The sequence below is a fragment of the Coptis chinensis genome, chromosome 2, assembly GCF_015680905.1.
Source record: "Coptis chinensis isolate HL-2020 chromosome 2, ASM1568090v1, whole genome shotgun sequence".
Lineage (NCBI taxonomy): Eukaryota > Viridiplantae > Streptophyta > Magnoliopsida > Ranunculales > Ranunculaceae > Coptis > Coptis chinensis.
Window position 1 is genome coordinate 84052665 of NC_141457.1, and position 72089 is coordinate 84124753.

General features: G+C 36.2%; 8 protein-coding genes and 1 long non-coding RNA gene across 9 annotated transcripts in view; 2 read left to right on the forward strand and 7 right to left on the reverse strand.

Annotated features, from left to right (window-relative positions):
- Window positions 1-6357: 6357 nt before the first annotated feature.
- On the reverse strand, window positions 6358-10145 carry LOC147518398 (calcium-transporting ATPase 12, plasma membrane-type-like). The gene has a single exon (XM_086590254.1). The coding sequence runs from the start codon at window positions 9628-9630 to the stop codon at window positions 6487-6489; it is 3144 nt and encodes a 1047-aa protein (XP_086446380.1). The 5' UTR covers window positions 9631-10145; the 3' UTR covers window positions 6358-6486.
- A 4078-nt stretch (window positions 10146-14223) lies between these two features.
- Window positions 14224-16134, forward strand: LOC147518399 (uncharacterized). Its single transcript, XM_086593908.1, has 3 exons — window positions 14224-14233; window positions 14770-14959; window positions 15414-16134. The coding sequence occupies exons 1-3, from the start codon at window positions 14224-14226 to the stop codon at window positions 16132-16134; spliced, it is 921 nt and encodes a 306-aa protein (XP_086450034.1).
- Window positions 16135-21001: 4867 nt separating this feature from the next.
- On the reverse strand, window positions 21002-24559 carry LOC147518400 (uncharacterized). The gene is made up of 4 exons (XM_086590255.1): window positions 24348-24559; window positions 23951-24120; window positions 22794-22951; window positions 21002-21552 (listed from the first exon to the last, which is right to left on the reverse strand). Exons 2-4 carry the CDS (start codon window positions 24114-24116, stop codon window positions 21445-21447), a joined length of 432 nt encoding a protein of 143 aa, XP_086446381.1. The 5' UTR covers window positions 24117-24120; window positions 24348-24559; the 3' UTR covers window positions 21002-21444.
- A 3092-nt stretch (window positions 24560-27651) lies between these two features.
- On the reverse strand, window positions 27652-30227 carry LOC147518401 (calmodulin-1-like). The gene is made up of 4 exons (XM_086590256.1): window positions 29803-30227; window positions 29293-29450; window positions 28602-28682; window positions 27652-27987 (listed from the first exon to the last, which is right to left on the reverse strand). Exons 1-4 carry the CDS (start codon window positions 29876-29878, stop codon window positions 27853-27855), a joined length of 450 nt encoding a protein of 149 aa, XP_086446382.1. The 5' UTR covers window positions 29879-30227; the 3' UTR covers window positions 27652-27852.
- Window positions 30228-36778: 6551 nt separating this feature from the next.
- Window positions 36779-39529, reverse strand: APG1 (S-adenosyl-L-methionine-dependent methyltransferases superfamily protein). The gene is made up of 3 exons (XM_086590257.1): window positions 38704-39529; window positions 38245-38551; window positions 36779-37046 (listed from the first exon to the last, which is right to left on the reverse strand). The coding sequence occupies exons 1-3, from the start codon at window positions 39264-39266 to the stop codon at window positions 36891-36893; spliced, it is 1026 nt and encodes a 341-aa protein (XP_086446383.1). The 5' UTR covers window positions 39267-39529; the 3' UTR covers window positions 36779-36890.
- A 6254-nt stretch (window positions 39530-45783) lies between these two features.
- LOC147518403 (uncharacterized) lies at window positions 45784-49428 on the reverse strand. Its single transcript, XR_015211783.1, has 2 exons — window positions 48982-49428; window positions 45784-47176 (listed from the first exon to the last, which is right to left on the reverse strand). It is a non-coding gene; the product is annotated as an uncharacterized LOC147518403 (long non-coding RNA).
- Window positions 49429-49498: 70 nt separating this feature from the next.
- On the reverse strand, window positions 49499-54898 carry LOC147518404 (uncharacterized). The gene is made up of 2 exons (XM_086590260.1): window positions 51938-54898; window positions 49499-51736 (listed from the first exon to the last, which is right to left on the reverse strand). The coding sequence occupies exon 2, from the start codon at window positions 51319-51321 to the stop codon at window positions 50455-50457; it is 867 nt and encodes a 288-aa protein (XP_086446386.1). The 5' UTR covers window positions 51322-51736; window positions 51938-54898; the 3' UTR covers window positions 49499-50454.
- A 138-nt stretch (window positions 54899-55036) lies between these two features.
- LOC147518405 (protein LIKE EARLY STARVATION, chloroplastic-like) lies at window positions 55037-58029 on the reverse strand. Its single transcript, XM_086590258.1, has 4 exons — window positions 57428-58029; window positions 56702-57336; window positions 56034-56230; window positions 55037-55799 (listed from the first exon to the last, which is right to left on the reverse strand). Exons 1-4 carry the CDS (start codon window positions 57894-57896, stop codon window positions 55397-55399), a joined length of 1704 nt encoding a protein of 567 aa, XP_086446384.1. The 5' UTR covers window positions 57897-58029; the 3' UTR covers window positions 55037-55396.
- Window positions 58030-71595: 13566 nt separating this feature from the next.
- LOC147518406 (ammonium transporter 2 member 5-like) overlaps window positions 71596-72089 on the forward strand; it is a 2780-nt gene continuing 2286 nt past the window's right edge. Inside the window, exon 1 of the mRNA XM_086590261.1 lies at window positions 71596-72089. This exon is cut by the window's right edge and continues 657 nt beyond it. The gene's annotated coding sequence lies outside the window, so the exon portion shown is untranslated.

Below are 72089 nucleotides of genomic sequence, written 5' to 3' on the forward strand. Positions count from 1 at the left end.
TATTGATCTCGTTTAAAACAGGTTTGACAGCCGGAAAAAATAAATAAAAAAGAGAGAGAGAAAGAGGTGAATGCACGGACGTCAACCGTGTCCATTCAATTGAATGTTCCCAAGCTTGTCTCATACGTTTTTATCTTGAAAATGCCTCCTACACTTGCTAAAGTACTAACTACTAACAACCATTTAGTATTGATATGTGAATACATGACGATAGTGCTACTTGTCTAACTATGAGGAGTGCAGGCCTTGAGAATCAACAGAGACTTAAAAATGTGTTAATTCCTGATTGGTTGAGTCGATATCAAATATGATTTATAAATTTTTGATTTCGGACAGTTAAAGTCCCCTCAGATCAATCAATTTATCGGCCTAGGAAGTTTGAGCCTAACTGTTTCATATGTTGAAGACATGAAAATTTACTTGGATTGTTAGCTAGTATCAGTTACCATACCCAGGCAGCACTGAAAATGTTTTGCCCCGGAGAGGCACCTCTTAATATTGTACGAATATGGGCCTTATTTATACCTTAAAAACAAAATTTGTCAACCTTTATGCTTTGGATGTGTTTTGTTCACATTCAGTGGAAAAGTCATTCTTTCTACGGGGAGACTCCAGATCGGGGAAAAACTAAATCTCGGAACCATTTTTTTTTAATCACTCACAAAGACCGGATAAATGAAAGATCAAGTATACTCTTAATGCGAAATTAAAAACGGTTCGGGTAGATGAAAAATCAAGTATACCCCTAACACGAAATAATAAATGGCTCGGCCTAACCGAAACGAGCCAGTGTATATAGTATGAACAATGATTGTTCATACCTATTTGGGTATGAACAACCACTTTTCATACCTCAACATAAGTTATGAACAATCAATCACTGTTCATATGAACATTCATTGTTCTTCATACCTATTTGTGGTATGAACAATCATTATTCATACATATTTCAGGTATGAACAATCACTGTTCATACCTCAACATAATGTATGATCAGTAAGAACATCTATTGAAGTATGAACACTCATTGTTCATATCTATTTCACTGTTCATACCTCAATATAATATATGATCAGTAAGAACATCTATTGGAGTATGAACATATAACACTCCTATTTTTATTCTTTTTTTTTTTATTAAATATATATATATATATATATATAATTAAATAATAATAATAAAAAGAAAGGATAAAGATGAAGATAAAGATAAAAAGATAAAAACGTGGGAAGTGGATGAGTAGTTGCTAGAAATAAGAGATGGTGGTTTCGGGTGTTTTTGTTTTTGCCGAACCCTATTATTTCTTTTGATAAATAAATAAATATATATATATATATATATATATATATATATATATATATATATATATATATATATAAAATAAAAAAAAAAAAAAAGACGTAAAAAGTGAAAAGAGAGAGAGATAGAGTGCTACTGCCTAGAGAGTGGTAAAGAGAAGATTTTGAAGGAGGAAGACTATCTTAACGCCGATTTCCGAGTTCGCCGGATTTCGAGTTTGTTACGTAAACAAACGTTTTCGATTTTTAATTAATATCGGTGAGTAGTCTAAATCTTTTTATTTTAAAAATTTGTTTGATTGATTTATATATATTTTAGTTAGTAATTTGATTATTTGGTTGATTGGAATCGTTGATATATAAAGAAATGATTTAGTTTGATTAAAGCCATAATGAGTTAGTGATGACCAAAAATCCTTTTGCTATATATATAATTCTTCGTGAGTATTGTCTACCGAACTATGTACACGTCTATTTTTTTTTGTTGTTTTCAAGTACCTCTAAATAAAATAGAATGTACTACTAGAACAACTTATTTGAATTGAATTTGAATTATAAAACATAAGTGGTAATGATTGATTGTCATACATGCTATAGAAACAACTTTTTAGAATACTATTTCAATTAATGATATATGTGATCAATAACCGGAAGTGTTTGACTGTTAAGCATGGATATATACATTCATCTGTTCCATGAATGGTTAAATACAAAGTTGTCTTACTTGACATGACACACAAGATGATATCTAGCATCTAGAAAGCGATGATTATGTGTACTTGAAATATATTGTCGACTATTTGTTCATCTTGCTTGTGCACTGGAATGTTTATAAGAAATAAACCATGACAGGGGATGCCAACATATTAGTATTTTAGATGAGTTTTGATTACTCAGATGGATGGTACAAGGCTAAGTCGTCACACTTTAGTAATGCATTAGCTTAACCTTATTTTAGTTTTGAACTTATCTATTACCTTTGCTTTTGTATATAGACCCTAGATGAGCATAAACATTCCTATTAAATCATATAAGGTCTCAAATCGTATATATCTAATACTAATAACGGATGTATAAGTACTGACATGGGTGTATATGTTGTTGCAAAATTGGTGTTATTTGGTCTTGTTCAAGTTATGAATTTTGTCTGATTTGGAGATGAATTTCAGTGTGTTTAGAGATTGATATTGGTTTTCATTAAAGTACGTTAAGTAAGTGTTATTAGCCATCTTTCAAACTCAAAAAGCCCCATAGCATTTCGGTTTATGTAGAAGGAATTATACCCTTCGAAAGTTGGCACGTCAAAATTTTCTAACTGCAGAAATCCGGTTTGTGCCTGGTTTGGAATCGAGTTTTCACATAGTTAGGGTCATATTCAAACTCTCGCCAAAACATAAAAATATGAGTTTTCTGAGCCTTCTTTCCAACCCAATTGGACTCAACGCATTCTGAGGTCTGTGGAGATAGATATAAGGTCTGGAAGTTTGGTTGACAGGTGTCAGAAATCAGTTTCTGCGCACTGTGTTCAAGTCCAGTTTTAAAATAGTTAGGGTGAGAGTTAGATTTTTTATAAAACATAAAAGAGTAAGATCTGGAAGTCTGCTTTCTATTCCAATTGGCCTCATCGCATTCGAAGGCCCGTGGAATTAATTATGGCATCTGGAAGTTTGACTGGCAGAAAATAGTGCGTCAGAAATCAGTTTCTGCGCACTATGTTTGAGCCTAGTTTTGGCACATTTAGAATGAGATTGAGTATTTTTGTAAAACACAAGAAAGTGAGTTCTGTGTGTTAGTTTTTCAACGCAAAAAGCCTCAATGCATTTGGAACCTGTGGAAAGAGTTGTGCTATTCGGAAGATAGTCCATCAGAAATCTAGTTTGCTGAAAATTAGAATTTTTACCATTTTCGACCTAAGTTTTATTCTAGATGGGCTGAGATTGAGACTTCTAGTTCTACATAGAAATTTAAGTGTACATATCCTAGTTGTCAAATAATAAAATGGTGTATCATTTGGATGAATGTAGGAAAAACTATAGGATTGACAAGTTGGCTAGAAAACCTACCGTGTTATCCTTTATGTGCATGAACCTATTTTGGGAAATATGTCTAGTAATTAACTAAGAGTCTCTTAAACTCTTATTGGGTGTTTTATATAGTGTTTGTAGCCTACTTTTATTGTAGTTTTATTTAGAATCGACATGGTTCATAAGATCGTTTTTTTTAGAATCAAAAGTAGAGAAATATTCATTTGTGAGTTTTTGGATTTAAAAGTTCATAATGTATCTCTGAATATGAAACTTTATGTATACGATTGTGGGAGTATTTGAAACTTATTGTATGTGATTCTATAAATTGTTGTTTTTCTTAAAGGTATATACAAAGGATGTTGATATTTATTGGTTTAGAGCTACGTAAGGCTTGATACTAATCTTGAAAGATTGGATACATAGGGAGCCTTATGTACAGATGCAACCACTTTATTATATATTATATATTAGTTTTTGTGATAACTATATGTATAATGTTAGTATTTAATTGTGTACGTGATTGTGGCTGTTTGAATTGTATTTGATTGATAATCATTCGTGTTGCGTTCAATGATATTTAAATGCGTGATTGATTTGCATTGATGCGTGAAAATAACTTTCTGCACGTGTGATCAATTCTTGTGCATGATTAATGATAGTACAATGATAAGCGAGTTGAGAATAATATTGTCAACAAGTCGACCACACTTTTAGAACTCTCCACACCTTAGAATTTGGTAATGATATATTATGACTTGAGATGTCATGTGATAGGAAGGTATTCATTGAATGTGCCGTGAATGACCTGTTAGTATATGATGGGTATTCCTGGAATGTAGCGGAAATGACCCAAGGTATTCATTGAATGTGCCATGAATGACATGTTAGTGTATGATATGTATTCTTTAAATGTAGCGGGAATGACCCAAGATATTCATTGAATGTGTCATGAATGGCCTGAGATATTGAATGCCCATAAGAGGCTGTGATTATACGCATGAAAAGCCCAGAGATGGCTGTGACTCACAAGTTACGAGTTTGCAAAATATAAATATGTTCCTGAAAGCGATATCCCAGCTTGGGACATATGTCTTGTAATGGTACTCAATGTGAGAGAGGCACACGGGCATGTGTGATTTGGCAAATGTGAGAAGTGCAAATTGTGGAATAGGAACTGAAGGTGAGGTCAGTAAATAAGTGACTAATAAACAAGATACATTGTAGAATTGAATGAACTAAAAGTATGTGAATTTATGTGATATTATGGATGCGAAGTGTGACTGTGAATAATATTAGTGAATGCTTGTGATCTTTTATGTGATTGCGAAATGACTATAACTTGATATATTATTACGAAAATATTAATGACTTGTGATAATTTGAGATCTATGGTTATGCATGCAGAAACTTTGTAACGTAATGATATCATGTGAATGACTACCCTTGATATAGGTATTATGATAAGTGATATTCCCCGAATATGCGAGTCGAACCAGGTTATACCAATTAGACTTAAATATCTTAAATGAGGTTTGATTATGAATAAAAATTTGATTGGCTGAGATAAATCATTTTATTGTAATGTCTAACTCTGTTTTGCAGGAGCGTAAGATCTATTAATCTTTTATGCAGGGACATAAATATTCTACCCTAAGACGACGTGTTGGCTTAAAGGTAAAGTGTATCAAACTCATATTTAATTAGGTTATCATATGTGCATTTAATAAGTAGAATGTAAATGATATTTATGTTGTGAGTTATTTTGGAAAGTGGGAAGGATGAGTACTAGTTGTTATATGAGATTCTTATAATTGTATATTGGGGGTGAAATCTTACTTGGGAAGAAACTACATGTCGTTATGAAAAAACGGAACTAACTTGTCTTCCAAGTTGAACTGATTGTAATAGTATATTCTTTTATTTGAAATATTGAACATATTGTTTTTATATTTTTAGTCTTACTCATACCAGCAAATTCAATTTGCTGACCCATGTTTGCTTTCTTTTGTAACGTGAGTGTGTTCTTGGAAACATAGATGGTAGAATGAAGTAGATGACGACGTTTGATTTGGATTTGCTCTTAGAGTCTTTCTAGTTTAAGTTTTATGGAGTGGACAGTTTTGTTTTGAGACAGATGTAATAGAATTGGTTAGTAATTCTTGAATTCGTGATTGAAGAGTTGTTATTTCGGATTTAATTTGATTTATTTTTCTATATCGCGTTTGGTAATGGGTTATTAGGGTTTTGTTTCGTCCTGGGTTTTCAGAAGATGGAATAGGGTGACGAACTGACGATTGAGATAATTATATCTTGAATAATTCCCTATTTTAATATTCTGAAAATTTGGAGTGTGACAGAACAATCACTGTTCATACCTCAACATGAGTTATGAACAATCATTGTTTATATCTATTTGGAGTATGAACAATTAATGTTCATACCTCAACATAATGTATAATTAGTAAGAACACATATTAAAGTATAGACAATCATTATTCATACCTCAACATAATGTATGATAGTAAGAACACCTATTGGAGTATAAACAATCATTGTTTATACCTCAACATGAGCTATGAACAATCATTGTTTATACCTCAACATGAGCTATGAACAATCATTGTTCATACATTAATATATTGTATGAAGTACATTCACCTATTTGGGTATGAACAATCATTGTTCACCTATCAACATAAAGTATGAACACTCATTGTTTATAGTAAAATGACAGAAAGAGTAAAATCGAAAAATATTTATTTCAAATCCGAGCTATTTGTCCTTACGGATTATTTTTACTCGAAAATTGGTTTTTAAAATTATTTTCCCCCAAAAATTATCGTTGAGTTGAGAGTGATTAAAAAAATACGCTAGCTGTGAAAGTTATTTTCACTCGAAAATGGGCCTTGGGACCAATTTCTTGTTATTTCTACCATTTGTCAGGTGCTAATTCTGCTGTTGTGGATAAACTTTAGTCTCTATATTCTATACACCACCTAAAAACTCTTCATGATAATGGTCGTCAAATCACATTGACAAAGAAATCTTCATTGAATATATACCGAAATTGCTATAATAATAGTATAAAAGAATCTATGAGTTCATACTGGGAGGTGTAATAGAAGATTATGTCGTCCAATCTACTATCTACAAACCACGATCTAAGTCTGAACATGTTTTTGTTGTCTCTTGAGACGTTGTCTTAGAATATCAAAAATCGGTGTTTTAGGAACTGGAATGCACTTGACAACCCAACCAATAGGCCAAGATACTGATGCGATTCCGATACATGTACCCCATTGAGCCCAGTTCAACCTCTCTGTATTTGCAAACTTCTTGAGAAATTCCACCATGATGACCTGAAGAATGAGTGTGATCGCTATAATTCCAAGAAAGAGCTTGTTTTTATGTATTCCCTTGAACACATTCTTCTTCTCAAGACTCCTTGCATTAAATTCATTAAACACTTGGCACAGAACAAAAGTATTGAAGATCAAAGTGTCCTTAACCTTGCTGTTCACACTGAAGATAGACTCACCTTTAAATTGTAGGATCAAGAGTACTGCTATTTGATAGAGAGACTGAGATAAGAGGTTCCTCCACATCACATTGGTTATAAGCGGCGCTGTCCGACCAACTGGTGGCTTCTCCATGAGTTCCTGGGTTGGCCTCTCAGTGGCTAAAGCTAGAGCTCCCAATGTGTCCATGATCAGGTTCACCCACAATAACTGCACAGCTGTTAGTGGAACATCACCAGCAGAAACTGCAGCAATGAAGTTAATTACAAGCGCTGCAACATTCACGGTGAGCTGAAACTGGATGAATTTCTGAATGTTGTTATAAACACACCTCCCCCATTGTAAGACCGTGGCCACAGAAGCAAAGTTATCGTCCATGATAATGATATCTGAACTCTCTTTTGCCACTTCAGTGCCTTGTATTCCCATAGAAAGACCAATATCGGCCTCTTTAAGTGCAGGTGCATCATTTGTACCGTCTCCTGTGACAGCAACAACATGGCCTTTCTGTTTCAGACATTGCACCATCAAAAGTTTGTCAAAAGGAGAGGACCTTGCCATGACACATATACTATCCACTCTCTCCATCCTCTCCTCTTGTGTGTAATTTCTGAATTCAACTCCTTCCACTACTCCACTGTTTGATTCCTCATCAGACTCAAGTATCCCGCACTCGATGGCTATAGCTCTTGCAGTGAAAACATTATCTCCAGTTATCATTTTGATTGTCACTCCAGCATCTTTGCAAGCTTGCACGGCTTTTTTAACCCCTGGTCGACATGGGTCTTTAATGCCAACTAATCCTAAGAAGGTGAGTCCATCATCATTTAGTGGTTGGCGTACCTTACCCTCTTCATCATATTCTAACACGTCCTTGGCTATATTTTTATGGGCGAAACCAATGCAGCGGAGGCTATTGGCTGCCATACCTTGAATTATTTTTTGGAATGCTATTCTTTCACCTTCATCCATAACCTTCACTCTTCCACTGCTTTCATAGTAATTTGAACACATGGCTAATATCATCTCAGCAGCTCCCTTCCAGTGCACATGGATGGTTTTGTCGTCATTGTTTCTCGACAAGACGCCACTCCTTTTCTTCTCTGAGTTGAAGGCTTCGACTCGCAGAATTGAGCAATTGCGCTTCAACTCTTCAGTGTTCATTCCCAATTCGAGCACAGCCCAAGAGAGAATAGCTTTCTCAGTGGGGCTACCAGAGAATTCAGGTACTGCCCCTGCATTTGGTCTGTAAACACCACCTGTTGTATTAAGACCAACTCCTTGATGAAGCAATCCAAGAATTGTTGTAGCGATTGTGGACGCAACACTATCTTTAATTGCTTCTTGGCCAAGCCAGAATTTTGTCACTTTCATTTGGTTGAGTGTGAGAGTACCAGTTTTGTCAGTACAGATAGTAGTGGCAGAACCCATTGTTTCACAGGCAGAGAGTTTTCTAACCATAGCCTGATCAGCCATCATTCTCTTCATGGAGTAAGCAAGAGTAAGTGTGACAGCCAATGGTAGACCTTCTGGAATTGCGACAACAACAATGGTAACAGCAGCAGAAACAATTCGGATGACTGCATTCATCACATCATCAAATTTAGTCTTGCTACCGTTATATTCCCTGTTTCCATTTTCATCTTCAGTATTGCCTGTGAAGTAGCGCACAAGCAATACTATGAGAACAAGAATTGCCACTGACAAACCAATCTTTCCTATAGATGAGGTCAGTTTGTCAAGTCGGGCTTGTAATGGAGTACGCTCGTTGTTGTCACGACTAATCGTACTCATCATCTCACCCCATGCTGTATTCCTCCCAACAGATGATACAAGCATGTGAGCATAGCCATCCACTACCTTGGCACCAGAAAACAGGAAAGGATTCTTGGTGCCATCAACTTCAACATGCTCGCTCTCTCCTGTCATGCTTGACTCGTCCACTTGTAGTGATTGTCCATCTGAAAACAGACCGTCTGCAGGAATCTGATTGCCAATGTTAAGATACACAATATCTCCCACAACAATGTCAAAGATGGAAATCTTTTGTCGTCGTCCATCTCTCACAACATCGACCTGGATGTTATTGCTTACGCTCGATAACTTCTCGAATTGTCTAGATTGCCTGAAGTTACTGACTGCAGAAACAACAATGACTAAAAATACAGCGACGAAAATACTCCCACCGTCATACCATCCATTAGCCCCATTCTCCTTAATGCCAAATCCAAGAGATAGTGTGGCACAAACCAAAAGAATGACAATAGTCATATCCTGAAATGCTTCCCACACAAAATAAAAGAATCCTTTTGCAGGAGGCTTTTCATATGTATTAGAACCAAAAACAGTTTGCCGGCGACTAATTTCTTCAGCTTCGCCATGAATTCCATTCTCTGAATCTGTTTTAAGTGTCTTAACAACAGCTTTAACACCTCCCAACTGATTCAAACGTCCCAAATCTTTCTCCTTGACAATTTCAGTTAAACTTCTAAACTCATCATCCGACAAGCTTAATCTATCCTCACTACGATCTTTGCTATTATTATCATCATCAAGATGAATGTTAAGCGCAGTGTAAGATGGAGTACGTAAGATTGTGGTTAAGAACGGGTTTTTCCTCCTAGCAACAATTTCTTTGGCTAAGGAAAGAAAAACTCTGGAAGAATATATGGCAGCCAAAGCGATACGCCATTTCTTAGTAGACTTACTAAGGGTACTGGTAACATCAAGAAAATATGAATCACCAAGGTAATAGTTTTGTGCATGGTGATTGGGTTTGGTTGTCATTGCTGTTTAAAAGAAAACTCTTAAAGAAGAAGACAATGTAACAGTAAACTTACTTGTGACTTGTGGTTTTATGAAGAAGAACAATTGAATACGTATATATGAGATACCCCAGATGAAGATGCTATATACACTAATACACGCACCTTATTAGGAACGATTGATCACTTAAGAGAAGGAACAATAATTGTGGTTATAGATGCTATAGATGAGTTAAGAGAAGGAAATAGTTTTATGAATACTTGTTTATGTATTGGAGAACTTGTACATCATATATATATAGCATATAGGATAGGGAAAGCGGTTATATTCCATGTATTGGATGTGAACTGTGCTCTAAAGGCGGCAAAACATATGCTGTTTGATCTGACTACCATTTTTAATGTTCTGATGCTTCTTGGTAGTGGCTCAGCTCTTTCGTGGAAGGAGGGGGAGGTTGCTTAGTTGTGTGGGAGTCATCGTGTCATCGACATGAAAGAACTCAATGTTTATTACCATAAATAAATACCCAGAAAAACTTACCTCGGAATTGGGCCCCGAAGCAAAATACTTTAAAGGTGATCTTGAAGTCTTATATCGGGGGGAAATGTTCACCCACAAGTCAAACAGGAACTTTTTATTTTTCTATGGAAAAGTTAAACACTATACCACGTGGTTACTTAACTTTTTTCACACCAGATTTCATTGAATTTCAACATTGCACATTTTATTTTTTGTGAAAGAATCCGAGAAAGAATATCTAACTCCTATCAAGAAAATGAGGGCTTCAACAGTAAATTCATCACGCTATTAATTTTTTTTTTCCAATTTTACCTCTTGCCAAACACAAATATTACAATTCATGTTATTTTTTGTTTTATTTTTTTTATTTTGTCTTTTTACAAGAGTAAAATGGTAGTTTCACGTCTATTAATTAATGAAAAATAAAATAAAATCGGAGATTGTTATAAAATTGGAGATTGTTAACTTCACGAAAGAAAAATTTCTAGGTCCCACTTATTCTACAAGTCTACAACACTAATTTTTTTCAATTTTTTTCTTGCCTGATAATTACTCCGTAGCACTTCTGTACTTTCTACATAATTGTCTTGGGTCCTTGCAAGTTTCAGCCTTACTTTTGACTGGTCACAAAGTAAACAATTCGTTTGTTTTTATTTTTTTATGAAACACACTTGAGACCAATTGAATTGACTAGCGACACCCTTCACATTTTTAGTAATTCACAAAAAGAAATACCAAAAAAGTATAAATATTTGCTTCTTCCAAATACTTTCATAACATTTTTTTACCAACAAATACATCTTAATAGCATTCTCAATGCAAGTCAATATTTCCCCCTCTTATCACCTCTATGTAGGCAGTATTTTCTTTTTTTTTCCACCGTTTTGGTAAAAAATAAGGTAAAACTGCCCAATACAAAGGTGAATATTAATCTCGTACGGGATGTTAGATTCCATCTGGACGTAAAAATCGAAAAAACGCTCCGGACGAAATGAAACATCCCGTCTTAAATTTTTTTTTTTTTAAAAACTGAAAAAAAATCGAAAAATCATGCGAAACGGAATGAAACATTCCGTCCGAAAAAAAAACCCACTTTTTTTTAAAAAAACACACGAGACGGAATCCAACATCTCGTCCAAAGTTCACAAGTCAGCCACTATCTCGGTTGAAAGTTTCACCCTAGTAATGACTTGGGAAAATAGTCACCCTCGTTTTCACCTCTGCATTGGGCACTAAATTTGAATGAAATGGAAGTGAAAATTTTCATTCCCTTCAATTCCACCTGCATTGGGAATGCTCTAATGAACATGTAGAGTTGGTCATTAAGCCAAATAGCTTACTGCTTGCGAGCAACTCATGCTCGGCTCGTTTTGAACTTGGCTTGAACTCACTCTTTTAATATGAGTCTAAGTTTGAGCACATTTTCTCGCAAGCTACTCGTACACGTACTTTAAAAGTTATGTTAACACTTTGGATAATTGGTATAATAGTGTGTTAGATTGTGACAGCTTATCGGTATACTGGTTGTATTGTGTACAATAATATTTGTTAATTGTGATTTTGGGTGGATTGTAGTCTCACTTTCATACTTCGTTAGAATCACTTTGCAAGTTATTTTGGTATATAGTCAGTATTCTACGACGTCTATTTGAACTCACTCGAAATTCAAATTTATACACAAAACAAGTCAAAGCAATCTCTGAATTCTGTGGACAATTTTGAGCTTATAGTTCATAACAATCCGAATCCAGGCTCGATGAGCTACTCAAATACTCGGCACAAAATAAAACTCACCTAGAACTTAGAACTTGAGCTATACTCGAGAGATACACGAGTTGAATTTGAGCATCCCTACAACTCGACTCGCTAGACATGCTATCTGCCTCGATGAATCTAATTTTATCCATCTTATTCCATCAAAAAATTTATAATGATGGCAATTCACCTATGGGGGTGTCGATGGTAGTTGAATAAGATGTTTGGTTCACACCCGTCTATTACAGTTTGATTCTTTTAATGACGCCTTGGCCTCAAGTAAGACATTATCCATTACGTTACTAGAAAATACTTGGATCGAACCTCAATTATAAAAAAAAAAACAGAAAATTGATTGATAGCGTGGTCAAAAGTCCCAACACGACATATTTGACACAGGTCATCCCGATAGTGGCTTTGGATGTGTGGAGTGACATCAAAATAGAGAATAAAGGCTCTTTTGCTGCGTTGATGGGCACACATCACCCACCAATATCTACGACTTACACCCTAAGCAATTGGGTGTCAAAGCAAATGAAAACACCTCACAACCACTGGGGCCCTGACCGACCTCATAAGTGCATTCGGAACACTTTATTTTAATTTTTCTCCACAGTTTCTTTAATTCTTTCCCAGATTTATACTAGTTCTGGGCATGAATGCAAGCTGATAACATATCCCGTTGTCCAATTTGATCTGAACACAATTAATTTCTAAGTTTCTAACCATAATTATAGCTGTAAACAAAATGGCATTATTGGATTGGATCAGATGGAGAACTGGAATGTGGTCAATCCAAACCCAATCTGTTGAGAATCACAATCCTTAAATCCAATAACCAAATATGATGCAAATTCTAAAAGTTTATTTCCTCCCATTAACTTTTTCATAGTGGACAATTCCTTGGTTTTCCTTTCCTTGATATCCCTACCAGTTAGATGGTAATGGCTGCAGAGTGGAATCTAATTTTAAAACAGTAAATCCTACCGTCAGTCTGACACTCCCAGTTCATCTCTCTGTTCTTATACCAAGTTCATTCATTCAAATCTGAGGGGCTATACCACACGAATTTCCTACACCCCTTTCCTCAAATATAAAGTATTGAGGTCATGCTCAACTTGCTGGTTGTTATCCAATTATCTATTCGTGAACAAATACATAGTATTTGCAAGACACAGACATGAAGGAAGTTGCTACACTCCAGCCCAGCCGTCAGTAAGAAATATATTCTAAGGAAGTTGTGCTAATGACCACTACATACAAATTAATATTCGAGTAAAAGTTGAAGTTCCTTTCTAAGGACAACTACAAAACTCAAAATATTCAAGTAAGTCTTCATCCAGGTGTTAGCTTCTTTGGTCGGTATGTTTACTACTCATATGGGAGGTCATAGGTTCAACCCTCATGAGTAGCATACATACCAACCGAACCAAGTTAACGTCTGTTTTTATAACTGAATTGCCCTTAATTACTATCGCTTAAGCAGTTGTTAAGCCTGGTACAGAAAATGGAAGCATGATACATAGTAATTCAAAGTGCAATATGATTTTTAACTGGTACATATCCAAACAGGAAATGTATATACACCATTTGTTTCTAGCATAACTCAACTTGAATTAAAGTATTACTGTCAGAAGGGAGAGGCAAATTCAGAGTTTGTAACAGTGGGAGTAAAACTCTAAACTTGAACCCAATAGGTGTCATGAACAAGATCATAGGAAAAACGTTCCAACATTAAGGATTATGTGTTACAACTTCAGTAGGGAACTTGATGTATCTTGTTGGCGGAAGCCTCAACAATGGATGAACATCAATAAGATTTAATAAATCAAACACCTAAATCTAGGGTTTAAACCTTCAAACATGAAGAACAATTCACAAAGAATTAGTAATCAACAATAACCCTCTAACAATGAAGGCCTAGATATCTTTATATAAGAAAACAACTACTAAACCTAATTGGAAACCATCTTATTCTTAGTCCTAATTCAATTAGAAAACCAAATAAAATATAAACTACTAATTAATTATTTATTCCATGCTCATGCATCATACTCCCCCACTTGAAAGAAATTCGTCCTCGAATTTGTTGTCTTGAAAATCTTCAAACCCGCAAAAGTTCTTCATAATCGAATTAAGCACCCTCCCCGGGTTGTAGAAAATTCAGCCTCGAATTTTGGCTTTGTATCGACTCACAAAAATAATCATACACCACGATTTCACGTTCACGTCATCCAAAATATTCCATTAGAAAGAAAATTGAGACTGCCATCCATAAAAATATGCACTGATTTCTTTTATACTTCCATGGAGAAAAAGGCACCACTAGATTAGAAAGGAATGGATCCACGTAAGAATCTTGGAATAACTTCATATCACCAAAAACAAGATCACCAGGAATCAATACATTCTTACGCTGTTGGGGGGTCAACATAGGATGGCATATGTTAGCAATTTGGACAGATTCAACACTGATAAGAACTCCCCCTGTGTCCCAAACCATGAAACTAAAAGCTTTTAGTGGAGACTTCATTATAAACTCATTGCAAAACAGGCTTTTGATATACGGAAATAAAGCATCTATCGAAAACACTGGGCTGTGACTTTCAGGCAGACAAGTTTCCAAAGAACGAAAGTTTTGACATTTCATACTGTTCCAAACAACCTGCTTCAATTCCATTGCTTTGGCTACTCCAATCTGCTTATTTTGTATCATCCAGTCCAATGGAAAAATAAATTCAACGCCATTACTTGTAGAGAATCTAGACTGTATCCTTAGCACTAGATGATGAAGAGCTACCGAAGCATCAGTTTGAACTTTCTTTACAGTATAAGTCTTAAATGCTAAAAAGCATCATGATTCTTGCTATGGCAATGATGCAACAGCTAGTGAAAAGGACTATTTTTCTGATCATACCTATGAAGCTAGGGAATCAGAAAAAACTCTTAGTTTATCTCCTATTCAAGTGATTAGTCCTATCTCCACAAGACAACAAAGGAAGCAGAAGAATAAAGCAAAGGAATCTGTAGTTTTAAGCTCTGAGCTTGAGAAGAAGGATCAACACTGTCCTAAAAGGTATGCTAGGAGCAAGAACAAAAAAGTTTCATCATGATGAACAAACCTATGGGCTTTTGGAACGTAGAGGTATAAATGATCCTTTTAAAGATAAAGAAATAGCTAAGTTTCGGATTGAAAATAATTTTTGTTTATTTGGTCTTTTAGAAACAAAAGTGAAAATGCAAAATTTTGAAGTTATAAAAAACTTAGCATGCAATAAGTGGTCTTCTTGTCACAACTATAATAGTGATCCTAATGGTAGAGTTTGGATTTGTTAGGATCATGATTATATTCATGTTGAAAAGATTCAAGAAAACAGTCAAGCAGTTCATGCCTTAATTACTAATTATGCTCAAGGAAAGAAGTTTTTTCTCACAGTTAGATATGCCAGTAATGATTTATCAGAGAGAGATCTATGGGCTTTCCTTAAGAGCTTATCTCCCTGTTTCTCTGAACCTTGGTGTGTCACTAGTGATTTTAATAACGTGCTCTTTTCACATGAAAGAGTTGGTTGCGCGGCTGTTCACCTTTGGGAGACTAAGGGCTTTCTGGACTGCATTATCTTCTCTGGACTTACTGATCTCAAGTTTTCTAGTAATCTTTTTACTTGGTCTAATAATGCTGAAAGGTTGAAAAGGAAAATGTCCAAGATTGATAGAGCTCTTGTCAATGTTGCTTGGACTAATTCTTTCTTGTCTGAAGTTGTTTTCTTTCCTTCTGGTATCTCGGATCATTCACCTATTTCTATCATTTGGCACAATGCAAGAAAAGTTCACATGCCTTTTAGGTTTTGTAACATCTGGTTCATGCATCCTAAGTTCAAAGATGTTCTGGCTCAGTCTTGGTCTATCAACTTGGCAGGAAATCTCATCTATATTCTAAATGCTAAATTGAGATTCCTCAAAAAAACAATCAGGGGATGGTCTAGAGACAAGTTCTCAAACTTTTCTGATAGAGTTGCTGCTGCAAAGGAAGAGTGGTATATTGTTCAAAATGCTCTTTATCAAGCACCTTTTGATCCTACTCTCTATAGGAAAGAAAAAGATGCTAGAGCCTCTTATGTCACTCTAGTAATGATGGAACAAGCAGACATAAGGCAAAAAGGAGATTGTGATTGGCTCATGTTTAATGACAAGTGCAACTCATACTTCTTCAACACTATAAAGGAGAAAAAAGACAGAAACCTGATCTAGTCTATTGAAAATAGTAATGGCATTCTTCTGAAGGATCCTGAACTTATTTCTTCAGAGTTTCTATCCTTCTATCAAAGGATGTTGGGCATGGAATCTCCAATATCTTCTGAGGCATCTTTCTATAATGAGCTAACTCTCTCAGGTACTATTTCTTCTTATATATATGATGAGTTAGATTGTCCTCCCTCGTTTGATGAGATCAAATCCACTCTTTTTTCCATAGAGAACAATAAAGCACCTGGCCATGATGGCTTTAATGCTTTCTTCTTTAAGAAATGCTGGAACACTGTGAGAGAAGATTTTGTGAAGTCCGTACAATACATGTTTGAGCATCATTATATTCTACAAAGTATTAACTCTACTTTTATTGTACTGATTCCCAAGATTCTGATTCCTAAGAAAGTTTCTGATTTCAGATCTATTGCGTGTACTAATGTTATCTACAAGTGTGTAGCAAAATTGATAAACAGGCTGCAACCTCTCATGGATAGTATTATTGCTCCTTGCCAATCTGCTTTTATACCTGGTCGTTCTATCCAAGAAAATATACTTCTATCTCATGAACTTTTAAAAAGTTATACGGGGAAACATGTAATACCGCAAGGTGTACTCTTAAAGTTGATATTCAGAAGGCTTATGATTCTGTCTCTTGGTCTGCCATCTCCTACATGCTAGACATTCTCAAGTTTCCTCCAAGGATCAAAAGATGGATAACGTGCTGCTATTCTTCTCCATTCTACTCTGTGATCATTAATGGTGCTCCACAAGGGTATTTTGCAGGAAAGAGAGGATTGAGACAGAGAGACCCTCTTTCTCCATACATTTTTGTCATCATCATGGAAATTTTCAACTCTCTAATATCACAAGCATACCTGAGTAAGGAGATTATGTATCATTCTAAATGTAAACATTCTAGGATCACACATCTATGTTTTGCAGATGATATCCTTCTTTTTGTCAAAGGTCATGAAGGATCTATTCTTGCAATCAAAGCTCTTCTGAGTACTTTTTCTGAAGCAACTGGTCTGTATATCAACTCAAACAAATCTGCTATGATCCTCAATAGCATGACAGCAGGTGCAGCTGACGAGTGTTCTGCTTTGATGGGAGTCCAAGTTATTAAACCACCTGTCAAATATTTAGGACTTCCTTTGGTGGCTACTAGACTAAGTATCAGTGATTGCCTTCCTCTTATCGAGAAGGTCTCATGCAGGATTACCAATTGGAAGTGTACGAATCTGAGTCATGCGGGAAGGCTCCAACTCATTCAATCGATTCTCATGTCTTTTCACTCTTACTAGGCTCCAACCTTTCTCCTCCCTAAAGGTGTGCTCCTCAAGGTTTCAAAACTCTGTATCAAATTCCTACGGAGTGGACCACTTATGGAACCTAAAATGCATCAAACTTCTAGAGAGAATGTGTTGTACAGTAAGATGGAAGGTGGGTTGGGTATCATAGACCCTATCATATGGAACAGAAGTGCTCTGTGTGGATCACTTTTCAAAATTGCAAGGAAGGAAAATAATATATGGGCTAACTAGATGTGGAGGGAGCAAATAATCTCCTCCCTAAAGGTGTGCTCCTCAAGGTTTCAAAACTCTGTATCAAATTCCTATGGAGTGGGCCACTTATGGAACCTAAAATGCATCAAACTTCTAGAGAGAATGTGTTGTACAGTAAGATGGAAGGTGGGTTGGGTATCATAGACCCTATCATATGGAACAGAAGTGCTCTGTGTGGATTGCTTTTCAAATTTGCAAGGAAGGAAAATAATATATGGGCTAACTAGATGTAGAGGGAGCAAATAAAGGCAAAGTTCTTCTGGACTATGAAAATCCTACAAGACTACTCATGGTCATGGCAATCTATCCTCAAAAGAAGAAAATATGCCCAACTCGATATCAAATATATCATTGCTAAAGGTAATGATACCTTGCTCTGGCATGATATTTGGTGTCTTAAGAAGCCTCTTCTATGTAACAGTGAAGCAAAACATATCCTTCATCTACCTGAAAATGCTATGGTCAGTGAACTCATTGAGGATGGTAAATGGAACGCTCTGGTTCATGACTTACCTGAAGGACACATCAAAAATAGCATTCTAAAGGTAGACATCTTTTCTGAACTTGCTAAGGATAAAGTGGTGTGGACAGATACCCCTTTAGGTGATTTCTCTATCAAATCTACCTACAATTCTTTAAGAAGGAAAAGAACTAAAAGGATCTGGTCTAATCTTGTTTGGGGAAGATTGGTGATGCCCAAATACTCATTCAATGCCTGACAACTTTTCTTGGGAAGTTTGCCAACACAAGATAGATTAGTGTATAAGAAAGTTTTGCAGGCTTCTTTATGTTGTTTATGTGACAACAACAGTGAGAACTCTAAACACTTATTCTTTAACTGCAACAATACAAAAGAGGTCTGGTCAAAGGTAAAAGCTGCTATTGGATTGGGGCGGCAAGTGGAACATTCAAACAAGGAGTGGTGCAATCTCATCAATATGGTTCGAGGCAAAACACCATGGGCAGAAGTAATCAAGTTATATATTTGTGCTACTATTGGGTACTTATGGATTGAACGTAATAATGTAAAATTTAATGGAGTGTCCTTGAGTCCAATAGTCATCAGTTCAATGTTGCTCAGAGATATGAAGCAATACTTGGAAGTACAAGTGGAGGAGATACAAGATTCTGTCAAACTGAGAGTTCTGGCTGACAGGATAGGTCTGAATTTTAAGTATAAGAAGACTACAATCCAACAGGTTAGATGACTTTTTCCACCTTTTGGTTATGTCAAACTTAACTGTGATGGTTCAATGAATCTAGAGCATGTTGGCTATGGTGGAATGGCTCGAGATGAGCATGGACATGTCGTGTTTGCTTTCACTGGAGGAGGAAATGTCCAGCCCATTTTGTTTCAAGAATTGAAAACTATTGCGATTGGGATTAGCTTGTGTATTGCTCAGGATTACACAAAGGTGGTAGTAGCTTCAAATTCTTTGAGAGCAATACAGATTCTAAAGGAAATAGAGCAACCTCCATGGACATGCTAGAACCTTATAACTACAATTAAAAGTCTCTTACTAAGGCTTCATGAAGTAAATTTAATTCATGTTTACAGAGAGGAAAACATAGCAGCAGATCATCTGGCAAAACTTTCATTAAGAGAACCTTTGCAACCTCATGTATTTACACCTATAATGGATAAGTTCTATAGTAGAGGAAGATGTAACTGAAATTTATGAGAGGTTATAATACAGATGGGGATCTGCAAAATCCCAGCATCATTTCAAAAAAAAAAAAAAAAAAAAAAAAAAAAAAAAAATCCTTAACAAATTCATCATCTACAGCCCCAATTTTCGTCAAATGTTCTTCTTTTCTAACCAAAACCTACATTGAACTACTTTATTTGATTCACACTCTCGCAAAGATAGACGCTTGGATGTCGAGACTCCTACCTTGTCTTTATCTGTCGTTCCCACTTTCTTTTTGTTTGTCAATAGATGTATAGATATCAACTAGAATTGAGAAATAAGAAGTTGGTATTGGGTAGAGTGGGACGAAGTGGATGAACAGTAGCACACATATCATTTGAACTGAAATGTCGCACCGATGGCTGATGGTTTTGATGCTTGGTTCTCTTTATTCTCAAAATCTTATTTCTCACAAACTGGAGCAGATGGTGGTGGGTGCTGAGTTACAACACTGCTGTGAGCAGTACGAATTTGTTGATCAGTGGCAGCACGAACTTGCTGATGACGATCACACTCGAAACTTTGTACAAGTGGTCTAACAGAGTGAAGAACCTTTTGTTTTTCTTGGTGGTGGTTTATGCAAGAGGTTTTTCAGAACAAAAGATGTTGACGTTGTCGCTCTCTTTCATAGTCAGGTGGTAAAGGAACTTCCCAAGCAGGATCAGAACGACTATTTTTTCTTTCTTTAGATGATTTACCCAGTTGATCAAGAAAAGAAGGCTGGGGAGCTTGCCTAACCAACAAAGGTAAAAAAAATTTGTGGTGGTGGTAGTGACAATTTTTAAGAGGGGAAACACCATCCCTCTTTATATGGTCGGAATCGGAATCATACATCGATTCGTGGGAGGAAAATTCGCATCCCTTCTTTGACTTGAATTTTCGCCTCAAACTAACAACCAATGATGGAGGAGGGGATGGAGGTTCATACCTTCTTGAAGGAGTTAAACTCTCACGGCAGCTACAATCCATATCCTAAGTTCTCTCATAATTGTGATCGGCATGGTACTTCGACCTATGGAAACTTTGAAGACCAGGCGGCGGCGGTGACTCTCTTCTACTTCTCCTACGATACTCCATGACAATTAACCAAGAAAATTGAATTTTTTTTTTTTGTTTTCGCAGTGAATAGTGTTTGGTGGTACAGTAACCCGCGGTGAACAGTGCTCCGGTGAATAGTACTCGAGAACAGTGTTTCTTGAAAAAAAAATAATAATAAAATCCCAAAAATCGATTGGCTCTTGATACCAATTTAATGTATCTTGTTGACGGAATCCTCAACAATGGATGAACATCAATAAGATTTAATAAATCAAACACCTAAATCTAAGGTTTAAACCTTCAAACATGAAGAACAATTTACAAAGAATTAATAATCAATAATAACCCTTTAACAATGAAGGCTTAGATGTCTTTATATAAGAAAACAACTACTAAACCTAATTGGAAACCATCTTATTCTTATTCCTAATTCAATTAGGAAACCAAATAAAATATAAACTACTAATTAATTATTTATTCCATGCTCATGCATCAGAACTAGGAATCTAAATGGATTTTTTCTTCCTAGGTGGAATAAAGAACAAATAATCACCACATTAATACTAACATCCCAACAATAGAAGCTAGGCAGTACTCAAAAGTGGTGAACTCATGATAAACATGTGCAAGTGATCTAAGTTATATATCCTTGAGAGATTACTATCAGCTTCAAATCCTGATGCTACCCACAGCTGTACATCACAATCATCTATGATTGTTTGTAACATTTTCTTCAATTGTTAGTATTACTGTCTACTTTTAATTCTCTGTAAGTCGGAAAGATAACGACCTTTTAATAGCCGGGAGACCAGGACCACGCAGTCAGGTAGATGAATGGGATATATCATAGAGGACCTACTTATGAAAAAAATGTGAGAGAAAATGCTCTTACCACTATAGCAGCAGAACATAGAAAATGACAACACCAGGAATAAACAAGACAATTCTCACCTTCAACACTTTAGCCACCCTCAATCCAGTCAATAAAGTAGAAGGTTGATAATAGATAGAGAACCAGCTCATAAAGCATTTATCATCCTCTTCATCTCTGCAGACCTCCTTGAATCGGGTTCTTCGATTGCTCTCTCTGTTAGTACATGCTTGATTCGACACATTGACTTCCTTACCTGCATTTGAAAGCCAAAGATTCATGAGAAAGTTAACAGAATACAACAAGTCTAATATAGTAAAGAGAGACTACAAAAGTATAGAGAATATTTTGTCAAAACTTGGATTCACCGTGACAAATGAATGAGAATCTAAAATTTTGAGGTGAAACAGCTAATCAAGATGAATTTGAATACACCATCCCATCTTTCTGGGTAAAATATTAGACGTGCTACAAAAACGGACACACCTACGTGCATTTCATAACACCTTTTCAAAATTCAATCCTAGTTAATAAGTTTGGACATCACATTTAAGACTGAGATTGTCTGTGTTGCAGTCACATGTTAAGGCAAAGCATTGGACATGTGTCACTACAACAGGGGCGGATGCAGGATTCTCCACCAAGGGAGCTATTAGCACTAATTGTCACTAGTATTTGTTTTTTTTTATTTTTTGGGGGGTATAATTTATGAATAGTTACCACTATATTTTGGGCAAAGTTGGGGTGGGGGAGGCTGCAGCCCCATCCAGCCAACTCATGGATCCGCCCGACACTACAGATGCAACAATAAGTACACGTGGCAGAAGTTACATAAAGGAACTAGCACATGCTATCTATGCTAATTTGACGTAAAACGTACTTAAAGCCAAAGGAGGTATGAATTGTATCATTCTAAACAACCAATTGTCACATGTGATCATCTTAAAGAACGTGAAGAGAAAGGAGGCCGAAACAGACCATTTACCCATGGAGAACAGAACATTCTTCCTATCATAATAATCTTAAGAAGATAATGATACATGTCTTGTAGGCACAATGTGGAACCATGTTAAACCTCTTATTTTTTCTTTTGAACGGTAAAACCTCTCCTTCAACATTCCTATTTGTGAAATCATGTTCTTCAAGTAAGGGAGCCTCTGTTATCTTCTTATAATAGAATTGCTTATATTCACAGCACCATCGAAGTATGTAATCTACGGTCTACATATATGGCTATATCAATGTTAGAAACCACACATTTACATGTGCCATTACTCAATATTTTGTAGAACATATGTACGTAAGTACATACTAGTGCTTGCCCCTTGCTGAAGGCCTATGTTACGGTCCGGATCACATGTTGATCTGATCTACGCATAAGGAAATTTCTTTTCATATTTTCCAGAATAACATACGAAGCAAGTATATATTGAAGTATTTCGAATAAAAATAATGGATTTGTCTAGTGAACGATAACCAATAGAAGGTCTCACTTACCTTGGGGATACGCTCAGGGTTAGGAAATCGTAGGTTCTGCGTGTTAAGCATTTGACGTTGAGTCATAAGCATGTTTTTCTCCTTTAACAGCACATACCAGAGCTTTTGAAGATCATCCCAGGACTTGAGCCGCAATTCAGAAGCCTTCCAACCTCGACCTGGTAAGGTTAGAACCTTAGCAATTATACAATACTAGACTAAAGCCAGAAATCTTGTAAATCTCCAAAAAGAAAAATGGAAAAACTTGATGGGAAAAAGAAAAACTATGCTGGCAGGTTTTATACGAACGAGCAAAACAAGTGTTTCGTGCGCAAGGGGAGTCAAATGTAGATGTCTGTAGTGGTGACTGTCTATCTGCCAGCAATAATCTATTTTATTAATTTATTTGTTTTTATTGTTTATTTTGTCTCTTCCTTCTTCGGTTCTTCCTTTGCTCTGAAAAATCAATGTGAAGGACCGTGGTGCTCTCTGATGTCAAACAACTGCCACCACTAAAGTTTTTTCGGCGTTCCTCTTCGTTTAGGGCTTTTTGGGTCTTTGAATCGTTTCAGGACACGCCATTATCTTAATTTGTTCATATATTATTTTTAGATGAAATAGTATGTGTTTGATTTCAAAATCCTTTAACTTGATCAGATTTGCAGTAAATTGTTGAGCTGTGCAATTGTGCAAATTAGACCAACGACAGCCATCATAGGAGTTGTTGTAAACTGAGAGACTGAGCTTTTCGTAAGTGGTTATAAGATAGTTCTGTCAAAAGCTTATGTTTACGTTGATGATTTCTTTATTCATAAAACCTAACTCTATTATAAGATTTGGTACAATATAAATCAATACAAAAATATTCAGCTACTACGATACATGAAAAAGGATTGGGTCGGCGTGGACTGAAACACATTATATATCTGCAATATGTTGCTGATACTTTAGATATTTCCAAGTTCAACCATGAAGGTGGAACATAGCAAATCTAACTTAATTAGTTCGCGATTGGTAATGGATTCATAAAGTCAATTGGTTCCATTAGTCGTACATGACATACTTTAATAACCAGTTTTCTCAATCTAATTCAGAAGAAACTTGCAATTGCAAAAGGAAAAACTCAGAGATAATCAATTATAGTTAGTTAGGTATGCAGAAAAGCACCATGGGCGTACCATAGACAACAGGCTTTTCCTCTTCTTGACTTCTATCTGCCTCAAAGAACGCCTCCAGAGGATTGTACATTGACTTAGCAGAAGAAACAGAAGCAGCATTGGAAGCTTCCGATCTAGCTGCAGAAAAGAGTGTTCTCTTAAACACATTTACCAGAAACATCTTCATCTCCCTGCAGAAAAGAGTCTCAACTTTGTTTTAAGTATAAAAATCAGTTACGTAAACATCAGCATACTGTATTTTCGATGTACATAACCGAGTCAATCTCACATAGAAAATTAGAGAAGCTCATTCAGCATAATCTAATATATGCAGGTTAAGAAAAATGTACCAAATGTCAGGAATTAATATATAAGTAAGAAGTAGAAACGAATTATGAGATACATGAGAATAACATACCGAATGTTCTAGAACTTGAGAGCTTCAACAAACCCACGCCGTCTTGAGAACTCGAGGGTCGTTTCGCGCGCTCAGTTTTTCGTGTTAGGTCTCTCAAAATCTCGATCCTTATAATGACTATATGCCTATGTTGATTTTCCAGATTTCAGCAGATATCACGAGATTTTGTGGCATTTTGTTGTACACCTCAACGGCTCAACCCAATTGTGTTAGCACCATGTCACATGAGAGTTTCAGACACCGATGTGTATCTTGAATTGTGTCATGTGGACCAAGGAATATTGGAATTTGGGTATTGGCGTGGAATAATTGTTTGAGTTTTGAAATATAAATGTTTGATGTCTAATTGTTTTGCGTGTATTCACACCAAGATTTTATGAGTGTGTTTGATTCACATGAGATTTTACTCTTAAAATCCCACTTTTTAGTCTAAAAATATTATGAAAAAACACTAAAAAAAAAACAAACAAATGCATGGTAAATGTTTCCATCAAAATATAATCTGAGCGTTGTTGGCATTCATTCAGTAAGCACTAAGGCTGAGTCCAATGGTTTTGGACTCCGCATCTGTATCCCATAAAAAAGGTGATTTATAGATACAAAATTGAATATTGTGTTCAATGGTTGCAACAATATCACGCCACTTCATATGGCGTAGAATGAGATCCCCATAATTCTATCCCACTTCATCTTTCATCTGGCCCCACAACTAAAAATTAAAAAAAAAACTATATATTCCATTCTACGTCAGATCAACCAGTGTCAAATGAAGAACAATTCCATTCTATGTCAAACCAACTTGCGTCAAATGTACTCTGTACTCTCTAAATTGCTCTATATATAGAGAGAGTAATTTGGAGATAGAGAGTGAAAACCACCAGAAGTGACTCTCCTTTTGTGGGGATAGAGAGCCATTGGACTCAACCTAAACACTATTTAGACTATCAGGACTGCGTCATTATCCCAAAAAAAAAATCAAAAACAATGAATTGGGCTGCAAACCCATATATTCTTTTTGGGTAGTAGTGGCAACTTGCAAGCCCACAATTAAATAAGGTTATGGACCAATTTTCTCGACCCATTAACAGCAGTCACTTGTCTCGAGCTTTAGCCTTTACCACATTCCTTCTTCAAAAAAAAAATTTTTTGTTTGAAACCTAAGTTTTATTATTTACTTATAAATCTATTTATAAAAATCCCAAATATCAAAAGCTAGGGCTGAAGTAGCAAAAAGAGGTGCATGAAGCAACCATATAAAAGAGAAAGGAGGTAAGTAGCTTAAATCATCTAAATGCCACGAAGAATTTTCAGCATTAGGATGTTGCCTCCACGTATCTTTCGATGCCAAGCTAGCAGCATGAGAAGCAAAACAGTTAGCACATGAATTTCTCTCCCTATAGCACCATTCAATCATGTACTCTTTAAAGGTGTGTAACAAAGAAATAATTTTCCTACTAATTTTCTGCAACATCCAATTTGAATCAACCACGTTAGCAGTCATGGACTTGTACAACAATTGAGAATATGTTTCCAATATGATCTTACGAATGCGAAGTCTCACCAACAATTGTATACCGTATAACATAGCCAAAAACTCAGCTAAATTGTTAGTGGAATGGATAATCGGAATTGTTGCACCCATGATAAACTGCACATTAGCCATGCGTAGTACACACCTAGGCCAACACCTCCAAATCCCGGATTCGCAAGAGCTACTCCATCTGTATTTAGTTTTGCCCAGTCTTCAATAGGTGGATGCCATTTAATATATATAGAGAGAGAGAGAGAGATGAACTCTTTTTGTACTTATTCTTCTAAGATGTCCTTCAAAATTTGCATATGTTCATGAATCTTCCTGATATAATAAATAGGATTTGGAGCCGTGTGGTTGAAGCGTAAATCATTTTTTGCAATCCAAATAAACCACAACCCAAGTCCTAGCGAGCAAACTTGAACATCCCTTTTATGTTGTTTCCTAACTGTATTAAACATCTTGAAAACTCTTTGTTGGAAATCATAAGGTACACTTGATCAGGGATATTCCTTTTGCGGCAAAGTTCCCCAACATTTATAAATATGCCTCCAATAAAGAAGGTGCAGTAGAGTGTCATATATATGAATATTGAAGGTGACGAGGTGTTATGGAATCCTCACTTAAAAAGATGGAACCTCAAAGAGAGTGAGGCCATTTCCTTGAGTGCTATATACGATTCTCTGGCAAATGCAAAAGTCTACAGTGGTGATGATAAATGGGAGTGGAGGTGGTCAAAGGAGAAAAGCTTCACAGTCAAATTTTTTTACGCTCAATTGGTTAATCTTAATAGAGGGGGTGGTTCCTATCCCTCATTTCACATATAAGATTCTATGGAGAATTAAAGCTCCCTCAAAGATATGATTAAATTTGGTGTACTCTTTGGGGAAAGATTCTTACGGTTGATAACCTGAGGAGAAGAGGTATGATTATCCCCAACAGGTATGTGTTGTGCCGTTTGTCAATTTGTGTGAAGAGAGTATTGAGTACCTTTTCCTCTTCTGCCCGGTGTCACTTCAAGTATGGGGTTATCTCTCTCATCTCTCTCATCTCCCATGTTACATCAGTGTGTGAACTGTTCAAGAAGTGGCCCAAGCTTCCAATGTCTAATGGTTTTGCAAATCAGTTATGGTGTCTGCTACCATATGCTATCATATGGGGGTTATGGAACTCAAGAAACAATGTAATTTTCCGTAACGGTGGTGTGGGTGTGAGGATTGATAGAATCATTAAGAACATCAAAAGAATCCTATGGTTTTGGATGGGAGCGCATAAAGACAGGAGAAATTTCTTCTTTGCTGACATGATGGTGAACTGGGATTCTCTCATAGCTCCACTATAAGGGTGAGCTGTATGGGTATAGTGTATGGTGCATGCCTTCTTTGTACAGTTTTGTTTATGTTCAGTTTTACTATATAAGTTGTGTTGGCTTGTTTTGAGGACCTCCCTTTCTTTTAGGAGAAGATGTCAAGTTTTATGTAATCTTAGGTCCTATTATATATTATATATCACCTCTTTTAACCCAATTAAAAAAAAAATCATAAGGTACACTGATCATAGACATATGAAACGGGCAATCTAAAGACTAAAATAGGCTTCAAGCAATAGTCCAACTTGCATTTAAATTCCAGTTAGGCTGACTCTACACATATTTGAATTGATTAGCGAAAAAAAAAAAAAAAAAAAATCATTGAATTACAAATGAACCATATAAAAAGCAAATATAGTTTTCCTGTCCCCTTGTTTGCTTGTTTTTGTTGACTGATAGCGATATTGCTTAAACTAATTTTTAAAGAATAAGGGACTGGATCATCCAAGATTCCAAGTTATACATGTATGTACCTTCCTTGTTCATTGGTTTACTGAAGAAATGAAGATTACAATTATTAATTTTATTCCTAGAAAGTAAAATAGCCAAATAAAATGGAATAACTACGAATTAATTTCTGACAACATTTGATCTACTAAATTCTATCAAACGGCCATCATCATCCTAACGAATTCCTCATAGTTAACTTGGCCATCTCCATCTAAATCAGCCTCCCTGATCATTTGTGCTACTTCTTCATCAGTCAACTTCTCCCCTAAGTTGATCATCACATGCCTCAGCTATATAAACACACATATAAGAGTGCATTAGTGAACGATGTTCAAGTCAAGATACAAATTCAAGTTTAGCCAAACTACTACTGTAATTAACTTAACAGGTAGAGTTAAACCTCTTCTTAATATTGAGTCTAGTAGTGGACTCTAATAGTTAAACACCTAATAGGCTAGGAAAATATATTTATAAAATTTTGCAGCTAAGATTTAAGAATAATCATTGTTTAGAGTTTAGACTAATATAAGATCACATCAATCGTCTAATGTTCATTGCACGAGAAAGATATATTCTTAGCTGTAATGATTCATAAGCACGTGAGCCAGTGCATGCACAACCTCACGTCAAGAAAATGCGAGTTACTGAGTCACTCTGCTCAATTAATTATTTTTAAAAAAAATCACAGGTGCAAATATTTAATTCAGCTGTCGAGTGTCGACAAAGGTTCCGATCCTATTGCAAGCTCGTATCAAATGCATTGCAATTCAACTATTTGCAGCGCTGAACTGCAATACTAATATTATTTCGAAAGACTGTAAAACATGTTATTTGAATACGAGATTACGAGCCGGCGTGGGAAGCCAAAAGCCTAATTAAAAGGTTATTGTAGATCGACATATACCTCAGTGGCTGATATATAACCATTTTGATCCTTGTCAAACACTTTAAAAGCTTCTTTTAGCTCATCGTCCCCGTCAGTCTCCTGATATACAAATATGAATTCACATTTTATATACAGTTGTTGCACTAATATTCGAGACAAAAAAGTAGATATGTGATGGAATGATGATAATGTTGATGGTTAAGCATATAATATTTTATGTTATAAAAGCAATAAGAACACTTGACTTGAGATTTAACTTTAACTCTTTAAGATGACAGGTAATAACAAATTGCTATTGTGGAAAAAGAAGCAATTGACTGTATAGTTATATGTATGCTAGATATGATTTTAGATAGTGTTGATATGAAAAACAGAACTGTGGAAAAGTAATATATTTCCTATTGGCATAAGAAATATGTAAGTTACTTGGCTGTGTTCTGTGTTCAAACATTTCTTATTTTTGAGGCCAGGATTGTTTTAGTTACGTAAAACAAAAAGAAGAGGGGAAGAAAGACCATTCCAGTCTTACTACTCATTTTTTTTCGATAATAACCCATCACAGTCTTAGGATCAGAGTATATATGTGTGATATAATGAAGGGATCCCTATAATATATAGATGAATGTTTAAAATGATTGTGATGGACTGATGGCAATCCTGAATAAAAAGTACCATGTAATTTTTCTCTAGTCATCATTCTCGCTCTCACCTTCATTTTTTTGGCCATGAGGTTCAGAAACTCCCCAAACTCTATAGTCCCATTGCCATCTGCATCCACTTCGGTTATCATATCAAGGAGTTCTTCTTCGGACGGATTTTGATCAAGTGATCTGATCACTGTCGCTAATTCATCTATGGTAATGCAACCTAATACAATACCAACCAATATATTAAATGATTAGATAAAAAGAAGAACTTGTACCGTTGTTGTACGTCAGTGTCATGCATACTTATTGAGTATCAATTATAAGAAGAACGGTATTGACTATTGAGTATATAAGCTTGTAACTAAAAATCAATTTTAATCATGCATTTCAAGCATGCATGATGAGAAACAATATATCTCCAATTATAACTTATATCTCATTAAGCGGAAATAATAAGAAAAGTTTACAAAATTGTAGGTGGCAGAATTATCAACTTAACATTCATCAAAAAAAAAAAAAAAACAGAGCAAATAAAGAGAGTCAACAGGAAGGGTAGATAATTAAGTACATACCGTCTCCATCTTTGTCAAATAAACAGAAGGCCTCTTGAAACTCAATAATTTGTTCTTCACTTAAAACATCTGCCATACTTGGTTTTCGAACTTGAAACAAAAGGAAAAGAGAAAACTGAATGTGCAGAGTGAAGCTAGAAAGAAACACCAAGGAAAGAAGAGAGAAGGTCTTTAGAGAGCTATACGACTTACTCAACCTTCTCAGATGGGCTTATGTAGAATTCCTAATGGGGAGTTGAGAAGAATTTTCCATATTATACTTTAGGACAATTCATGGTCAAATGTTAAGAAATTATGTTTTTTTGTAAAACAAAGTCATACAGTGGGATCGATCAATGAAGTAGACTTCAACTGCGTCGAAGCGCAGTAACCTAGTCCTCTATAACACGACCATATTGTTCCCTTTTTAAGGGAGTTTTTAATTCTGGTATTCTTGTTTAGGAAAAGTATTGATGTTAGTCACTAATACATATACAGATGACATAATAACCTAAATACAACATATTTTCATGTTTTTTACATTAAATACAATGTACTATTTTTCTTGCCTAAAGATACAATAAATTTTCAATTTTTTACAATTGATACTATATGTTAAATCTAGGGGGTGTTTGTTAAATTTTAACTCATGGAAAGGAAAGGAAATAAAATGGGTGGTCCACTATGGAATGTAATGGAAAGGAAATAATTTTAAATAATATGTGTTTGGTAAACTGGGGAAAGGAAAGTAAAAACTGTGGAAATGAATAATCATGTTTGTTTGCAAAAGCTATGAAAATGAATAATTGTATTGTTGGGTCATGGGTGTATTAGTAGTAAGTCCCTATCTATCTATCTATTTCCTTTCCACAAAATTTTCAGGGATTAGCTAAGGACACAAAACCTTTTCCATTTCCATGATTTTGTTTCCCTATGGAAAAGCTCATTTCCTTTTCATAGGTAAACAAACGCCTTAAAAACTATGGAAAAGGTGGACCACTCTTATTTTCCTTTCCTTTCCATAGTGTTTCCATCATAACAAACACACCCTAGTCAGATGGCATGTGATTTTCGCCGTTATATAAAGTCGCGTGAGTTGCAACCCCCTCACATGACTAAAATACTCTCAAAAACAAAATAAATTTTCAATATGTACCGCAATGGTATAGCGCGCAGGAAAAGATATATAACAACAATCAAAAATCAATTTTTGAGAAAACAAACAACAACACGCAAAATCAAAGTTTCCAAACAAAAATTATTGATTATTGTCACTAGCATTCCTCTTGGTGACTTGATTTTTAGTACCCCATCTCTCTTTTGAGAAGAAAACAATCTACCCAAAACTAAGAGCTCGACTTTGACAACGAAGAACCGAAGTGAACAAGCAGGAACGAACCCAACTTCGACGACAAAGACCCACCAAGTGATTAAGCACTAACAGGAACTTTTAGCACAGTTGCACGGGTCTAATTCTTACATTAGCAGAATGAGATCTCTCCATTCCTCTTGTTTTCATGCTAGTTCCACCATTAAAACTACTATAACTACTTGAACTTTTTTCACTTCGTTCTAAGCTATGAAAAATTAATTTTCCCTTAAAAATTCGTTCTTGGACTAACCAAACAAAACCCCATTACTTTATAATCTGTGAAAGAATCACCAATTTTGTTATTTACCAAGGACATCTTTACGAAAATTGAATTGGTCTTTTCAAGCTCACAAGATATCCCTTTTCAGGGGGCTTTGTAGGCTTGGTGTTCTTGATCTATCATCAATTAATTTTGGGCTCTTCATTTCTTTTGCTCATTTCTGATCTGATGTCCACTATCCACATACGCTGTAATGTGTGGGTATTTTAGTCATATAAGAAAAAATAGGTTTAACTCATTGCAAAAGATCGAGAAGAAATGAGAAGGGGTTACAACACACGTGACCTTTTATGATAGCTAAATCACATTCCGTCCAATTAGATTTGACAGATAGTATCAATTGTAAAAAAATAAAAATACATTGTATTTTTAGGCAAGAAAAATAATACATTGTATTTAATGTAAAAAATAAGAAAGTACGTTGTATTTTTAGGTCATTATGTCTATACATATATACTCAATATTTGTAACACCAGGTAACAATTACAACACTCTGGGTCCTTTTTAAATTAATATTAATACTAATCAATGTTTGTTTACTTATTTTATATTACACTTTTTTTTTTTTCTATTATATGGTAAATAACAGGAAAGTTATACATACATTTTAAACTTTTAAAGCACTTATGCTTTAGCTTATATGAATGATACTATTGTTATTATGTGGCTATATTTTCTGGATCATATATATCCAAGTCTCTTTTACATTTTCAGTTTTCTAGTTTTACTCCTCCAAAGTTTAGGCCCCCCCCCCCCCAAGATCACATCACATCACATCCAAGTCAACTGTTATCTTTTTAATAGTTTTTTAGTTTTATCTCCCAAAACTTAGGCCAATTAGCTTTATCTCCCCAGTTATTTCATGTAGAGGTTTACCCCATATAACTTAAGCCAATTAGCTTTACCCCCCTAGTTCTTTCATTTGGAGATTTATCCCTCCAAGACTACAACACATCCAAGTCAACTGAGTTTGACCGTAATGTTTTTGGTCAAGACAAATGAAAAGACTCTAATGCCCTTTTCTAAGTATAATTACATAAATACCCTGTGACTTTGGCAAATACAAAATTGGAATTCAAATCATCTTGGACACATGTCATGATCTTGTGAACTCTATCCGATGGCTACCACCAATCCTTATCAAATGACATCCACACCCTTAATATTATGAAATTACATAATTAACCTCATGATTGTTAAATACTACATGTATGCTATGAGAAAACCAACCGTGAAACGGCAATGAAGTCTTTTTATATGGTAATGGTGTATGGCTTGGAGAAGATAATACTACAGTGATGATAGTGATGGTGTATGGCCGTCGGATAAAGTTCACAAGATCATGATGTGTGTCCTAGATTATTTGAATTCCAATTTTGTCTTCGCCAAAGTCATAGTGTATTTATATAATTATACCTAGAAAAGGGCATTAGAGTCTTTTCATTTGTCTTGACCAAAAACATTACGGTCAAACTCAGTTGATTTGGATGTGTTGTGGTCTTGGTGGGGTAAACCTCTAGATGAAAAAAATCGAGGGAGGGGGAGGGGTCTAGATGAAAGAACTGGGGGGATAAAAAATAACAGTTGACTTGGATGTGGTGTGATATGGGAATAAACCTCTAGATAAAAGAACGGAGAGTAAAACTAATTGGTCTAGGGGGGGTAAAACTAGAAAACTGTTACATTTTAGACTGGAGGGTTATAATTGGATAAACTCATAATTTTTTATTTTTTGTTTTTGGAATGAACTCATATTTGGACTGGAAGAAAATTATTCTTCAGATTAATTTGGACAGCTTTTAGCCCTATTTGAAGTTTTGAACGACTTTGATCCATTAACGGGCCTATATATGCAAACGTCCCTTAGCCGGTTGAATTTTTTTACAGTACTATAATGGATTTTTGTGAACAAGGCAATAGCAAAGAAAATAAACGATACAATAAGGACCCTACAATCAAGGCCCAAAGTATCGATATCGATGAATATATTGGTGTACCCAAAAACCGATATATATCGGATATATCTATTTTTTTGGTGACCAGTCCAAACTATTTAAAATATAAAAAATATCAGATATATCGGAAATATAATATCGGAAATATCGGATTTATATTAAAAAATGTCAAAAAATCAACTGATATATATCGATTATATCAGCAATATAAAGTTTCATATCAGAAATTCCGATATATATCGGAAAAAAAATCAATATTTGGTGGATATATGTCAAAAATATCAATATCGGTGTACCAATTTACTAAAATATATCAGATATATCGGCGATATTTTGGGCCTTGCCTACAATAAACCCCATGCATTGTGAAAAATGAACATATCCAAAGAGTTACCAATAAAAAGAACGAGTATATCGAGAGGGTCTGGAATTGCAACAAGCCTAAGCCAAAACATATATAGACATTGAACTAAGGCTCTAAGATATGCCACATGGCCCAATTGGCGTTGGCATGGAACAAAAAGACAAGTAATAGAGATCAACAGCAAAACTTTGTCCATTTTGTTATTTGTCCCTATTATACAAGTGATTAGTGAAGTATTATTGGTTTCTGGAAATCTAGGGAAAAAAAAATTAGTGAGGTATTATTAAGACAGCTGTAAGGTTGGATGTTATGGAGACAAGACTAAAGAGCATTCAAACAGAGGAAGGTGAAGATATAGGGAGTTGTGTACCTGTTTTTCATTTCAATATTCAAATCTCAATATCCTCAGTTGTACGAGTATTTAATTAAGTTGAATGATATCACACAAAGAAAATTTCCCGTTTCCACTATTCAAATCATAATGGGCCTCCGGCCGTGAAGGGGATACTAATACTGAATAATGAATATAACACTCAACTAATTTGTGTTATTCAACGAGAGAAGCAGCTCAATTTTAGTGACGCAGTATGATTATAAAAAGAGTCAGAGTCACCCTCACGTGTAACGCGTATATATTTGATTATCTTTTCTTCTTCATCAACCTTATGGGCTATGGCTTTATCTGATTCAGTGATTCTCTCTCACGCGTCTGTTGACTTTAGATATGAACTAGATTAACAATAAATTAATCATTAATGACTGTTGAACAAAGCAATTGTTGCAAGGTATAGGGATTAGGGAGAAGGTAGACCTCACACACGTGCGAAGAGCAAAGACTTAAGGCGCAGCATGGTCCACACGTTTGGATACACGTATAACATGTCCATTCCCCAACCCCAGCCCCAGCCCCAGCCCCTAAGTTTAAAAAAAATGAAGCCTTCCACTTTAAGGTTTTAACTTCAATGAGAAGTCTCCCCTTTGCTAGAATTGAATTTAATCCAAATACACGTTTTCTTGTCGTAACAGTGTAACAACCACAAAGCAGGGTCAAACGGCACTTGGATGGCAAGAAAACATGTTGCACATTTGTCTTTTAGGTTGTTAGATGACTTAGATCAGACTGAATGACACTGCAAATGGCACATGATATCAAAGGGTACAAAGAAATGGTGGCGAGGATGCAGTCATGCAGATGTACCCTGTTTTTCCCTGTGGGCTGCGGCGTATAGACATTATATTGGGCCTTTTCTAAAGCCCATTTTCTCCTCGTTATGCCCACGGGCCACGACATAGCAACTGCACTTGCTGATCCTTCTCTCTCTAGCTCTTATTATTAACTGCCCTGTTTTTTTAATTAGAAATTACGGCCTAAGGACAAAATCCAATAATAATTTTACTATAAGTCTATTTTGATTTTTAATTTTGCCATAAATTCTAAATTGAGCTGACATCATCATTTTTTACTTATAATTTCAGTTCAAAGACACATTTTCAATTTTAATTTCGAAACAAGTCCTATGAAAATTTAAATTTACATATAATATTTTACATATAAAAATTTAAATTTACATAGGACTTGGGGCAAAATTAAAATTGAAGTGGACTTAAGACAAAAATATTTGACAAAATTAGGCTCTCAGCCCAATTACTTGTTTTCTAAGTTTCAACTAACAATATTTTTTTAAAATCACAATTCAGTCTGGTTTGCTAGCAGGGACAAAGGGCAAGCAGCGAGCTAATCCCAAAAACCTGTCCTCAGTTCGGATTGCAGCTCTTGCTAACTGTTCAGAGAATGGTGCCATGGTGGTGCTGAGAACTGGTTTTCCTGAAATGGGAGAATGGTTCGCACCAGCCTTTGCTTAGTTAGACATTGCGCCCATTAGATTATATATATAAGCGAAGGAGTGCCATATTCCCATACTTCCTTCCATATTAAATAGATCATCAACTGCAAGAAACTTCAAATAGCCAAGACAGAGAGGGAAAGAAACAATCAAAATGAAGAGAGACTCGAGCAACAGAGAATTGAACACAGGTCTCCAGATCTCCAAGCGCAATGAAAATGAAAAGACAACTGGAATTGGGATATACTATTAGTCATTTAGTCCTACACATTCCCTCTCAGCGAAAAACACGCTGGAGCCTTAATAATCCAAGAAGAGTCCAACCAAGTATATCTTAGGACAACCTGCAGGAGCCTGGCCAGCTGAGCCGTTGACTCTCCTCCACCCCTACTTCAAAGTTCGAATCAACCACTGGAAGTTAACAGCTTACAATTGTTTCAATGCAAGGGGAGTGGCTAGATCGCTTATCTACCAGGTGATAAACGGTTAAAGACCATCAACCAAGTGAAAGCCCACTCAACAAAAAAACAATTAACCACGTTATCTAGAATAGCATCGAGCATAGCACAAAATATCTCGATATATCGCGATATTTGGGTATATCTATCCAAATTTCAAAAAAATATATATAAATATCATAATATATTCAGAGATATATACGACTGCAAATATCGACAATATTTAAACGATATTAACGATATTTATAATATTTTGAGATATTTAGAGATATTTGGCGATATTTTGTGTATATAACAATTTTATTTAATATTTACCATTATATTTCAAATAAATATAAATAATGTATCATAATATATCAAAAAATATCCACAATATCTACGATATTTGTCAATATTTTAGATATATCTACGATATTTGTATGTGAAACAATGTCAAATATCCTCAAAAATGGGAATATATCCACGATACATATCCAGAAATTGAATATCGATAAATACCCATATCCTGATATTTTGTACTATGGCGAGTACTTCCCATTTATCTAGGTGGTAGGATACACAATACAACTCCTACATAACGAAGAAGAGAGAAAGATTTGCCAACAAACTGCAACCTAGGTGATCAAGGAACATTGCGATCAACCTCAAATGCATGCTGCCTTGAAGCTTCAAAACCACAAACAAGAAGGGGTGTGTGTGTAGGGGGGGGGGTTGGGATCCTGTGTCAAGAAAGAAAAGTACTCTAATTGTGTCCGATAACCACAAACAATTCCTTACATATTCAAAGTGAATAATTGGGGCAATTAGATGTTTATTACAACTCCTTTTTTTAATTCTCAAATAGGCATACCCTTGGGAACGATTAGATCTTTGATCCACATATAAATAGGAACCAGCACGTAATACGTCCCTGCCAAAGCACCCAGAATGAGTCGTAGGAGGAACACCATAGGATTTACAGGCTTCCTTACATCTTCTACCTTTGGACCAAGCTGCACCAAATACCTCCGTGTTAGAGGTTTCAAAGGAAGTTGAAAGTGTGAAGTTAGAATATTCCCTTCGCAAAGGAGAAAGTGAATTACAAATCATTATCAAAACCATTATAATAAAATCTGAAACTAGATGCTTAGAATATGATTCCTTCAGGAATTAAGAGTGATAATTTCACTGTAGTTGCAAGATTTTCACATCGTTAGATTAATAGTAACTATAGGAGGCACATTATTTTTCAAATGACAGGATATCTCCAGCAATATACCCAAAAACATGACATAGATCATACTGATAGCTTAAGAACACTGTATTCTCTCTGCACACACACCATCAATACGAAACTTGAAATCACAAATACTAGTTTCATTTTAAGATCAATCTTGGGAGATTATGAGGCTACATTCTCTCAAACAAATCCAGTAAAGCTTAACAATAAAACAGCCACGCGCCCACACCAGCTATGTTAATTGGATCAAAAACTCACCAACCACAACTTAAATGTATGTAAAGAGTATCTTTATTATAAATAGAATGAGAGACTAAAATAAAATAATTTTCAGTCTCATAAGTAAAGATTCTTAACATAATACAGCTTTATGCAGGAGCCTCCTGATACGCCAAACACTCCAAAACAGGCTGAGATTATTTTCCTTTACAGGGGCAAAATTGAAATGAGACTACACTATTCAACATGAGAAATTCTCAATGTTTACCAGTTGAAATAAGCAACAACAAGCATCATCACTATTAGGCAACAAAATTATCAAACAGTTACTTTTAATAGAATTTACTGAAGTGCCTATCAACTATTAACCCCCTGTCCCCCCTCTGTTGGATGAAGCCTAACAACACTCAACCCTTACCGAAATTTCAAGTGTGAAAAATTTCGTTGAATGTGTAGAAATAGCTTTCCACCACTTCTAATGTTTCTCAACTACTTTAGCGAGGTGTGCTTCTACAGATGACCCAAAAAAATTATCTCAATCACTTGACCGTCGGCATTAATAGTCATATATAAGGTTAGTTTTCGAGAGTAGTGTGCGCAAAATGTCCTGAGTGTACATCCTATCACTTGCGGAGTTGCAGTGAGGGGAATCCATAATAAGCAAAAGTATAAAAACAACAGCAGATATTGTCCTTAAAGAAAAATGAAAAATGTACCCTCTAAAGAAGTTAATGTTTTCTAAGATGAATTACCTTCAATGGAGAATCCCCTGATGCTGGTTTTACACCTGTCACAGAGCAACCCATGATCAAGCCATGGCGACGAACCCCACGGTACCACTTTGGGCCGATTCTTTTTAGTTGAACATCTTTGAATCCTGCCTTCTTGAACCACTCAATGTATTCTTCCTCCTTGGGGAAGAGCATCCATGCATCGGCAAAGAAGCGAGACAACCAAAAGGTTGGGTAGACAGGACCAATCAAGCAAGCTTTACCACCTAATTTCAAGACCCTGTATGCTTCCTTAATTCCCCTTTGTGGGTCTGGCCAGTACTCAATGCTGATGAAAACCAAACATAGCATTCCATCAGAATACAAACAATAGACTTCACTTTAATCATCGAGACTACCAATAATTGACATTAACCAAACATTGAAAACCAAATGTTTCTAACACTAACGAAAATAGTGTGGACATTATATTATTAGTACCTTCCAGCTGACACATATCTATCCGCATAATCAGTAGGGAACGGCAGGTCCTCAGCATCACCCTCAATAATCTTGCAATCCTTCAAAGGCGCTTTCTCCCTTGCCTTGGCGAGTTGATGCGGTGACTGGTCAAGAATCGTAACATTCTTGGCATCAACATGCTTAACTATCCCCAAAGTAGTAAAACCAGTACCACCACCGACATCCACAACTATCATATTCCGGTCATTAAGATCCGCAGGCTCAAGGGCGTCATCCCTCATATCCTCAGTCCAATGCCCCGGATTAATAACATGGTCATAAACAATAGACAAGAACCTATAAAACCAAAATGCCTCTTGTTTGTGTTGTATAAACCTAGGCTGAGAAGCCGGTCTCGATGACGACGAAAGACTGCATTTTGTAACTAAGGTTCTACCTTTGGAATACCTATTAAATGACACAGACCCCATCTTTGAAAAACTCCTTCCATTTATACCTGAACTCGACAAACTAGACCCCTTTGCTCCAATTCCTCTAATGAGTGTGACACTTTCAGCACCATTCAACATTGAAGAAGCCATTAATTATATCACAAAATAAAACAACCCCACAGCTAGATTCTACTACTTTGGTTCTGCTCTAGTTATTGAAGTTTAAAGTAATTAAGGTTGTATGGTTTAAGTGTTTAGATGGAACATAATTCAGAAATGAGTAGAAGGAAAGATTGAGATAGTTGTTTACCTGAGAGAGAAATGAGTACCACAGGATTAGATATCCAAAGTCTGGTTTTTTATTGGTGATGGGCAAATGTGGAATTTCACTAAATGAAATGAAACTGGTGCTCGGACTCTAAAACTATGCAGATTAAGCATTAATCAGGAGCTGTTAACGAGTGTTTGTTAGAAAATTAAAACGGGTTTTTTAAACTTAATTAAAACGATTTGTTATAAAATTACAATATGTTAGCGACTAAAACGGGAATCACGATTTGTTAGAAAATTCTATATGTATATAGTTATGATTGTTGAACATGTTTTCAAAAGAGCCGTGCGTGTACACGTGCCTACTTTCTAGTAAGTTATCTATAACACATACCACAAATAATTATTAGCTAAATTCATAGAAAATGAGAAATATATCCAACAATCACCATAGTTTATTGGACAACATAAGTCAAATAAAAAACATATAAAATATGAAAAACACAAAGTCATCAATGACTCTGCCTAAAATTATATCATAGAAAAATTGACTTAAGTCGGATTTTATATATATCATAGGTCTTTTGTTCTATAACTTTATATATACAAACCATGTAAAAACATAAAACAACAAACTCTTATTAGACCTATTAATCACCGTTTTTTAAATATATATTTGTGCTAAATCGCCTTATTAATCGGTATAAATCGGACTATTAATCGATCCGCTTAAATCAGAATTTTTTCTTGTAATAGTATCGGTCAAGTAACTTATAGTGCCTAATCGCCTATTAATCCCATACTAATCGCCTATTACACTTCACAGCTCCAAAGTCCAACCGAACTATTTGAGCCGAATGAGTGATGCGTGCAAGCAGCCAAGAATTATGAGACGGTGTTATTATTTTTTAGTCAGGCATTATTGATGGAGTTGAATTATTTGCGGAAGTGAAATATTTGGAGATCTCAATCAAGTCATGGCCAGTGGACTAATTAGGACCGTAAGGGTCCACTGGGTCATGTAACGCAATATTGTTTTCATCACAAATTTAGGCCCTGAAGTCGACCAAACTGACTGCGCTTCACCATACGTGGCAAAGATAATTAAAAGGGTAATTTCTCGATTAGACCATAATAATGTCAATTCTTTCTCAATTAGCTACACCTACATATTTTGACTTTTCAAAAGTTTTTTTGACTGTTTTGCCTTTGGTTGTATTTTGGGACAAAACCGACGTGGAACTGCTACTCTCTGACCTACCTGGTATACGCAATCTCTGGGTGTACTTGGTGACTGTGACTGACCACAACGAATTAGCCGTTCGATTACCCGAGTGATACGTGTCGCTCACGGATTTGCATAAAAATATAAATAAAGTAGTCGAAGCTAAGTTGGATATATTATGTAGCAATTGTTATAACTACTATCAACAACATTATTTATACCCATTACTTATTTTCGTTTCACAAAAATGGGAATAATACCCTAACATGAACCTCGATATTTGGTCCAACCTTCAAAAGTTTAGACAAGTATCTACTTTTGTTTAAAGTTTTCTTGGTTTTTTCTTCCTCCCTCCTGTTTAAAATGGAGGAAAACATCACACATTCACATAAAAAAAGGTAAGTTTTGTTTTAACTTACCCTTTAAAAACTTATCTATCTCGTCTTGGATGTTGGGCTGTAAAGTTTGGTTTGTTAGGTTTTGTTTCAATGTAGTGTTGAAGTTCTATCGTTATTTTCAAGTAAATATTATAGGTTTCAATGGTTCTTGAGTTTCCATATTAATTATTTCGTTGTTGTTAAGGTTTTTATAGAATATTATTGTCATAAAAGTGTAACAGTATTAAATGCGATAATTAACTTTTATATTGTATTCAATGTGAGAACTCTTACAGGTGTTTTCTTCGATGTTTTTATTCATTATGATGGTGAGATGAAAGCAGACAAACATGCGGTGATGAAGTATGTCAGAGGTGAGGTGAAATTAAGAGTGTGTGATGTCGACATTTCTTATGAAAGATTCATTAGTCTTGTGAAAGCTGTAAGTTCGAGTAGGTGGCCGAGTTTCTCTTTGCGGTACCTGATGAACAAGTGCCCTTGTCGAATCGAAGAACAAACTGACTATGCCAACATGATTACGAGACAGAAGAAGAACCCGACCAAAGCTATGCGAGTTTGGGTTATCAAGGAAGCGTGTGTTGTAACACCACCTTCTCAAGGACCACAAAGAGCTACAACATCTATTCCTGGTGCACCGAGTATGAAAAAGAAAAAAGTAGCTATTCAGTTATATAAAGAACAGATCCCTACAAGTGTTTCCCAGAGAGAAGCCATGAATGAAAATATTTCATATATATGAATGGAAATAGATTCCTATAGGCCCTTCTCTGCGAAAACAAACTTTTTTGAAAGAAAAGATGTTAGCTCGTACGAAAACCTGTGCCAAACCATTACAGCTTGTGGACGAAGCAATAGGTTCGTAATTCTATTTTTTTATATTGTATTTAGTGATAGTAAAGGACATGCTTGCTGATAGTTATGAACTAAATATTCTTTTGACCATGTTATGCTCACAAAATAATCCCCTTTAGCAACAGACAAGTGGTGTTCATCAAGTGGAACATGATGAGATTCATGAAGTTGCTGAACCTCACAGCTTGTCGACATTCAAAAAGATCATGGCAGGTGAGAGTTGGACCACATGTGCTTAAGGAACATATTGTTGATAATGGTATATATACTTACTGAGTGTTGGTTGAAACATAGATTTTTAGCCTGAGGAAGTGTCAACTGAAGCGGAAAGTTCACCGGAAACCTTTTAAGATAGAATAGAAGCAACTATACTTCCTGATTTGTTTGAAGGTACGTGGTTTCTATGTTTCAAGTATCATATAGTCTTGTTGTTAATATATTCTTCACTAATATATTGCAGCAAAATCCAATGTGGACTTTGGTGAAACTGGTGTTGGAGATCTTGATCAACCTGATTATGATGACTTTGATAGCCAAAATCCATATGGAGATGCAGTGGTCGTTCCTAACGAATATAGAATTTCCACCAATGGAACTACTGATGAGATTGTGGGTGATGGAGATGAAGTTGAAATACTACATGATGTTGAAATAGAAGAAGAAGATGTGGTAGTATTGGATGGACCTGTTGATGATGAAGGTGTTGTAGGTCAAGAAGGAATCATGGATGATGATGATGATAGTGAAGTCCAGGTATTGGATGGAGATGATGGTGATCGATGGTCTACTCCGAACCGTGGTGAAGAATTTTTTGGGGGCATGCCTATGATAATTACTATGAATAACGAAGGATGACAAAGTCAATTTGAATTTGATTTGGAGGGAATGGTTGATGCTGTGGTAGTTTCACCTATTGGCCTGAAATCCGAACACTTACATCAAGGATGTCAGAATCTCGACTCTTCCCATAGTCCGAAGATCCCTGAAGGTACTGGTTTGGATGTTACTCCTGCTCATTTGTAGGTAAAGTTTATCCCTCCTAAAGTTGGACAACACTACCCTACTCGAGATGATCTCATCAAAGACATGAAGTCGTATGTAATAGCAAACATATTTAATTTGCGTTGTGCAAGTACTGCTCCTGAAAGGGTGGTGATGAAGTGTAAGGTTGTTGGATGTACATTTCACATGTATGCAAAACCGGCCATTGGTTCTGATATATGGGTTATTATAACCTTGACAGAGGCACATACTTGTCCACAAGATGAAGTTGTTGCAACTAATTGACAAGCAAATGCTAAGTGGGTCTCAGAAGTTATTAAGTCAAAACTGAAGGACAACGTGGAATTGTGTCCAAGACAGTTGCAGCTGGAGGTGAAGAACTCACACCATACCAATGTATCTTATAAAGTTGCATGGAAAGCCAAAGAAATTGCAATGCAGAAGGTATCAGACTTCAAACAATCAACAAGTACTGAGTGGATATGTAGCAACAAATAACTTACATTGGTTTGTCTTGTTTTCATGTAGATAAGGGGAAGCTTCTCTCAGTCGTACCAAATGTTGCCAAATTACTGCAAAGAACTTAAAAGGTTTGATCCAGATTGTTACACCGAGCTATTGACGTCGTTATCTCCTGAGCACAGGTTTGAATGCATTTTCTTGTGTTATGGGGTAACTGTCCGTGTTTACAAAAGATGTCTCCGTAAGTTGATTATGATTGATGGGACATTCATGAAAGGTAGATACAAGTCAGTTATCCTCACCGCTCTAGCTGCTGATGGTGACAGCCACGTTTTCCCAATTGCAGTTGCCATAGTCCCCAAAGAAAATAATGAACACTGGGATTGGTTTCTCGAGAAGTTGAGAGACCATGTCGTTGGGACTGAGGAGAAATTTGTGCCTATGTCTGATAGGCATCAAAGCATTCTTCAAGCCGTGCCTAAAATCTTTCCTAATGTTGCACATTGCTTTTGTGCACAACACATCTCAAACAATGTCAGCAAGGAAGACATAAAAGGGAGGGTGAAGAGGGCGGCTGAAACTTATGAGAAAGCTGATTTTGTTAGAATCCTGAGTCACATATCCTATAACGATCCGAAGGGGTATGCAAAACTTGTTAAGATTCCAATGAGAAGGTATAATATTTGCTATACAAATCACATTGAGAGCTGGAACAAGATGATACTGCCAGAGCGAGCAATGCCTGTTACATCTCTTCTGAACGGAATCCGGTTGAACATAATCAAACACTTCTATGACTATAGGCTGATAACTTCAAAGCTTAAGAGCAAACTGACCAAATATGCGGAGGATGTGATTATCAGTTCAAGATACGTTAGTCGTCCGTTCACAGCTTCGAGGGCAACTGAGTATGTTTACTCTATTGTAAGTATAAATCATATTGACACTGTAAACCTATTCAACAAGACATGTATTTGTGGTTTCTTCCAACAAGTTGGTCTTCCTTGTGGCCATGCTATGAAGGCAATCGATGACGGTAAATTCTTTGTATATGACTATTGCTTGCATTGGTACACAAAATAAACTATGATAAACACTTATCGAGAAGAGTGGAAACCAATAAAAGGTAAAGAACAATGGGTTTGGGTTTTTGATGGAATCATGGTCAAACCACTCGTAGATGAGGTCATGCCTGGCAGGCCAACGAAGAAAAGAAAGCGATCTAAAGGAGAGGGGGTTCCAGTGCAAAAAAAAAGGTGTTCTCGTTGTGGTGGTCTTGGACACAACATGACAACATGCACAAGGGCCACTGATGATGCAGAATGAATTGATTTTTCAGCTGGAGTTCCACTAGATTTTGAATATGAAGAGTTTATATGATTATGGGTTGCAATGGGTAGGTAGAATGCAAGACAATGTCAGCTATTTTGGTTACTTAAAAATTACTAGGTCCAGTTACATACATCTTTTTGTGGGTTCATATTGTTCTATGTACTGACATGTTATTGTAATATTAATATCATGAACAAGTACATATATACTTAATCTCTAATAGATAACTTCTTCTTAACAAGTTCGCTCACATTCTGAACATTGCCTTCGATATTTATTTTAACTGGACCATCATACATCTTTTTGTGGGTTCATGCTGTTCTAATGTACTGACATGTTATTGTAATATTAATATCAGGAATAAGTACATATATATGAACTTAATCTCTAATAGATAACTTCTTAACAAGTTCACTCACATTTTGAACACTGCCTTCGATATTCATTTTAACTGAACCATCAATGGTGACTGTCAAGTGGTCGTCCTCAACAGGTCCTTTTCTAAGTGCACTTCCAATAGTTTGTTTATCCTTGGTGTCTCTACTTGCTAGATCAATCCATCTAAAACCGTTACACCATTCACCATTAGCCTGCATGAGAGCTACCGTCTCCCTAGACTGCATTCCTTTTTACTGACTGCATACCGCATATTTGTGGCGAAACATCTTGGACACTTATTAATATTTGCCCATGGACAATTGATTTTCCAATGGCCAATTGATCCGCACCCAAAACAATTGTCTGTTGATCTTGTTGAATCCACAGTTGCCTTATTACTGCTAAAACCTTCACCTTCTCTTTCTCCCCACCCATTTTGTTGGACCACGAAAATAGAAATAGAAATGAAATACCCAATGAAATACAAGTCTGAGTGACTACTAATATAGCAACATGTTCTTGCCCAAAAGGTTTCCTGCCAATATGGCCATATTGTGTGTTAAATATTTGTTGCAACGGTCATACTACATTGAAGTTACCAGCAGTAATTACCTACCAAGGTAGACAAAACAAAATAATATAATTGGTGACATAAGATTCCACACAAAACATAGTCATATATGAAGAAAGATCAATATAGCAAAGTAAGATCCTACATAAACGTTAAATTTATCCTCACAGCTAAACACATATAATGTCAAACCATGTGACACATGAACAGTCAAACTCCCATGGAAAATACCATCAGCAACTTACGGGAGTTACAAAATTGAAGAAAAATAACAAACTTTAACTATAGGAGTTTAACAAAATTTCAACATGTTGATAATTTATGGCCTGTGTCACTTGTTTCCATGCGCCTCAATTGCCTCTACGCCATGGTGGGTAGCTGCTTCTCTGGCATCCATCAAACGCTTCTCCAATTCCTATTGTTGGCTTTTACAAACACTGTTTGGATTCAATCCATAGTCATATGATATCCATTCCAATCTTCTTCTGCATTCGATGGGTTTGCATATCAATTTTGTTAACTTGGTCAGGCACTCCCCTAAGAAGGCAATCCAGAAAAGCTAGGAAAAATAGTCCACAACTGTTCCCATCAGGTTGTTTGGTCACAGGCACAAACTCACGAGTCCAAGAGGTGTTCATATCATGATCTGAAGATAGATCAGCACACTTGATCACATAAGCAAGACATGACTCTAATGCTAGTTGCTCATTACCAACACTCTTACCACCAAGAGAATCATATGTGTAGATTTTTTCCTCATAATAATTGAATACCTCAAGAATCCAGTGACTATGTTGTACTTGAAGTGGAATGATAATACCTTTGCCCTTGGTTGGCTTTGCTTGATTTCTAATTCTTCATTCAAAAGTGCTAGGTGCTCTATAACGACTTCAGAAGGACGATAAGATAAACTTTCTAGTCTCTGATCAGGGGATGCTGCTATAAAACTTGGCTCTTCAAGCTTCTTCTGCAAGGTTTCATATTCTCTCAACATGAATTTCTACATCAACAAAGTCATCACTCGTGAATTAATGAACATTGTTTAGAGTACTATCATATTCTAAAAATTGTTAAACGAAACATTAAGAAATGAAAGATAACTTACATGTCACGCCCCAAGACCCATCACACATCCCGAGGACGTGGAGATGAATCTCGAGGCAGTCACTGACACACTTCTATTGAAATTTCAGCGGAGTTTCTTTTGTTTAATCGACGTTTCGTATACTTAAAACCTGTCATAACCTATAAATCTCATAATTCACCCATCCAACAACCATATATATACTACTCTTAACTTTATATACGACAGGGATATATCTGTATGTCTACAAAACTGTTTAAGTGAGAACCGTTGCCCAAATACATCGATTATTACATCAAAATGAATTGGCTCTCTTTATACAACCAAAAATGAACTAGTCTCTCTCTATACAACAAAATGAGATAGATTCGCCCTATACCACAAAATAACTTGACTTTGTCCCTCGTCAAGCATAAGGAAAACCACCCAAATCCCCGTAACCATCTTCACTAGTGGTAGGGATAGTCTCCTCCGCAACTGGCTCGTCTGAAAATGTTAATGTAGGATAAGCAAAACAACTATGCCCAGTAGAAACGCACATAACCAATAAATAGTCTACTTATAGCAAAACATTTAAAACATGCATGTTTTCCATAATAATAATAAAAATATCGTGACTATATAATAAATCACTAACTCGCATCAATCATATCGGCATGCTTCTTTAATATTCAAAATAGAGTTTTCACAATCATCATACAACTATTGTGGCTGCTGTATCCTATTAGAATGGTGAGGGTACGACTGGTACTCATCCCCAGTCACAGGCATATTTCGGTTCAGTACTTTCCAGTGTGAACCATGCACCGTTGTTTTTTTGATTTTACCGGCATTGAGGTAAAATGTCATTGTTGTGCTCGTACACACAAAACCCAAAGCTTTTAGGGCTCAGGTGGGCCCTGTAACCACGACCCCCATACGGGCTGTCACCTAACTTACGGTGGTCAACCGTTCGACGACTGCAGACTGCTTAGGATCCTGACACACGTCCAGGAGTGGACTAAACTCTCATTCCTCGCGTCTAAACCTCATCGAAGTAAACATGTAACCTCACACAAGCTAAGCACCATACAGCGTGACACATACAACCATGGTTATCTAGAAAAGTAGAAAAGGAATTCCCGGACTACATCCTATGATGCATCCCTTTAAAGATGGCCCACCACCTTGAAAGGTGTACACCACAGTTGTAATCCTAGAATAAACTGCCGTCTCCGAAAATGCGACAACAGTTCCTTCTTTATAGGAATTCACCAATTCATTTCCAAATCCCCTCATGATAAGAATAGTACTATATACTCGTATTACCGGTTATGTCAAAATACTATAATTACATATTTAGTTTTCCTTTTAAACTGCTAGTCCTGTATATGTGAGTTCCTGGATTTCCAACAAATCGCTTAAATACAACCTATGACTCCCAAACGGACCAGTCATAGTAAATGACAACCGATGATTCCCAAATGGCGAATCATCGAAAATAACAACGAACTATATCCATGGAACAATCCAGAACCTCACACATAGTTACAAATAATCGGGTAATCCATACCCACATAACAAAATCCATCTCTTTTTCTCCTTCCTGAGACAAGAGACGACAACCCCTCCCAAAACCAGTTTTTGCTCTTTTAACGAAAGAAAACGATCCCCACTACCTCGATTTCACAAACTCATCTTTTTCATACAAAAGCTATCCATATATTTAGTTTATATCGAGGGAAAACTACAACACAAAACATAAATATCATATATACATGTATGGTTGATACGCAAACTATCTATTACCAATTTAAACAAGTCAAATCATGCATGAAAATAAGCATGCTATATATTGGCATGTAGGTTCCTACCTTAGCAAGCTCCGTTCTCCTCAAGCCTCACTTAACCGAATCCACTATTATTTAACTCCTATAACATCATATACATAAGTAGCCTATTAGAATTTATCAAACTAACGAGAAATTCTTATCTAACTTAAGCCGAGAAGAAATCTCGACGCTAAGAGTTTGGGTTCAGGTAACTTTTCCTATAACTACTGTTAATAGTGCTACAGGCCATTTCTTGCACTATTCCTATGACAGGTCTCCGCATGCCATTTCCAGCCACTGCAGGCCCTCATGTCAACACCAATCATATCACTTCCAACTTCCCTACCCTTCAATTCACATTACATCTAGCAATAATTACGGTTGTGTTCCTTATCAATCGTTCAGTACTCAATCTAATCTTAAACAAGTATAAACCGGCATGAACTGCTAAAAAATGGAGTGGATAATAACGATTCTTACCAAGCCAGTAAAGATATCTCCTTTAGCTTTCTTCTCCACCAATTTTGCTAAGCCATATCTCGCCAATTAGCTACTGCTGAAATTAAAAACCACCCCATTCCATTATTTTCGTTAATACAACCAATTCCATTGAAATTGAGTTTAAACTAGCTAATTGGGAAGAATTAAACTCACCTTTCCTGTTGATATGCTGGAAATTCAAGGAGATTCAAACTCTCACACTTGAGTTTATGGTTTCTAAGAGATTGGGTGTGAAAACTTTAGGATTGAATTGATAAAAATTGGGCGAATTGGTTTTCTCTCTCCTGGGGTTATAAGTGGCGAAATGGGGAAGAAAGAAATTGGGTGCGATTTTGGTTTTGTGCGATTTTGGTTTTGGAATAATTCTAAGGTTTGGGTAAAAAGACCATCTTACCCTTACCTTGTAATTTAGTATCAAGCAAGGGTTTGATCTGCGCTCTCAAGCGGTAACGGCCTAAATTCGCGACACTATACAAGAATTCGCGACATTTGTCGTCGAATGACTTGTCCAGTTCTACAATTTTCGGGTTTACAGGCAACAAACTCGTATTGACTAGGCGAGTATTTAGCTATGCGCACAAGAATTTACCCTGTATCGAATTATTTTATCACTTATTATTTATCTTCTTTTTCGATCTTCCTATATTCTAGGTAACTAATGATATGAAACCTTAGAATTTTTCAAGTGGTTTACCTGAACTAACTTGGTTTCTCGGTCGGTGTTAAATTAATTTACGTTATGTCATGCTAAACGTCTATCCGACTGGCCACGTATGTAATCGTCCCTAAGGTTCAAATGTCTTTTACTAATTTACCCTTAATAAGAATTCAGGACTTTACATTACAGCAAAGTAGACATCCTGAACGATAGTATATGATTCTTTTTCTAGAATTTCATTATCCTTACAATGTTGGGTGTACCACCTGGACAACAGCTGCACATATATGCACATAACCTACAAATCACATAAACCAATTAATTTGGGAATCAAATGTACATGTGATTTGCGTACTTACCTTATAGTTAGTGTATGAAGCCATGGTGGTTGTGTACTTACCTCACCATCCACCCATTGTCTTCCATGCAGTGAATGAAAACTATGCACTGAGATGGACTAGTTATATCCAAACACTCTAACATCTGGAGAGCTATGTGCATCTTGTTTCCTTTTATACAGCTGCCAATAATACTAGAGTATGTTCAACTCACCTTTGGTTGTGGTTTTCATGATAAAGGTTGAAGACAAAGCCTCCTTGATCAATTTATCACATTCCTTTCCAATTGTTTCTTGCCATGACCAACCCTTCTTTCTTTCTCTTCGTTTCTTAGTTCTTTTGCTTGTATCTTCAGTTCTTTTTTCCATGTGAGCCTCCATTTGAGTCTCAATCTTGACCACATAAGGAACCGCCATATCATCCTCCACAACATCATCATCATCATCCACATCATTATCATGTTTGGACTGCTTTCACAGCAATAGTTTCATGTTGATAGTCCACAACATCTTCATCAGTTGTTCCTCTGGTAGGTGACAAAGTTGGCAACACGCTTATGTCACCAGCGGCAGAAAGCAAAGCAGAGAAATGGACCTTATCCATTTCATTGTTAAGGATTGCCTCAACATTATCTGAGTGAAAATCTATGGTTGTAGCTTCAGGAGTAACAACATCTGAGTGAAAATCTATGGCTGTAGCCTCAAGAGTAATAACATCTGAGTGAAAATCTATGGCTGTAGCCTCAAGAGTAATAACATCTGAGTGAAAATCTATGGTTGTAGCCTCAAGAGTAACAACATCTGAGATAGCATTGGGCATTGTTTGTTTCAAAAGAGTAACAAATATGACTAACTGTCCATAAGACAATGGTGTAACATCCTCTACTACAGTCAGTTGATTAGTCTCCTTGGAAGGAAATGGTGTCACATCATCTTGATCATCATTGAAAGGCTCATTGGAAGGCTCCTCATGTAGATCTTGCTGACTATCAACGTTGTGTTGCTGACTATCCACATCAAAATCTCCTGAAGTCTTGGGCATCTCTTCACTAATCTCTCTCAAAACATTAGCTGCAAATCTCTCACCTGTAGTTTCTTCTGAATTATTTTCATCTTCTGAATCATCTGCACGAATAAGATTTTTTCTTCTTTTTGGTTTCTTTGCTTCCTTCTTAATCTCCAATCCTTTTGTTTTCTTAGTTATTTCACATATGTTGTGAATTATTCGGGTTTTGGTAGCCTGTACTGCTACTTTTTTACATGCTTTTGATGGCTGGACTCTCACTTGCTCCCTGGTCACTGATTTCCCCCTCCTCTTTACCATTCTAAACTCTGAACGGATTTTGCCATCTTAGACGACTTCAATGTGAGTTCCATCTTCCAATGGTCTTTTTCTTTTCCCCGTGGTCTCAGCAGAAAGAACAAATGAAACTTTCTTAGAAGATGATGACTTCTTTACAGCTGTTGGATCCATAACTTCTTTCTCAATTGATTTAATCTTCTTCTAAGCAGACTTTGTCCTAGGTTCTTGGACAACAACATCAGTAATGGGAGACCTTGAATTCGTTCCCCTTGTTCTCTTTGATCTCGGTCCCTTCATAACCCCCTCAGATGAACCTTCACCTACAATACCTACTTTCCTCGCAGTCTAAAAAAACTCTTTCATTATTGCCTCCATTCCTGCCCGACCTTATTTCACTCTTGATCTCCTTCCTAGCCACCATAACCTCATCACTTACCTGCATTGCAAAGGTAATATCAACATTTAAACATTTAAAGATATATATAAATAAATTGTATTTGCTGATATACAAAGTTAAACAACATATCATATGAGTACTAAATATGTAAGGCAATTAATACTACAGAATTGTTGATATATCAACTTCAGGAACGTATTAGTAAATCGTCCAACACATAGAGTAGAGTTTTACACTTACAAAGCCTTTGAGCAATTCATCATGTCTCTCAAGCATTTCCTTACTACTGTAGGGCTCTGAAACTGATGCAGCACTTTGGTTGGCATGTTGCTATAGAGTCTCCTTGATTACATCTTCTTTAATTTCATCTTCACCAATATCTTAAGTGTCAAAAGCTACAATCTTACCCTTCAAAGGCTGGAGTTTTTTCTTCCAAGTTTGGGGATGTAAGTTCTTGGAAGGCAACTCTTCCCAGTCAAGTATTCTTGGAAATCTACCTTCCACTGCCCTACGATCCCCAAGAGACGGGATGTGAATGTATGCCCAAACATCGAAGCATATCACACAACCATAAACTGCATATGAATCCCTTTGTGCTATAATATTTTCGTAAATATCATCTAGACAGTACTCTTGGAAGGCAACTCTTCCCAGTCAAGTATTTTTGGGAATCTACCTTCCACTGCCCTACGAGCCCCAAGAGACGGGATGTGAAGGTATGCCCAAACATCGAAGCATATCACACAACCATAAACTGCATATGAATCCCTCTGTGCTATAATATTTTCGTAAATATCATCTAGACAGTACTCTAACATCTCAAACAAAAGAGTGCCCCATGGAAACTTATCAAAAGCAGCTAAATCTTCTGCAAGATCAACAAACCTTCCATATATAGTCCTAGCAGATCCAGGAAGAACAACTTGAAGCAACACATACAACCTATTGAGCCTAAAGATATCAGTTTTATCATCCTTACCACTGGATTTTGCCATTTGTAGAGCTGCTAATATTTCTTTCTCACCGGCTCTAGTTCTTTTAAAAAACCGCGAACGAAAATCAGATGATTTCTTCTTCACGTCTGTTGTGTAGAATGAGTTTGCAACAGGTTTCACACTGAGACCCATAATCAAAGCAACATCGCTCTTTTTAAACACCAAATCTTTCTTACAGATCCGGTAACAAAGTCTACCAACTCTGTGTGCAGACATGGCACAAACAAGTGTAGTTGTTGCATGCATATTTCTCTGGATTTGCATAAAACTCCCAAAACAAGATTTCTGAAAATCCTCCTTTTCTTCCTCACTACAAGCATCGAACAATTTGTGCATTTTATCTAGTGACATTTGACAAGTCAAATTCAGCTTCCTCATTTCTCTCCGAAAATAACTCTAACAAGTAAACTAAACAAACAATTCGGAATTTGGACAAATTTAATGAAAGGCAATAACAGTTAGACTTTCGAATTTGACTGTTTTTTTTTGATAATTTCGTATTTCATCTGAAATAGCAACTTTCCCCCCTCAATTCATGTAATTAATTTCGATATATATTGAGATTGACACGTGACACTCAACAACCTTAATAAATGTTGGGTAATTTTTGGGAATGGGAAAACATGTCCAGATTTCTTTTCCGCCAAAATACACTTATCAATACAACCACTATAGACTTGTGGTAGACATACTTTATTTCTTACTTTATCAGCAACTAATTTTCATTCATTATTCCAGTATTTTTCAGTTATTTTTTGATTCAAACTTAATTCACTCACACAATTAATTGCATTTAGACTATTACACTTCCAATATACGTTTAGATTTATAGATAAGTATGAACCATTAAATTTTCTACTGACCCATTAATTTTCTCATTATTTTTTCAACTATTTAACACTGTGGAGGCTACATTTACTGCATCCAATATATTGTTCTCTGGAAAAGGTAAGCAACTACCTTCAACATAAGAACATGTCTCTAAATAATTTGTTCCTGTTAATTTTAATAGTTTTAATGCCACCTCCAGCCATTCCAAATTATGACACCCCTCCTACAACCGACTATTCCGACGAAGAGAACTCGGACAAGTGGGAGACCTACTCTACTGACGATTACACAGAAGAAGAAGATGATTAGCTTCAGGATCCCTACTATGCTGGAGATATTCCTATGAAGAAGAAGAAGAAGAAGGACAATGACGAGGAGGACGACAATGATGGGGGTGATGATGACGAGCAGGACGAGAACGATGATGATGAAGAAGACTGATTTTGTCTGGTCTTATTTTGTTGTTTAGGTTTTATTTTCGTTAGTTCTGTTCTCTGTTCTTATGTTGTTTTGTTTTGTTTTCTTCTGCACTTGTTGATACATTTTGCACTATAATATGTCTATTATCTTTATCATCATTTGAACCATCAAACTTCACTTTCTAATCTCAACAATCAAATTTCCCTTTCAACAATACAGTAAAAAATGGCAAAAACGATTTTGCCCTTTGTTATATCTGGATGAAACTTTATGATTTGATCCAAAATGGCGAAACCGATCTTGGCCCTTCATTTTAAAGTTTTCATCTCAACATAATCGTGTGGTTGTTAATTAACACAAATCACATCATGTTGGGAAGAGACGGAACTGACAAAGGCAAATTTGCATGTCCACATGGTTCTTGTCTAGAAGTATGCGCATGGGCAAAACAGTCAAAAAAGCCTTTGAAAAGTCAAAATATGTGGGCGTGGTCTAATTGAGAAAGAATTGACATTATCATGGTCTAATTGAGAAATTACCCTAATTGAAAGCTCGCTATCACTTAAAAACTTGATTATGGAAACCCCTAGAAGTGATCATAGCATCTTTGTCCTTAGAGGCTTCGTCAAAAGTATTTTGTTCCATCTGGACGAGATTCCTGATCTCACTTAGAAATGCATTATACGATGGTTTACATAAAACAAAAAGAATAAAGAAGAAAGAAAATCGTAATTGATTTCTTATATATATATATATATATATATATATATATATATATATTTTTTTTTAATTTTTGATTGACAAGCCTGTTTTAGATGAGATCAATAACTCTTTGATGTTGGCGGATTCGAACTCCATACCTCTAGTTTAAGAAGATCTTATTCCTAATCCACAAAATTGTTCTCGTAGAAAATCTTATACGAGTGTATAAAACCATTCTACTTCCCAGTTCGTATGAAATGATTAGTCCTTCAAAGTCCTTCCACATGAAACTCAGCTGAAATGGGGCTTACAACAGGGGCGTTTAGAATTGCGTAATTAATCTTACAAGTAAATAAATCTAAAGAATCTAAAAGTATGTACACTGATAGTATAAAACACCGAATGAAACTTATATTTATGAATGGAGGTCGTGCGGAAACCGTTCGAAAGAACTTTAAAAGGCAGACTCAATTAGAACAAGGACAGATGAAAAATGAATAATGCATAGACATTATCGGAAACTTATTTCAGAAAACGGACTCTGTCTAAATGGGGACAACCCTAACTGGGCAATTTGCTTCGCTAAAGAGCCTGCATCTATGCTCGGTGCTCCAAAAAGGAAATTCATCCAACACTTGAACAGTAAGATGTAACTATAATGGAGGTGGCACTCGTGATCAACCAGCGCAAACTAAGGAGCAGCGGATTCCCTATAATATCCTATAATATGTGGCGATACATCTACATATGATCAAGAGAACAAAGATGCTTGGGTTCCTGATGTTTCGGGTGGTGATTTATGAACTTCTCGTAGCTGTACTGAGTTCTCAAAGCAATGATGGAAACCGAAATGCGGGTACCTCTCATACCATGTGTCCTGCTGAACATGAGTGTCCCAGTGCTCTCCACAGCTGCTTTTCCCATACTTGTGCACCCAACCAGAGCCATTGTGACCTTCCCCCCATGTACGGTTCCACCGCTCCCCATACTTTCCTTCCCACCACGTCTCTCCTTGCTTGACACCTTGGCTGTATTGATTGAAATTCTCATCCCACTTGTCACCCCATTTTGTCCATCCATCACCCTCTAAGCGCTCGGCCCACTTGTCAGTGTATTTTATACTGCTACCGTGCCCATCGTACTTCTCTCCCCACCTGCAAAAATACAAATACATATAAATTTAAAACAGCATGGTCCAATATTCTAATCGTTTTTTAATAATACAGGGTGGTGGTGCATCCATTTTGAAATGAAATCGAATCTATGTACATTCCAAGTTGTTTCTCTGTGAAATATATGCACGGATAAGATCCTACATGACAAGCTAAACTAATGTTTTAATAGTTAATTACACACAAAGGCAATTTAAGATAGTGATATTTTGGTACCTCTCATGCCAAACATGAGCATGTCCAGCTTCAAGAGGTGTATAGGGGTCAATGCTGCACCATTTGTGCGCCCACTTCTCAGCTTGGCCAGAGGCATCGTAATGTTCCCACCACTTCTCATGCCACTCATCACCCATTCCATTCTTCCCCCACTTGTCTGCAGTTTTCTCCATATATAGTAGGCCACTTCCAAGATCCTATGCAGATAGAAAAACCGACAGTGCAGCTTGTTATTTATATATAGTACAGGAGAATAAGCAGATCGATACCAGTTTGAAGCTCTAGCCGAGATAAGACACAAAGGAATTCCAAATTGTAAAACTTGATATTCAACTTTGTATTTCTTTGCTGTTGCCAGTAAGCAACAATATATAAATTTGTGCCACAACTCATAATAAAGATTGGAAATTCTCAATTACTAATCTTAATCTGCAAATGATCTAGCACTATAGCCGACAGGTTATTGGCTGACTAAAGCCAGTCATGCTCGGAGAAGTCATTGCTCATATAGCTTCATAGTGTGAGTAAATGTCTATAGATACCACTGGAAGTAAGACTGTCAATTGGAAATTATTATCTACAATAATATACTCCTATTAGATGTTCAATATACTGAATATGACCTAAAAAAAGACACTGATCAAGTTCTAATAAGCTGCAATACTAACCTGCCCCATGGACTCCTTCCAATATTCACGCCAAACATTTCCAGTTGCATTGCGTCCGGATTTCTCCGAACCAAGCTCCTTATATTGATACTGGTCTGCTGCCTCCCAAAATTTATCTTCCCACTCAACACTTTTATCAGCACTGACTCCCCTAGTCAGTGTCCATCGGCAGACAACACCATTAGGTCGTACCTCAACACCTGTCTGCTTCCAAAATTTCGATCCATCTGGCCTCACTCCATGAAGCACTCCATCAGTCGAGTTAAGAGCTTCAGTTGCTTCTTCTGCATTTATTGAAAATTGCATGCCAAGTTCCTGTTTCTCATCCAAGGTATGCAGCTCTGAGTCGGCATTAGAAACATCCACCTTTTCAACCTCCAGAAATGACTGAAGTGGTGGAAGTGGAGGATTGGGACTATCAATGGAGAAACTCTGAAAAGGAAGCGATAAATAATCCAAGGATTGTTCCTTGACCATGACAGAACTGGCAGGCTTCGGAGACGGAGCCGGTTTTCTAGACATTTGTAAGGTATCATCTGTAGTAGTAACATCATCATCTGGAGGGGGTGTCCAAGACCAAAAATCCGGACCTGGTGTTCCCGATTGAGGAACCAATACATCCACCTCTTCATTTCCTAATCAAGTTCAAAACAACACAAACTACAATTAGATTCAATAAACCAAATAGCCAACATCATATTTTGATTTAAAAAAAAATAACTTTACCTTTTTCTTGAACACCAGCTGTCCCATCACTTTCCAAAGGAGTCCTGGAAATATCAGTATCAACCACCTTAGTAGTTTCTCGAAGCAAAGCACGAGCAGCAGCAATAGCAGCAGCAGCCCGATCAATAACTTGCATTCTTTGAACATGATCTCTTTCCTCTTTAGGAAATTCCAATAACTTGGTAAACTCCTCACTCTTCTTCTCCAAGTCTTCATTATTATTATTATCATCATCATCTTCTTCAACTTCATTTTTTGTATTCTCAGCTATTTTTTGAAACTCTATTTCTTTCTTCTCTCTATCAATTGCTTTTCTCCACATACCAAGATACGATTCATTACTCGATACCTTAACTCGAAACAACAACACCCCATTTCTTCTATTTGGGCGGTGAAGAGGGGGAAGTGAGAATGTGCGTATTTTAGCATTTGGGTGTGTGGGGATACTAAAGTGCGCTGTGATGGACATTGTGCAAAGAAAATGAGGAGCGGAGTGATGGTGTTGGGTTTTTAGTTTGGTTTGGTTATTTGCTTGAGATTTGAGGAAGGTTTAGGATTCTTGTTTATTGGGGGAAGAGAGTTGGATATTTAAATGGATTTCACCTGGAATCTAGTTCAGTTGAGGTGATAATAATTGAGTAGTGTAAAGTGTACAGTGTTTCCTGTGTACTTTACATGTGGCGTAGTCTCTGTCGTACATCTGGCGTGTTTGGATATTAAATATTAAATGTAGTAATTATTAGCGGTGGTCGTATTCTGTTGTTACATCATACTTGTTTTTCTGATTGTGCTATTTTGCTTCTAGAGTCCGGTTCTTCTACACTCGGAGCTTTTTATTAGGTGTATTGGCTTCATGTATGGACCTTCAAACTTGAAAACTTTTCAAGCGTATTTTATACGTTTCTAGGCCCTTTTCCAAAGTAATTCTGTCCTTCAACCCGAGAAGAAAAAACCAAATTGGCAAATAAAGCTCGCTCTGTCAGAATTTCTATTTCAAAATTGTTCATGGTTCAAAAATATATAAAATAAAATAAACTTAAAGCTTATCACCACTGAACATTTGTACTAAAAGTCTAAAAGAACATTAAAACATTCACCCTTCATTAAGTCTAAATAAATGGACCAACGGGTGGCATTATATCCGGGGGTGGTGGTGGCAAATCAGGTGTCGATGGGGTGGTATAATTTCTGGTTGCCTTGGTGGTGGTATGACATCAGGTGGCCTTGGTGGTTCTACATCTGGTGCTTCAGGTGGAATTTTTGGGCCAGGCATTGGTGGCCAAGGGACTTTTGGATCGGGTATCGACCTTGGTTTGTCTGGAATAGGTTTGATTAGATCTGGTGGTATTGGAACAAATTCTTGGGGTGGGTGAATATCTGGGATTTCATCGGGTGTTGGAGGGAGTTTGAGTTTAGGGAGTTCCCTTGGGAACTCTGGGTGGTCAGACAATTCATAGACCAGGAAATTATATGGGTATGGATTTGAGACATTGGTTAGATTTATTTGGTGCAATTTTTTTCTTAGGGACAATGGAGTAACCTCATAAGAATTTCTACATGAAGTTGATGAACAAAGTGGGATGAATTTCTTCACAAGGTTGATGGACATAGCTGTATCGCTCATGTTTCCTTTCCTAGATTACTCACGGTTTGAAACATTGTGTGGATGATTTTGTGTATATAATAAAGGTGCAGTACATTGTATATCGGTATAAGACACGTTAATGGACGCGTGTCAAATGTTATGAGTTGACTTGGAGACCATGTGTCCAGCATAGAAGATGGAATGTTGTGTGGTGATTTGGTGAAGACAGATGTGATTTCTGAGCTTCAGTGTCAAGAGTTTCGCAGAATGGTTCCATATCATATGAACTTCTGGCCTTACAACAGGCTAAAATGTGTACAGCGATCAATCACATTGACTCATTATTAAATTTGAGTTCTGTATTGGGCACCACTAAAATTCGATCGGGCAATCTCCATTCCAAGCCCAAAAAAAAGCTCAACAGAAAAAGCCCAATACATTTCCGAACCTCAACGCATACCGGCTACAACCTATTCTAACCAGTCATCTCTCTTGCGATTTCTCACCCAAAACCCAAAACAAAAACTCTAACAAAACCCTCCCACGATTTCCACCAATCATCTTTCAATCCAATAGAACAGAAATATTTTCTCACAACAACAAAGCATTGTGAGTTGTCGCGATCAAACCCAACATTTTCTCACAACAACAAAGTATTGTGAGTTGTCGCGATCAAACCCAACATTTTCTCACAACAACAAAACATTATGAGTTTTCGTTATTTTAGTGAAATATTTATTAACTTTTATTTTATTTTATTCATTTGATGGTTTTATGGTATGTTTGTTATTTTGAGTCTTTGTTGTTTACAAACTTTTGTTGCGAGTTGAATGTCCTATATCGCAACACATACCATAAAAAAATGTATAAAATGTAGACATTTGACCGCTTGAAATATTAGACTTTGTTGCGAGTTGCGACCACCTTCAATATTTAGTAGAGATTTCTGTGTTTGGTTGTGTTTTTTTCCCCCAATAATTTCATATAAATCACCCCTCCCGAAATATGGGCTCTTTAGTGACATTATGAGATAATTGATTTTGATAGATTTAGTTTCAATTGGTATGTTGATCCTTGGTGTTGTTGGTCATTTTTCTTTGTTATTTGATTTAGATTTAATGACCTTATTGCAGAACTGAGAAACCAATTATGAATGACTTCAAACAAACCTCTTCCACTTGTTCTGTAATGTAAGAGAAGATCACATCGTAAATTATCTTTTGGAAAGCAGATTAAAAAGCTACAGGAAGTCAAAATAAATTAAGTCATAATTATCAAGCAGGCTATGCTAGCAGGATCATTGCATTGAAGAAAGAAATATATATATATATATAGTACAAAAAAAATACATCTGTTGAATTTGGAAGGTAGGGGACTTACATTCGTAATGCTTGTGAGATAGGTGCTGCCATGTTGGGGCATGCTTATGAAATTGTTTTGTTCACAAGTCACTATGACTTATTATGAGCAACACACACACAAACACAATCCACACTTCTTCGATGGATGATAGCCTAGGAAATCCATAATATGAACCCTCTTATTGGTCAGTTAAATCTCGGAGCGTCTTTGTCCTCTTTCTGTCTATTGTCAACTACATAACTGTGCCTACACATCTGATGAAGTGGGCTTCATTTTTTTGTGTTTCTAATATTCTTGTTGTTATTTGAACAATTAACATGTCCTTCGAGTTTCTTTTCTCATTTGGATGCATTTACTCAATGATGTAAACAAGCTAGTGCATTAATATGGTGAACAAGGATAGTGAATTAGCAAGAGAAGGTTGTGCTGTGTCATGTCTTGTGGACTATGATAGCAAGCTAGTATTGTCTTGTGGAGTGTCGTATTTTCTTAACAATGCATGCAAAATTGGACATATTTGGGATTTATAAGATATTTGTGCATTTGAAGCTGTTTAATATGCGCCTCGGTCATTGTATGATATTAAATGAAGAAGAGACGCAAATCTTTACTCTGTTAGAATTCATGTATATCATTGTGTACACTTGCGTTTTGTTTGTTATTGTTGCTTGTGCCATGAACCTCCAAAACTATTGACATATAGTTGCAGGAGAGAAATACAACATATAGATGTTCTTTTAGGACATATAGTTCAAGGAGAGAAGATATCAGATAAAGGTTCTCTTATGACAGAAGAGTCACATTTGGCACCATTAGTTATGTCATATCTAATTTTTATGTTCAACATAAGGCTGTAGTTATATTCTTAATATCTCCTGTAGAATTACTTATTAAAGGAATTTATATTTGATTTATAGCAATTGTAAGAGAAAGCATTGTGTTGATCTGGAAACATTCATCCGTGTGATTTTATGTGACCAAGTTTCTAACATAGGTGTAGATTTGATTAAACTTATTATGGTTACTAATACTTGTTTTATTTTTCTTTGTAGTAATGGGTCCTCGATCAAAGAATGTCAAGAATGTAGCGAAAACTATATTCAAGGGTGTAAAGAAGTTGTTTGGTGGCGGCGGTTCCTCTTTGGGTTACGGTGACGCGCCTGAGCCTGAGAAGAAAAGAGATAGGGGGTCGAAAACAACGGCTTCAATCCGTAGAGGCGATAGAAAAGCAGATGATGATTCTATGAATGTAGGTGATGTAGAAGGAGAGAAGAAGAGAAAAAGGAGTGCGGGCACCTCGGCCTCAGTGCGTAGAGGGGACCACAATGAGGTTGTTCTGAGTAATGTAGATACTGAGAGTGAGAGTGAGAGTGAGGGTGAGATTAATGTAGATAAAGATTTAGATGATGTAGATAAATATTTAGATGTAGATGTAAACGTAGCAATAGATCGTGGGAAGAGTATAGTTGATGATGATAGGGATGACTCAGGTGAGGATAGAGATGATGGGGAAGAGTCTGGTGATGAAGAGGAGGAGGATGATGATTTGGAAGAAGAAGAATTGATGGAAATTGAAGTACCTCCAGTGGTAGACTATGTGAGAAAATCCAAGGATGATTTGGAGTACACACGAGGTGTATATGGTGGTGGCCTACTGAGTTAGAGCTTCTGTATGACTATTTGGTGCATGTGGCTTGTGATGTTTGGGAAAATAAGGTATTATCATAGACTTAGTATCTTGATTTTCCTTTGTCTTTACAAAACTTTTTGCTTCTCCTCATTGAGTCATTGTTGTTTCAGGCGGAGCGCGGAGTGTTGAAGTGTGTTCCACATCTATCTAAGTTAAGCCAATGGGATCTCAAGAATGAGTTCAAAAGATCTCCCAGATTTAAAAATTAGCTTAAGAGGATTGGGTTTTATGATTTGGTATTTAGGTGTTACAACATCAAGATCCGGCATTGGTCTCTGCGTTTGTAGAGAGGTGACATCCAGAGACCAACACCTTCCATATGCCGTTTGGGGAGATGACTGTGACTTTGGATGATGTCTCCTAAATCCTATGCGTCACAATTAGAGGCAGAGCAGTGAGAGGGAACACGGAGTTGACCCGTGAACAATTGGAGAGTCTCATACATCGTGCTCTGGGTGTCTCGGAGCCTGTGATTAAAGCGGAAATGGACGTGAACCGGTTCATTTCAAAGGTAAGGCTGGAATTCCTGCAAAGCTAGTTTGCTGGGAAGGTTTGCGATAAAGGGGAAGGTGTAAAGGGGAAGGTGTCGACTTTTGCGGTTTTTCTTTGGATGTACCATCTTCACCTACAAGTCTGGGACTGGAGTGCCTGTTTATTATTTGACCAAGTTGCTGAAATTCAAAGAGATCGGCGAGTATGCTTGGGGTGCAACAATTTTGGCCTTTCTGTATAGAAGACTTGGGACTGCCACGTGTGCGAAGGTGAAAGGTGTTTCGGGCTTCCTGACTCTTCTACAGGTAAAACTTAAATATTTTACAGATTCTTTTTAATGTTAATTATATTATTCTATTAGTATGTTAACTGTGTGTGTGTGTGTGTATATCTAGGCGTGGATCTATGAGTACTTCCCGTTATTCAGGCCAATCCCAAACTTGGAGTATAAGTTGGCTGGGTCGCCTGTTCTTAGACACACAGTTAGCGCTGTGCACTATAAGAACCCATGTCATGCATTGCAGTATTACCGAGCGATAATTGATAATATGACGGTGTTCAATGTAAGTATTTCAGTTTGTTTCAAAAAAATAATTTAGTAATTGATTATTTGAGTATGTGATTAATGACACATTTTATTTTGTTTAAGGTTGATTGGTGTCCATACGATAATGTCAGAGCTATACGCCCAGTCGATGACATTGCCTTTTTTGAGGGAGTGATATGCTTTTTTGACATTGTGGAGATTTACTGCGTTGCAAGGGTCATGCATCAGTTGGGTCATGTGCAGTTTATACATGCAGCTCCTCCAACACCAAATTACACGTCCAGGATTATAGCCGGACGCGGGTATGAAGTGAAATGGACATTGACAACTGTTGGGCCTGTATATTGGGAGTCGTGGCAGAATCACGTGATCCAACCCAACAATCGAGGACCCATCTGCACTTATCCATGGGAGTGTCATCAAAATTACATGGAGTGGTATGTGAGGTATTCTCACATTCGATTGGTAAATCCCGAGCGGCTTCCTATCCATTTCTCCCTGCAGACAGTTCCATCTTATGCACCGATTGTAAGTATTGTGATTTTCTAATTGTGTTTTGGTTACGGTCTTTTAAAATGGCAATTAATAATTGTTTTGTATTCTTATTTCGACAGAACAACGTCATCAATGAAACGAGTCAATTGCTAGAGAGAGGTCTGCAATTGGGTGAGAATAATATTCCCGAAGAAGCAAGGTCCTCGTTCGAGGAGGCGTACAACTTGACTAGGTGCAAGTATAGTGGTGGGCGGTACAGTTATCATAATTGATTTTGAGTGCGGCTTTCGATTTTGATGTAATTTATGTATTTTTGAATTTGATGTATTTTGAAGTAGAAATTGAAGTATTCGATTTGAATTTGATGTGGAAATTGATGTATTTGAATTTGATGGCGTATTCAAATTGAATTTGATGTGGAAATTGATGTATTTGAATTTGATGGTGTATTTGAATTGAATTTGATGTGGAAATTGATGTATTTGAATTTGATGGTGTATTTGAATTGAATTTGAAGTGGAATTTGATGTTTTGAAATGAATTTGAAAGTGTATATGAATTTGATGTGTTGGTATATGAATTTGATATTTTGAAAGTGGAATTTATTTGTTTTTTGGATATGAAATTGTTGTAAAAACAAAATGAAATTTGAATTTTTTTTTTGTCCAAACGACCCAACCATGTCGTTTGGTATAAAGGCCAAACGACCCAGCCACATCGTTTGGTATAAAGGCCAAATTAACGACCAACTCAGACTGTTTGGTGTAAAAACAGAGAGCTCTGTCTCGAACGACTAGCTCAGACCGTTTGGCTCAAAGGTCAAACGACCAGTTCAGATCGTTTGGTATAAAGCCCAAACGACCAGCTCAGACCGTTTGGTGTAAAAACAGAGAGCTCTGTCTCAAACAACCAGCTCAGACCGTTTGGTGTAAAGGTCAAACGACCAGCCCACATCGTTTGGTTCAAAGGTGAAACAATTTGACCATGTTGTTTGGGGTAAAATCAAGTAAAATCAAATCAAATTAAATTACAATTATTCCAAATTACATCAAAAATATCATATTGACAAATCAAATCAAATAAAATGAAATCAAATTACACTTATTCTAAATCATTCGATTGCCGTCCGAATCAACTTAGTCGATCACACGATTTCCAAATCAAATTAAATAAAAGCCCTAATATTATTTCCAAATAACATAAAAATAAAATAAAATTACACTTGTTCTAAATTACTCGATTGCCGTCCGAATCAACTTAGTCGATCACTCGATTTCCAAATCAAATCAAATAAAAACCCTAACATTATTTCCAAATAACATAAAAATCAAATCAAATTACACTTGTTCCAAATTACTCAATTGCCGTCCGAATTAACTTAGTCGATTACTCAATTTAATTTCCAAATCAAATCAAATAAAACCCCTAACATTATTTCCAAATAACATAAAAATTAAATCAAATTACACTTGTTCCAAATTACACCAAAATAAAATGTCAAAATGAATTTACAAATTACATCAAAATATCATATCGACAACATACGAACAACTTAGTCGATAACATGTATTGTTCGGTCTTCAACAGGCTCGTTTTCCCATATTATATTGGGAATGTTCAATACCATAAATTGCAATTGCCTTGTTATGAATGCCAAATTCCAACTTTTAGCAATATCATATCGAGCTATAAGCCATTGGCACATTACTGGAGGAACCGGACAATCTTCAATAAGTTCAACATTGACAAAATGATTTCCACCAACATGTGCGCTACCCAACACTTTTTTCACTCTCTCATAATTTGCTTGGGTTCTCAGCGGCATGATAAGGAAGCACTGATGATCTCCTAAATGTAGGAGGACAACATTAAATCTTGAAGCAAATAGGTATCCAGCAAAGGGCATGCTCATCCATTTATTTAAGGGTGCATAACCTTCTTCTTGTAGGATTTCTTTCATCGTATAAACAACCTCACTTTGACTGTACAAAGTACAATAAAGGGGAAGGTTGTCAATAAGCTCTTGGTACAAGTCCTTTCTCATTTGCCACCAATCTTTTTGACTTCTTCCTAATGCAATACAGAAAGCTCTATAACAGCAGTTGCCATCGCCAACAGCGTCATCGACTCTAACAATGTATTTATGCATTTCTTCAAGAATATCCAACCCGTAATCCCTAGGACCTCTCGTCTTTCCAAAGTCTAAACCATCTTTCATATTTCGTGGTGTGGCTATTTTTAGAGAAGCCTTATTTCTTGGTGTGGTTGTTTTTGGTGTTTTTGGAGAAGGATTATTTCTTGGTGTGGTTGTTTTTGGTGTTTTTGGAGAAGCCTTATTTCTTGGTGTGGTTGTTTTTGGTGTTTTTGGAGAAGACTTATTTCTTGGTGTCGTTGTTTTTGGTGTTTTTGGAGAAGTCTTATTTGTTGGTGTGGTGTGGGTGTTTTGGGTTGGTATTTTTGGAGAAGGTTTCTTTCTTGGTGTGGTGTGGGTGTTTTGGGTGGGCGTAATGTTTGGTTGTAACGAGACCCACTCCTTATGGTCACGTTGAGAATGTTCAAAATGAGATGGATCTCGCTTTGAAGAGTTCTCATCTCCAGTTGGAAGCTTTCTCCTGCAGCTACCTTTTGGCCAACCTTTGGTTTTTGCTTCCTCACGAGGCGGTACTAGCCATGTACTTTGTGGTACGGCAATCTCCATAAGCTTCCTAATTATAACCCTCTGCTCTTCTTCAGAAACCATTGCAAACCTTTTCATGAACAAGTTTATCGAAGGTGTAACATTGGGACCAACACCCACTGACACATTGGGAGAAATAGACAATGTTTTCCAAAAGGGGTCGATAGCAGTAAAAGGGATGGACCGCTCTTGCTCTTCAAACTCAATTAATTTTTGAGCACATGGCAGTCCATGGCTCGTGCGCAAATAGCACCAACACTTGATCTCTCCATCTTTAACACGCTTTACGCGGGTATCTATTTCTTCAAATAGCAAGTCCAAACACTTGCGTGAGACAAGGCCTCTGAGTTCACGAAACAAAGGAATCCGGTGGTGGTGCTGAGTTACAATCATACTCCTCTCGAAGGTAGCTCTAATCTCGGACATCTGGATCTCTAGAATCGGGTGGATTAAGCTAAACATATTCAAAAAATTATGATAGTTTGCATTTCCTAGTACACGCTTCACCTGAGCATGAGACCCTTCAACTCTATTAGTCGTTGTACTCCTAAAGTGAATGTGTTGGTCAGTCCAACAACATACAAATCGATCCCTGTGAGGAAACCAAGTCTCTCACAAATAACTAACAAAATTGGAGTACTCAACCCTATAATATTTTTCCAAAGCATCCCATCTACGCTGAAAAATAACCTCTGTCTTTGATTTGACTACAGTGTTCCATGTAGTTGGAAAAATATCGTAATATTTTGAAAGGACGCACGTAGCAATATGCCATCTACATAGATGATTGTGTGCGTTAGGGAAAATTTTGTCAGCGACACTCATCAGGACCAAGTCCCTGTCAAACACGATCACGGATGGGCTTATGTCACCAGGCAAGCCACTAAATTGATACAGGGCCCACTCATAGTCGACTGTTGCTTCAGACTGAAGTAGTACCTAACATATGGTAAAAGACTTCCACGTTGAACTCACCCCAACAAACTGTACGAAAGACCACAAATACCTGTTAGTTTTGTAGGTAGCGTCTAACATGAAAACTGTTGGAAAAGTCCGAGCCAACTTAACACCTTCTGGATGGGCCCATAACAACCCTGTTATCTCCTCGGTATTCTCATCCTGTCTCAACTCCTCAAAATAATGTTCTTTTGCTAACAACTCACGCAATCTCTACAATTGTGTGAGACCGTTCATATCCAATTTCCTCACCTTCTGCCTTGTAGTGTAAACTTGGGATATACTAGATATGTTTTCATGATACCTATTCTTGATGGAATCCAAAATTTGTTTAGGCTTTATTCCACACTTACTCATCTTTGACAAGTACTCGAACTCTGGAACGGTCAGACGAGTAGCAAATGCATGTCTTTCAAGGGTCTTCGCCAATACATGGTTGTGAATACCATTTCTAACTTCTATTTTCTAATTATCGACCGTGTCACGTTAGAAAACACTTTTAACTTAAATGGACATCCTGATTTCTTGGTTCCCGACCTTCTCTTATTAGCCCTCCCTTCGCCTTCCTTCTTGTGTGACTGATACACACCCGAGCACTCGCAAGCCAAATTTAATCTTGCTACTCGGTTTCCTTTGGCACACTCCGACTTTTCAATGACCACAACAACATTAACTTGTTTTCCTCTAGCGGTTGCCCAACCGATTCCTCGCTACGTGTATGAAAGACCTAAACACATAAAAAACAACAACTATTATTGATACACTAATAAAATTACATTTAGAAAATTAAAAAAAAAAAATGAAATCAATGCCTACTCCATCATACCTCTTCCGTAGTAAAAATTTCTGTTGTATCACTTAAAATCAGTTGACAGTCCACGTCATTCGAGTTTGCAAAGGATCGGTTATCGGATAGCGGCAAATAATCCTACATATAGAATAAAACAAGAGTCTCAAACAATTTACATTTAGGTAATGAGGGATTTCAAAGTCACAAAAAAAATGAACTTCTCACTAAATTTAGTCCAAACGACCCAGCCATGTAGTTCCATAGAGGGTCCAAATGACTCAGCCATGTAGTTCCATAGTGTCCCCAAACGACCCAGCCATGTAGTTCCATAGTGTCCCCAAACGACCCAGCCATGTCGTTTGGGCTCGAGTTTTGCATTCATTCATTTATTCAATCAATCAAGTGATTTGCATTCATTCTAATTAATGCTCTCTTATAGATTTATTCATTTATTAATTTAATCAATCAAGTGTTTTGTATTCATTCTAATCAAGTGTTACCTCATTATTTAGGTTTGCACTTAGTCGTCAACGATTTCTCAGTATCTCATTTGCTCGACTAGTCGCATCTTCTAATTCTTCAAATTCTTCACCTTCACCTTCAACATTTTGTGTCACTTCTTCACTTTCAACATTTCTTTTATTTTCTCCTTCTCTAATTTGTTGTTGCATCTCAAGTATTACGTCAAATGCTTCTTTTTCATCTTCATGTTCCATTTAGGATATGATTTTGATTAGGTATTCTATGTAGAGAAACTTGAGTATTCTATGTAAGGAGTAAGGATTTTGATAAAAAAAAAAGAGAGTAAGGAGGAGTAAATGAGAAACTTGAGTATTCTATGTACAGATATTTGAAATTTTGATATATTTCAAATAATTGAGTGAAATATGTTTGTAAACCCTAAACCCTAAACTAGTTTATTATTCACAATTGGAAAAAAAATAGAAAATAATAAGATTAGATATAAAACAAATTATTATTTTAGATTTGGATAATTGAGTGAAATATATTTGAAATTAAAATTTTTTTATGTTGGTACGAAATTTGTAAACCCCGAACCCTAAACCCCAAACCCCCAAACTAGTTTATGATTCAAAATTTGAAAAACAAAATAAAAAATAACAAGTTTAGATATAAAATAAATTATTATTTCGAATAATTAAGTGAAATATGTTGGTACAAAATTCGTAAACCATGAACCCTAAACCCCAAACCCCAAACCCCTAAACTAGTTTATGATTCACAATTTGAAAAATAAAATAAAAAATAATAAGTTTAGATATAAAACAAATTATTATTTCGAATAATTAAGTAAAATATGTTGGTACGAAATTTGTAAACCCTAAACCCCAAACTAGTTTATGATTCACAATTGAAAAAAAAAATGAAAAATAACAAGTTTAAATATAAAACAAATTATTATTTTAGATTTTGGCATGTTTGATTACATTATTTTAGATTTTGGCATGTTTGATTGCATGTTTTAACTTTGTTATATAGATACTATGTCATAACAGATAAAAAGTGCATAGTGCATGAAATTGTGTTGGTGTAACTAATTGTGTTGTTCATAACCCAATGTTTTAAACCGGATTTCAATTTTTCTAATTCAATTGGGATGTGTTGATAATTGATCATTGCTAATTCAATTTTGCAGATAATTGTTTAAATAAATTATTGCACACTTATGATCGATTAATGATTTGTATTATAAAAAAACTGTTCGGTGTTTATGTATAAGAAAAGTGTAATTAGTGTTTATGTAATCAATTTTTATTAGTTAATTGGGCTAGTCATTGGTTAATCAGGAATTTCCTTGGTTTAGAACTTCTCAATTATGTTAGTCTAAACGACTTCATCATATAGCCCCATAGAAGCCCCAAATGACCCAGCCATACCGCTTGTATGTGATACTAAACGGCATGGCATAATCGTTTCAATTCACAAACAAACGATGTGGTCAAGCCGCTTGAGTGTACACTCAAATGATATGGTGGTATCATTTAAGTGTACACTCAAACGACATGCTCAGACCGTTCTATGAAAATTCCAGAGAGCCAAGTCTCAAATGACATGATAAGACCAAGTGCGTCTATACTCAAACGATGTGGCGGTATTGTTTGAGTATACACTCAAACGACATGGTGAGATTGTTTGAGTGTACACTCAAACAACCCGAGGGGTTCGTTATGGCAAGACCAGTTGAATTGGTTGCTGGGCCTAGGCTTTGATGACAAACTTGTAAAATTTCTTTTTTTTAAGGGTTGCCCAATCCAATTTGATGAGTGCCCGATTAATTCACCTTAAATTTAGGAAGTCCGCTTCCTGTATGTATGTATTGATAACAACACCATCAAAGAATGTGTTAGCAACTCTACTTGGTTAGGGTGACATCTTCGAAGTCCGAAGAATCAACAATGCACTGGTGAAATCCAGAAGGCATAAAGAAAAGTTTGAAATAGTGCAACTTTGTTATATGCACTATTTGTCTCTTTAGTCTATACCATAGTACAAAATATTGTGATATATCACGATATATATTGAGATTTCAACAAAGGATAATTAAATATAGCGATATGTTTAGAGATATTCACAACTGTAAATATCGGTGATATTATCGATATTTTAAGATATATCATGATATTTATAGATATTTGGTGATATTTTGTGTATGTAATAATTTTATTTAATATTTATTATTATATTTTAAATAAATATAAATTATATATCATGATATATCAAGAAATATCCACAATATCCACGATATTTATCAATATTTTGGATATATCCACGATATTTGTATATGAAACAATGTCAAATATCTCTAAAGAGGAGATATAACCACGATACATATCTATAAATCACGGATTGATATTTTGCCATATCCTGATATTTTGTACTACGGTCTATACTGCTCCACATCATATACGTTTGGCAATTGGTACCACTTTTTTTTCATAAAGCAAATAAGCAATTGGTACTACTGCTTTTCCTATCTGAAACACATTTCATGTTTATTATTATCTGATAGACGCTTCCATATTCTTTAATTATATTGTATTTTGTAAATTGGACACTGGAAAACCAAAACATATTTTCCCGAGTATACATTCTTTTTCAAGCATGCATATTCTGGAAATGCGCATATCCAAAAAATGATCATGATTCTCATGAGGATGTCAAAAGCTTCCACATGATATACTAGTTTCACCTTGTCTCAAATGTAACTAGTTGCCTCTAGGATGTATCCTATAATATATTATATATAGAGAGAGAGAGAGCTTGGCTCACATCTAAGCAGTACCATTGGTACTATCTATTCGAGTGGCCATGAAAATTCTTGCTGTTTGTTTGTGACAAAAGACAGATGAAGTCTATAGTTTTGGAATGATCACAGGTTAAGTAACTCTACCTTTGAATGTACCGCCACAATGATGAAAATGACATTGTATTTTTGTCGAACTGCTAACATTGCCCTGTTTTGAATTAGATATTTCCTCTATTCAACTTACCATCTTAGCCTTCCCGTACGGAATTGTCTACAAAACCGAAAAACATATATTCTGTTAAACTAGTATAATTTGATTAGTTAACGGGGTATTCCAATTCAAGATACATTTTCAGTAATATACATATACCATTCCTCAGTAGATATTTTTCGTTCTTACGAAATCCATTTAACTTGAGGCATATCATTGCAAGAGTGTAATTAATACCATATTCTCTGTGAAATATTAATGCTCTGTTCACTTTTCAACTATGCAAGGACAGGAACACAAGAACAAGCAACACGAGAACAAGATTAAGACATTGTCATATGTTAGAACTTAGAAGTCAAAAAAATGCACAAATTCTTCATGCATTTATAAATTACGAACCCAAGGGCACCTAAGTAACTAAACGAGTGACAACAAAAAATTTCGGAATGCCCAATACAGTTACATAGAAACATCAATCAAGTCCAGGCAATCAACAGCAGAACAAGTCATTCTCTATTTTCCTATATAGAATCATCTCCTATATATAAGAAGAGACTTACCAACTATAAGAACATATAGGCATAGAGA

Coding starts and splice junctions, on each gene's coding strand:
- APG1 (XM_086590257.1), bottom strand. CDS start 39,266: ATGGCTTCTTCAATGTTGAATGGTGCTGAAAGTGTCACACTCATTAGA. Junction 38,552..38,703: donor AGATATGTGTCAGCTGGAAG/GTACTAATAATA, acceptor GGTTTTCATCAG/CATTGAGTACTGGCCAGACC. Junction 37,047..38,244: donor CAGGGGATTCTCCATTGAAG/GTAATTCATCTT, acceptor TATTTGGTGCAG/CTTGGTCCAAAGGTAGAAGA.
- LOC147518399 (XM_086593908.1), top strand. Junction 14,960..15,413: donor GATCAACACTGTCCTAAAAG/GTATGCTAGGAG, acceptor GTGTGTCACTAG/TGATTTTAATAACGTGCTCT.
- LOC147518400 (XM_086590255.1), bottom strand. CDS start 24,116: ATGAAGATGTTTCTGGTAAATGTGTTTAAGAGAACACTCTTTTCTGCA. Junction 22,952..23,950: donor GGAAAAGCCTGTTGTCTATG/GTACGCCCATGG, acceptor TAACCTTACCAG/GTCGAGGTTGGAAGGCTTCT. Junction 21,553..22,793: donor ACCCTGAGCGTATCCCCAAG/GTAAGTGAGACC, acceptor TTTCAAATGCAG/GTAAGGAAGTCAATGTGTCG.
- LOC147518404 (XM_086590260.1), bottom strand. CDS start 51,321: ATGGTAAAGAGGAGGGGGAAATCAGTGACCAGGGAGCAAGTGAGAGTC.
- LOC147518398 (XM_086590254.1), bottom strand. CDS start 9,630: ATGACAACCAAACCCAATCACCATGCACAAAACTATTACCTTGGTGAT.
- LOC147518401 (XM_086590256.1), bottom strand. CDS start 29,878: ATGGCAGATGTTTTAAGTGAAGAACAAATTATTGAGTTTCAAGAGGCC. Junction 29,451..29,802: donor ATTTGACAAAGATGGAGACG/GTATGTACTTAA, acceptor GTATTGTATTAG/GTTGCATTACCATAGATGAA. Junction 28,683..29,292: donor TCATGGCCAAAAAAATGAAG/GTGAGAGCGAGA, acceptor TTTGTATATCAG/GAGACTGACGGGGACGATGA.
- LOC147518405 (XM_086590258.1), bottom strand. CDS start 57,896: ATGTCCATCACAGCGCACTTTAGTATCCCCACACACCCAAATGCTAAA. Junction 56,231..56,701: donor GGAAGGAGTCCATGGGGCAG/GTTAGTATTGCA, acceptor CTATCTGCATAG/GATCTTGGAAGTGGCCTACT. Junction 55,800..56,033: donor GCTCATGTTTGGCATGAGAG/GTACCAAAATAT, acceptor GTATTTTTGCAG/GTGGGGAGAGAAGTACGATG.